Raw genomic sequence first — 72,089 nt, 5'->3', positions numbered from 1 at the left:
ACTGCAGAGGTTTTAAATCCTGTAACATGATTTCCCTCATCATATTAAAGACACAGCTATGGATCGGGAGAGTGTAAAGTGTTACGTACAGGAGGGAGGGGGGGCTGAGTGTGAAGGAGCGCAAGGGAAGGCGAGGAGGGAGAGAGATTAAATGAGTGTTAAATATCGGGAACAAATCATCATTCCAGTCCCATGACTGCAATCAGGCTTCTAAATGTTCTCTCCATCATCTCTTGTAGATTGCACTGGATCATTATTTGCTTTCCTCGCATATCAATCCTTATTCTTCACATGGACGTCTCCCCTTTTGGTACCAGTGGTGGATTCCTTCAGCTGCAAACCACCACAAATGAGTCTACTGGTTAAAGAAAATGGGTTAAAAAGACACCTCTGCAGAAAATCTTAATGAGCACATGTATGTAGATGACAACATGTTGACATATTGTATTGCTTTGGATGAGAACGTCATAATGGCACAAAATAGAGTGGTGTCAGACAGTGACCCCTTCAAAGTGTGTTTTCAGTTCATGAAAGTTAATTGTAACCTTTTTGGTCACCTAAAAATGAGTGCTTGGGTGTTTGCTTGTACTTGGCTCCACCCTCTCATGTTACAGTCTCGTGACAAGTTAAAGCGGCTATAATCGTTATTTTTAGAATAACGATGTTTCAAATGAAAATGTGACAATATGTGATCGCTGGTAGTGATGAAACCGAATAGCACCCGAAGCTGCAGCTCACTTTACTGTGTCGTTGCATCGGCTGCATAGGCAACTGTTTTTATGGAGAAAGCGAAAGAAAATCCACCGTTCACTGGTCAGACAGGTAAAGTTAAGGACTAGCTGGTGAACATCGTGGAGCGTTTCGCTGCCAAAGGGCCAGATATATCTCTAGGCAGCTGAAGACCAAAATAAGAACTAAAGCTGAAAGTTGATATGTTAATCTTATGTTCACAGTTTGTTTTTACTGCCTCCAAGTGGCCAAAAACATGACCTGACCGCATATTACAACGAAGCCTACTCGTTCAAATGAAACTGTTGCTGGTGAGCAGGACAGAGCAGCTAATGTTACTCTCCACTCGGCGAACAGCATCTGTGACGGGGTTTAACACAGTGTGGAAATACTTCACAGTGGATGTGCTTGTCGTGATCAGGGCTTTTTATAACATTACCCACAAACGAATGTCGTGCGCTAATGATATTCTCCTTGGCCTGAAAAACTCTTTTGAACTTTAATGTCACATACGAAGAATGCATACATGAAATTAGACCTCTGCATTCACCCCATCGTACGCGTTAGGAGCAGGAAGTAAAGCGGACTGTTAGTTCCCTATCTTTCATTGATAGTACTCTTATCAATACTCCTTATTGGTTCGGTTCTTTATCAGTACTTTTATCTGTTTTTATTCTAAATAATTGCTTTTATATATTAATTTAGAAATGAATACATTGAGAACAGGATTATAATTAATTCATATTTTAAATAAAACTAATGTTGTTTCTGTAAATTTAAACAGGGATTGGTTAAAATTTGATAACAAATCTTACGAGCCAACAAATGATCTTTGCATTTTCCACATCATATTCCCAGACAACAGTCACAGTTAGAGATACACTATGACAGTGTCAACTTAAAATCAGCCCAGAGCAACTGGATACATCAGTCATTCGTTTTTAGTTATAGAAAATCAATATTTAAGAAAAGCACAGAGAGACAGATGATGAGAGATTCTGAATGATGGATTGTCAATAACATCAGACATTCAGTCTCAGCTCTAACGCTGTGATTGCAGTCAGAACAGTACACAGGACAGGAAGGAAGTGAGGCAAAAACAATCGCTTCAACCTTCCCTCTGTTGCCACTTAATTCTACATTCATAGACAACATGAAGCTCTGACGTTGTTCACTGGCCCCTCTGACTCAATTCATATTATCCTCTCTCTGTCGCTGTGGCTGCACCAGGATGACGGCTTCATCGTGGCATCTTTCTGGAGGCAGTACAGCTGTTAAGTCTACAATTTAAAAGACTCTTTAAATCTGTATTTTGTATTTTTTACTGTGCGGTTTTATAAAACCTTTAACTGGACTTAGCTTGCTGATTTCTGATTGATTTGATTCTCACAACGTTTAGTCGTAGTTTTGTAAAACATACTGTATCTTGGCCAGCTTCTTATGATTTCTGGTTTATCATCTGCAGACATTGTAAAAACATGTTATCTGACAAGATATCTGCAATTCTTTGCCTTACTGTTGATGTCCGTCTCTCGTTACCAGCCACTGGTTTGCTTTATAGCTGTAGCTTTGCTGTAGCTTAAGATGTACATGTCTGAGTTTGTTTGCTGGACAGACAGATGTCATCATGGCAGCTTGAACCCTGGTGGTAAAAAAAAAGAAGAAGAAAGAACTCAGTATCACGTCCCTCTATACGGCATTCTCAGAATTGCACTCTCAACCTCAGGAAGCATTACAATGACACTGAAAAAGTTCAAGTTAAAAGTGAATGCCGGCTTGAAATTTGTCCTGGTTAACAAAAACAAACGCATACAAATCAATAATCTCAAACAGCATCAGTGATGCTTCCACTGCCCAGAGATGCAATATTGACGTGAATCCAGCAGAGTGAGCTGTTCTCCAACAACTGAAGAGTGGAAATGCGTCATCTCTTTATGAATCTCTCAACTGGACCCTGAGGTTTAGCTCACTAGTCCAATGTTATTTTTTTTTACATTTAATTCGTTTAGCATTATCTTTGAGTTCACGTTCAAAGAAACTGACTATAGTTAACATTTGTTAACACTTTGATACTACCGAATACTAACATTTTACTACATTATACCTTCTACTGTCTCATATTATCCGGACAGTTCCCTTGCGGTAACGGACATGTCATTAGAAATGTGGAAAGATTATCAGGCTTCGAAATGTTCTCTCTCATCTCTTGTAGATTGGACTGGATGAACTTTGCTCTCCTCCGATACCATTCCTCATTCTTAGCATGGACACCTCCCTTTGGTGAAGGTTCAGTCAAACTGTGTCGTTATTCTTGACATTAGCTTTTCTGGACAACATCGAGATCTACAAAGTGCAAACTCAAGCGACCCAAAGCATCAGGAGCAGCAGTCACACCACTGGTTTAGGCAACGATGAGCTTATATCACCGCAGCTGACTGCAAGCCAGTGCAAAGTTTCACTAGTCGCCCATTCGAGTCAGGTGATGATGAAAAGATTGATGCTGTGATGCAATCCAGAAAAGAAAAGAAAATCAATGAATAAAAAACATTCACTCCCACTCAGTTTGTAACAGAAAAAACCTCCAGGGCCAGCGGGGTAGACAGATAATGCTTTGTTATTAATAATATTCAGTAAGCAGATGATTCTCCTGCAGCTGTTGGCTCTTTAATCTCCTCACTAACTTATGATAAGTTGTCAGAGCCCCAGGGACGTTATCTCCCCTCTCATTCTAACGTGACACCAGAGATTTGCCCTCTGCACAAGGACTATTGAGAAATGCTTTTCCTCCGTACTGACCCAGACCAAGAAGTTGTGGTATAGGCTTTGGCTTTGAAATTAGATTCTGCTCTATAAACAAGACATTTCTAGCTTTAGTGTCATTACTGTCAGTTATTTATCGAAGTCGGTGCATGTTGGACACATTGATGTCTTTTTTTTAATTAGCAGCGTTCCAGCTTTGTGAATCTAGTGAATCTAGTCGGAGAGAAGACATGTTTGACTTGCAAATCGTCTTTTTACCTGAAAATATGTTTCCTTTGTTCAACTATAATCTGAAAAAAACAGTTAATCAATCAACGATATATTTTCAATTTTTTTTATTTGTGTTGAGCACCTAAAGGAATAGCTTTTTAAAAAAATGAATTTCCATATTATTATATTTGTATTTAATTTGAATTGATGGATAATTTGGTTTCCTATATAATCTCCTTCATTGATATGTCATAAGTGAAATAGATGTAGAAGTTACAAGAAGAGAACAGGGCCGACGAAATAATAGCAATTAAAATAATGTAACTTTAGCTGGTGTTATTCTCACGATTTGACAATGGAGACAGTTAAGTATAAAGCTAAATAAGGGGAGGAGAATAAACATGTTAAGAGCTGCTTGGACATTCAAAATAATACATTTTTCTGAACATAGCTTGGAAACTAAAGCAAACAATAAAAAACAATGAACCGTTCCATCTCGGGGCAGTTTGCGGTTACAGTAATTATACTGGTGATAGTCATTTTAGGTTTTTCAAATAAGAAAAATAATTGTGAGAAACAGAGCAAATGAAATGCATAATTGAATGTGTGTGCAAGCTAAATCAGATGAGCATATTGCTTATTTTGCTTTTACAGATGAATTGGTATAATAACGTTTTCACAAATAAATAATTGTTTTGTGCTCTTGATGTTTTAATGGCCAATTCAGTTGAATACAATTCCTTGGTTCATTCCACAACTTCACAGTATTTTTGCACACTCAATTAACACTTTAGTATCACTGTACATAGAAAAGGAATGGTGTTTATGTAGTACAAATATTGTGACATTTATTATTTGAGATTGTGCATGTAATTGCATTTGCTTCGTACTTTAGATCAAATCAAACGAATGGCTATAATAAAAGAAGACTCTGGTCTTGCTTTGCTGCATTTTGTAGTTTGGAATGTGTGAGAAGCAGGCTAAGTAACCCAGACATCCTCCTCCCCGCAGCCACATAGTCTACTTCCAGGGACATCCTGAGGCATTCCCAGGCTAAATGGGATATATCATCCCTCTGGTGTGCTCTGGGGTCTGCCCCGGATCACCTCCCTGTTGGACACGCCCGGAGGACATCCAGTCAGGTGTCCCGGGGTCAACCTCATCAGATGGCTAAATCGCCTCCACTGGCTCTGTTCGGCACAAAGCCACATTGGCTCTCAGCTCTTCACTTTGTCCCTACGATTCAGTCCCTGTGCGACTGACTCGAATGGACAATATCCTCGGTTCCATCATGTCACTCATGACGACCGTGGATGAGAGTTGCAGTGTTTGAACGTGGATCGATGACTGGTAAATTGAGAGTGTCACCTTCAGACTCAGCTCCCCCTTCACCCGCATCGCTGCGGACGTCACACTGATCCGCCTGTGGATCACGTGCTCCAACTTACCCTCCCATAGTGACCAAAAACCCCAAGATACTTGAACTCTCAATCCAATGGCAGAGTTGCCATGGTCACAGTGCAATGACGCAAGCAGAAGTGCATCATGAACAATTAGCTGTGTTGAGTTTCAATTTCCAGAGAGAATTACTAAATTAAGATAATGTTCACTCAATCTACAAACAATCAGCAAATATGGACCATTTGTTGAATTATCAACCGCAGCCCAGTATCGAACAGCTGGTGCACATAGTGGAGCATTTAGCTGCTAGAGAGCCAGCTATTTCCCAATAGAGTAAAAACCAGTTCATACAATACTCATCAGGTCAGAGTTGTGTTTACAGCTTTGTCTGACGTCAGACAAAGCTGCCTCCATATACGTCGCCTGTCTCCAGATCAGCCAATGGCAATATTCAATTGCAATGGGTTTCAACCAGCAGTCTCCATGCATATTTACAACACAATATGTAGTAATTCAAATACTTAAACACCACTACTAAATACCCATAAACATAGTTTTTCAGCTGAAAATAAAGAAGTTTGGTGCTTCAGTCACTCTTTAATTATTAAAAAATTACAAAATACAGGAAATGATAAGTGTTGGGCTCTGACCATGTGGCTTAAACATGTGCTGTGGACAAAGACAATCAGGCCTTCGCTTTTTCAAGCAAAGGTCTCATCCTGACTTGTAGTTTGAGGAGAGCAAAGGGATTTCACACTCAGGTGTGAATTCCCCCCCCCCAAATAACCATGGTAACCGCGGCAATCTCATTGGCCGAGAGCCAAGAGACCCCAGGACCCCTGTGGTTCGGCCACTGTTCTATAAAACTCTCTGCTGCCCCCACCTCATAGCTTTTTCCAACTCTCCCTCCGGGGTAACAGGAGGCACACAAGGCTCTTCGCTCGGACACCCCCGTCCAGGCCACAGAAGAACCAGCTTTCCCCCCACGAGGGAGCCCCTCGAACCCTCATCAAACCCTGTCAGGTCACGAGCCATTTCGCTGGACGAAACAGCCCGCGATAACGAATCTGCATCAGCATTCGTTCAGTGCTTTCTGCTTCTTTTTATTTTGTGCACAAACCGGCACAGAGGAGCCGACGAAGCCTCGCTCCTCTCCTGACCGATGATTACCGGGAGACCTACGGACCACGTCGTCTCAGCCGAAGTTAAACTGTCCTCCCTGCAGCGAGGATAGTTCACGTCTGCGTTTGCTCCAGAGCCATTCCACGACGGACCGAAACAGCGCCAGCTCAACGCCGCGCGACACACAGCGCCCGCTGCAAAGCCGCGCCGACCCGCAAGCTCCCCCCCTGTCCCCCTTCCCGACGAGGAAAACGGACAGCTTTGCCACGGACACTTCCACGTTGCAACGAAGCATCTACAAGTAAGGTTCTTGGCATTTGGGCATAGCTTAGCTTAAATTAACTTAAGTTTAATTCAGGCCATTCATGTATATGTTGATATTCCCGTGTTTTTGGTGTGTTTAAGACTGTCGCGTGATATTGAGGTATTACGCAATCATTACGGAGCAGAGAAGCTCCGCTGTATGTGTGTATCAACTATGACTGTTTGCTTGGGATTTATTTGATTTATTTTCATTCATTGTCTTCCACTCCGGGTGGAAGTTCTCTTTTCATTAACTCGACTCGGTGAGTGAGCTGAGGTGCGTGGTTTATCACGGCATAAGTTACCGGCAGTTCCAAGACGACAGCGGTATATTTATGCATGATAGAACCAGTCAACTCAGGCTCCCTACCACATCGCACGCCGAAGCGTGATTCACTTCGAGTTCTCGCTCCTTTTTTCTCTTTCCTCCTTTCACGAAACACACACACACACACAGCTCCTAATTCTACCCCTGGGGAACCTCGTTCAAACGAGCGCCTCACATCACGTGCTGCCCAGGCAAACGTGAATTACGTACAGCAGCCCCATTCTGCCATTTTGTCCGGGTCCCTCGACTCCGCCATCTTTGTAGTTTCTAGCTGTAGTTCTTAAGGCCCCTCCCCTTTGGCCAGCGTCACTCGACGCCGCCATCTTTGTAGTCTTTAGCGTAGCTGTAAGACTCCTTCCTGTTCACCCACAGACCCACACACACACACATACACATACACACACAGACATACACCCTCATCCATTTTATTCATTCTTTAGTTTAGGCATATAAAATTGTATGATAACGTTTGTTGGTTGCAATATTAATTGATTTGATCATTTATTATTTTGATTCAATAAACTCTGTTATACTTTCAGGAGCAGTCGTCTGTGATTACTTGTGCATATGTATTTGATAAGACTGTATGTAGTAGCCTGTGCTCGAACTTAAAAACCTTCACTGTCACTGAATGTGTAGTCATACGCAGACTATTGACATTATGAGTGACTACTAATTATGAGACTTAGTTTTATCGTTTGGTTATTGGTCCCTGTTCGCAGGGTGGTGCCCCGTTTATATTAATAATCATTAATAATTGTTACATACATCAATAATTCTATTGATGTCAAGAATTCAGTTTCTTAAATGCTGATAACCCAAACACGCTCCTTTAGATCCCAACATAATGGTGCCCCGTGTGAGGGTACGTTATTCCAGTTTTGTTACAGTATATATGCACATTAATCCATAATTATTTTTGAATAATTAATTTTCCAAAAAAATATTTTATTTTTCGAAAAATTATTTTTTTTCCCTCGTTTGAATGATCCAAATTCCTGAAACTTATTTCCCAAAATAGGTAGGCTTTGATCTTCAAAATCTTGTCTTATTGTAATTAAATTTTTGATTTTAAATTTTGATTTTTAATCTTAATCTTTAATTCCCTTCTCGAAATTTTATTTCGTTTCCAGGTTTAATTATTCGTTTCATTTCTTAAAACTAACAGCCAGCTGTGTAGTAGATTTGATCGTTTATTTGTAATACCTTGCTTGCTTTCTTAAATCCCTCAAAGAAGTTACACACAGCTGTCACAGGCCCAAAGTGCTAAACCACATTAGCATTTTCGCACCTCTGGCTGCAAAGCAGTAGTGATACCTCAGAGCAGCAACAGTAGAAACGTAAGTCACAGAGCTAGACATTTCACTGTGCGCCTGCATGAACCGTAACACTAACAGTAATTAACATCTAACAGTAGAAATCCTAAGTTACAGAACTAGACATTTCACTGAGAACCGTAAACACTAACAGTTTCCGTTCTAACACTAGGGAATTAACAACTACTGGGAGTCGCACTCATTAGAGAGAATGAGCAACGAGAAATCCCCCATTCCTGGAGCTGTAGCTCCAGAAGACACCGCATTACGAGATGCGGTGGCTGATGTCCTCGGACTCACAGCAAAGGAAAGAGAGTACTTTGCAAAATACACTGCTGTCCTATGCGACGAGCAATTAGAGCAGCTGGTGGCTTATGTAAATAACCCAGCAGGTAACAGAGAGCGCCTGATTCAGGACGTAATCGGCGAAATACTGCTCATCTACCATCAGAAAATGCAGCTGCAAGCTGCCCGAACCCGGGCACAGAGCGACGAGCAGCAACGCGAGATCTGGACACTCCGAACAGAGGTTCAGGAGTTGTCACGTGACTGTAGAGCCCTACAGTCAGAAAATAGTAGCCTGCGCAGTGACCTCAGAGAGGTCAACCTAGAACTCTCTAAAGCATCAGAGAGTGGTGACAAACTGAAAGCGCTTCAAGGTGTTCCAGCAACCCCGGTAGGTACTGCTACCCCCTACCGAGCCTTTCAGCCCAGTCATTTCTTGGTCTCGGCTCCCTCATTCCCCGAGACCCGAACCACCTTGCATTTCTTGAAAGCGACATCCCCAACCAGGAGGAGAGAGGACCAACACCAGGTCCTAGTCGGCCCAGGTGGCTTCAAAACCACCTCAGGCGAACGCAATCCTCCACGCAGTTCACGCGCGCGACAAGAACTGACCCCATCCCCCTCAGGGAGGGAGGATGATAGTCGTTACCACCATCGCGAGTATGGAGACTCAGACGACTCGGACGGCCCACGCCCCATCAACCTTGGAGGCCTGCGTACTCGACAGATTGAGTCTCTGGCAAAAGACGTAGAGCGCTTCAATCCCGATAATCACGACTCGAGCATCGATGACTACCTTAGGGAGATCGATCGCTGCCTCCTCGACCTATCGCGCCCCTCATCGTGCGAAAAGCTAAAGCTAGTGTGGAAAACCACAGCGCGAAGCGTCCACGCTTTCATGGAAACGCTCCAGCCGAGCATCCGCGACCGCTATTCACCCCTTTGTCACGCCCTTAGGGAGGAGTACTCCCTGTACACCAACCCAGCTTCTGCCACCCTCGGCGCCTTTGCCATTTCCCAGGAAAGGCTAGAGTCTCCGAGAGACTACTTCAGGCGCTTGAGATCTGCGTACTTCCAAGGACGTAACGCCCCAGGTCTAGAAGAAGACCATGCCTTCAAGTCGCTATTCCTGCACAATCTCCACGACAACGTGAGATACGATGTTACCATGCACTGCAGAACGAGTAACCTCACCATGCCAGAGATTAGGAAGTACGCGCAACTTGCATGGGAGACACGCGGACGGCCGACAAATCGGTACGAAGACACCGCCATAGTCTTAGGCATCCAACAGTCGAGCGACTCCGACCTAGCGTCGGAAGACGACGAGAGGACTTGGCCTAGCGAGCCCTGGTCACCCCCGAGGAACAAACAACCCTGGCGGTCGAAAGACCAACGGAACCAGGGGGGTGAAAGACGCCCTCAAGCGCAACCCATCAGGTAACGCTGACTCGCAGCCCACCTGACTAAGCCGAGTGACCTTTCCCCCTGCTGCCAAGTCGACATGGTAGGGGGGGGGGAAGAGAACTCAGCACACTTCCGGAAACGACCACTCCCATTTCGCACCTCGTTCTTTAACCTTCTTGGGCGACCTTGCTCGCAAAGGCAATGCCCGTTATGTATATCTCTATACATATTCTTCAGTCTTACTGGGGGGTCATAACACTCTTGCTCTACCCGACTCCGGGTCAGAAACGAGCCTCATGTGTTCCCCCACCTTTTCGCATACACCTCTAGGGTGCCACAACCTTAGAGGCCTTTCGAGCACCCTAGCTCGTAAGATCTTTCGTCAACTAAGCCTTCTTCTCCTGCTCTGTCAGCATGAGCCACCTCCAGCTTGTTCAACGAAGCCACCGCCTTCTTTCAGCCGAGTCATCGGCCGGGCCTGTCAAGTCGCCAGTGCCGTAGGTAACTGAACTTGACCTGTGCGCCGGACCTGTCTCCATCTCTAATTAGGAGGGTGGGGGAGGGAGATATCACCAGCCCGCCATGACACACTCCAGAGTGAAACTGTTCGCGACGTTTCCCTGAGTGCTGACGAACGTGGGATATCTGCCCTCGCCACTTGAACAGCGCGAGGGGGGTGGATCTCTGACAACAGAAACTTAGAGAGATGTACTTCACAGGAAGTACACTCTAATCTCGCCAGTGCCGAAACCAACCGGCAGAATGGCAGCTTACTATTGACTACTAACGTTTAACTGCATGCTTCAACTCACCCTGTAGACATGCACTAACCGCGAACACATCCAACTTCAACCAGAACAGTTGCATGACCTGACAAACCATTGTGACTGTAAACTGATGCTCCACTCTCATAGAGAACCCTTTGCATGCTTTATAGACTCTACCAGAAGTAACCAAAGAAGACATAACCTCTGCCGTAGCAGTCAGATTTAACCCAGGACCTCATCCGAGAAGGCTCAGCTGTCAACAGCTGGAGCAGCGAGAGACCAGCCTAGCTAGTCACACTAGCCGTGCTAACGAAATCTGTAAATCTGCTACCACTACTGTTATGCAACCCTCACAGGTACCTCTGGCCTATAGTCTTGGCAACGCAACTCCAATATCGATAGATTCTAAAACTTAGACACAGGACTCGCTCTAAATCTACCGATTAGAGAGAGAGATAGACGCACATATCATGTACTAATAGATCCAGAAGCGACAGACTAAACTGGATTCCCTCCTATTCGTAACACCACGTAGCCAACCTACGACTGATCCGCCGACGGACTCCAGTCCTGTCTAGGAGTTGAACCAGTAACCACTGTTTGCCCCTCACCTGCTTCTTGTCTTTCTATTCTTTCCTTCTCTCTCTTTGTGTTTTGTTTATTTGGGTTGTTACTTTCTTTGACACTGTGCCACAATGCTAGAATATCACAACATCATAATAGCGATTGAATTATTTGGGAATAATGTTTTGCTCACCTATGATTTGAATTGTATATGATAGTAGATGTAGGTAGAAGTAGTTAAAGTCATCTGCCCAGATGCCACCTTAGTCATCTGCCCAGATGCCAATGAACTCTGAACTTGAACACCATGAACTTGACCACTATGAACCTTGAACTCTATGAACAATGAACACTGCCTGTTTTAACCACTGCTTTTGGTCTCAGGAACACTTGGACTGTCTCACCTCTTCAGGTTTCCCCACCACATGGATGCACATGCCAGCCCTTGGTTTGCTCTAAAGACCGAAGCCAACACCTCGCTCTTCAGAACAAAGGGGGGATGTTGGGCTCTGACCATGTGGCTTAAACATGTGCTGTGGACAAAGACAATCAGGCCTTCGCTTTTTCAAGCAAAGGTCTCATCCTGACTTGTAGTTTGAGGAGAGCAAAGGGATTTCACACTCAGGTGTGAATTCCCCCCCCCCCAAATAACCATGGTAACCGCGGCAATCTCATTGGCCGAGAGCCAAGAGACCCCAGGACCCCTGTGGTTCGGCCACTGTTCTATAAAACTCTCTGCTGCCCCCACCTCATAGCTTTTTCCAACTCTCCCTCCGGGGTAACAGGAGGCACACAAGGCTCTTCGCTCGGACACCCCCGTCCAGGCCACAGAAGAACCAGCTTTCCCCCCACGAGGGAGCCCCTCGAACCCTCATCAAACCCTGTCAGGTCACGAGCCATTTCGCTGGACGAAACAGCCCGCGATAACGAATCTGCATCAGCATTCGTTCAGTGCTTTCTGCTTCTTTTTATTTTGTGCACAAACCGGCACAGAGGAGCCGACGAAGCCTCGCTCCTCTCCTGACCGATGATTACCGGGAGACCTACGGACCACGTCGTCTCAGCCGAAGTTAAACTGTCCTCCCTGCAGCGAGGATAGTTCACGTCTGCGTTTGCTCCAGAGCCATTCCACGACGGACCGAAACAGCGCCAGCTCAACGCCGCGCGACACACAGCGCCCGCTGCAAAGCCGCGCCGACCCGCAAGCTCCCCCCCTGTCCCCCTTCCCGACGAGGAAAACGGACAGCTTTGCCACGGACACTTCCACGTTGCAACGAAGCATCTACAAGTAAGGTTCTTGGCATTTGGGCATAGCTTAGCTTAAATTAACTTAAGTTTAATTCAGGCCATTCATGTATATGTTGATATTCCCGTGTTTTTGGTGTGTTTAAGACTGTCGCGTGATATTGAGGTATTACGCAATCATTACGGAGCAGAGAAGCTCCGCTGTATGTGTGTATCAACTATGACTGTTTGCTTGGGATTTATTTGATTTATTTTCATTCATTGTCTTCCACTCCGGGTGGAAGTTCTCTTTTCATTAACTCGACTCGGTGAGTGAGCTGAGGTGCGTGGTTTATCACGGCATAAGTTACCGGCAGTTCCAAGACGACAGCGGTATATTTATGCATGATAGAACCAGTCAACTCAGGCTCCCTACCACATCGCACGCCGAAGCGTGATTCACTTCGAGTTCTCGCTCCTTTTTTCTCTTTCCTCCTTTCACGAAACACACACACACACACAGCTCCTAATTCTACCCCTGGGGAACCTCGTTCAAACGAGCGCCTCACATCACGTGCTGCCCAGGCAAACGTGAATTACGTACAGCAGCCCCATTCTGCCATTTTGTCCGGGTCCCTCGACTCCGCCATCTTTGTAGTTTCTAGCTGTAGTTCTTAAGGCCCCTCCCCTTTGGCCAGCGTCACTCGACGCCGCCATCTTTGTAGTCTTTAGCGTAGCTGTAAGACTCCTTCCTGTTCACCCACAGACCCACACACACACACATACACATACACACACAGACATACACCCTCATCCATTTTATTCATTCTTTAGTTTAGGCATATAAAATTGTATGATAACGTTTGTTGGTTGCAATATTAATTGATTTGATCATTTATTATTTTGATTCAATAAACTCTGTTATACTTTCAGGAGCAGTCGTCTGTGATTACTTGTGCATATGTATTTGATAAGACTGTATGTAGTAGCCTGTGCTCGAACTTAAAAACCTTCACTGTCACTGAATGTGTAGTCATACGCAGACTATTGACATTATGAGTGACTACTAATTATGAGACTTAGTTTTATCGTTTGGTTATTGGTCCCTGTTCGCAGGGTGGTGCCCCGTTTATATTAATAATCATTAATAATTGTTACATACATCAATAATTCTATTGATGTCAAGAATTCAGTTTCTTAAATGCTGATAACCCAAACACGCTCCTTTAGATCCCAACAATAAGTGTTATCAATATAAATAGGCGTTTACATGTCTTGAAATATTGAAATGAACAAGGGCGGACTCTGCTGAAATTGACATGTGAAAGAAAAATAGATCACATCAATCAACAGTTGTGAAAAAATTCTGACGTCAGCCTGGTGCAGATCCTCATCTAAAAACCCCTTGAAACCCCTACCCGGTCACATGTCGATTTCAGCAGAGCAAGCGCCTGTTCATTGAATTATGCGTCGCACCTCCTCGTCATGACAACTAGCTGTGAGATTGAAATACTGTGGTGTCCTATGAGCGAGAGACGCGATGAAACCGCACAGAGAGAGAGAGAGAGAGAGAGAGAGAGAGAGAGAGAGAGAGAGAGAGAGAGAGAGAGAGAGAGAGAGAGAGAGAGAGAGAGAGAGAGAGAGAGAGAGAGAGAGAGAGAGAGAGAGAGAGAGAGAGAGAGAGACGTGGGATCCTCCTCAGCGCAGGCATCGGGCTTTAAAATAATAACTCTGCATCCAAATATTTGAAGCACTTATGGTGTTATTCTAAAACCATGAAGGCTAAACAGAAGATCCACGCGCCGTTTCTCGACCTGAGCCTCCGTTTTCTGTGAAGAGCATCACGCAAGCGCGTAAAAGAAGAGATTGGACACCTTATTTTTCTTGGGTGTCTTTAGAGCGCTGTTTCACATTTGAAGTCAAACAATCCTTTTTTTTTTTTTTGTTGAAGGCCCTCGCGGTGCCGCGTGTTGGGGGGGGGGGGGGGGGGGGGGGCAGATACCGTGGATTATTCTCAGCATGGACAAACGGGGAAAAGAGGACAGATCACTGCGTTGACTTTTGAGGCAACGCGCAGAGTCTTGACGCTATAGCGTTACGCATTTATTTTACTGTGAGCGCTTTTTTATCTCCACCCCCCCCTCCTCTGTTTGAATCACACTCGCTGCTGCATCTCTCAACATTATAAAAGTCAAATATCTGTGGATAAAGAACAGAGCAGGGTGTTGTCGGAGAGGGATGAGAGGAGGAGGGGGCAGTATGAGGTGTGCTTTTTTTGGAAAAGCCGGAGAAAGACGGACACCGAGAAGGTGTACTGATGTGCGAAAGCCTGCGACGCGCTACCCTCCTGAGAAATAATTGCGATCAGGGAAGAAATGGCCTAGTTAAAACATCATCGACACGCTGGCAGAGGATAGAAAAGAAGAATCGTGTTTGGATGGACGGGCCATCATCATCGTCATCATCACAATCCCAGTGCTTGCATCGAGTCTTTTAGGTAAGCCGTATGTCCACCACCACCTCCTAAAACGTGACTGGAGATTTTTCTGTCCATCATGTGTTTTTATGTGTGCGCAATATGTACGCTTTGGTGACTTCGCATATTGCGCACGTTATCCATCTTGACGCACTGTCACAATTGGGGGAATGAGAGTTCAATGTTAATCCCCGTGTCACTTTGTTGCTATAGCACATCTTTTCTTCCCTTTTCAGCGGGAGCCTTCGATCGGCCTTGCCTGTTGATAAGCCGTCACATTTTAGCGTGATCAGCCGACGTTGTGCCTTCAACGTCTTTTTAACCATGCTGCTAACTAGATGATGTCCGTGGGATTTAATTGGAATCAACTCATCATGCAGGCTGTCAGTCAGGCTGTCAGTCAGACTCTTCTCTTTTGGGCTCCAATGGTGTCCTGTTTACCTTGATGAAGATTGTTTTCATCATGCTTTTATTCCATGTATTGATGGCTTAATTATACACACATGCTGCTATGCTGCAATATAACTAATGTCAATCAAAGTGTGTGACAGGCCTTGAACTCGGAAGATGTCCTCTCTCATGAACAAACCCACAACACACACACACACACACACACACTCACACAGACACACATAGCCTGTGTCCTAGAAGATGCAGATAGGATTGTGAATTAAATCCACACACTCTGATGATCCAGGGACAGGCTCCATTAATATTCAGTGGTGGTTTGGCAGTGCTCAGTTAATGGCAGACAACAGGACCTCTGTTCTGACAGGTCGTGGATGAGAAATGGTATATTTTCATTTTGAGGGAAGAAGTGTGTTTCTCCCACTGATTCGGGGCCTCTAGCTATGGACGAATGACATTTAAAATCCATCAGAAAACCAATACTGTGATTTTGTAGACTTTTTGCAGAATTTGGCATTACTCTTGTTCATGTGCTGTTGGAATAGCTGCGATCGCTCTCTTGCACCGACGTCATGTCAACCTGGTTAATGGCATTTGGACACTGCTCAGATAGAACAGAGATGTTCACAGAACCCTCAATTGAAAAGTATTTTGAGAACATTTAAAACCTGTATTTTTTCCAAGATAACAAATTGATTATCTATTTCTGAAATGGATCCATTTTGTGTCTAGTTATTCACTCGCAAGAGGACCTGGAAGATTGGGTGGCATTATATGGATGGGTGATCCTTTGCTACACAAGGATGTAGTGCAGTGACATCACACATACTGCAATTAACAGTTAATACGTGTACTTTAACAAGTAAAACTGCCAGCATTGTTTTGATCTCTCAGAAAAGATACGGTGACTGCAACCCTTAGTACTGTATCCAATAAATTACAGCAACGGGCCATAGCTAATATTGTGGTGAGGCCAGTGTCACTTGGTCTCCAAATAGACAAGATAAGGCAAGGCAAGTTTATTTGTACAGCACATTTCAACAACAAGGTAATTCAAAGTGCTTCACATAAAACCATTAAAAGCATCAAAACATAAGGCAAAAGAAAAGGAGATTTAAAAACAATTAAATAAATGGAATTAAAGCTGCAAGCAGCGCTGACCGGGTCATCGCACCGTTGTGCATATCGGGGTGTTATTGGCAGGAAGCTGGTGGACGCAGCACAGCGGTTCATGAGTTCTGAAAGGGCGCAGCTCAAGTGAAGGGGGGCAGAGCAAACTGTCACAAATGAAATAGGATCTATCTGCTGAGTGCAATAATGCCTCTTATAAGTGTCGACGACAAACAGTTTATGTGTTATGAAAGGGGGCGGAGCTACAATGTAGGGGGCGGAGATAAGCCACACAAATAAAAAGGTAACTTTCTGCCGAGCACAATAATGCCTATATAAAGTCTTAAGCGTCGACGACAAACAGTTCAGGGGTCCTAAAGGGGCGTGGCTTACGTGTAGGGGGCGGAGCAAACAGTCACTAATAAAAAGGAACGCTGAGGGCAATGATTGGGGCAGATTGGACAATGTACGTGCACATTAAATATAAAATGGACAAATTCCTGTTAGGTTTACGCTGTACCTTCAACAGACTGGTACGTCTGCCGACCAAATTTCATACATACAGATGAAACCTCAATGAGGGGCGATATTTAACAACTTTGTGAGATGCTTTTGACTCTTTGCTACACAATATAATATAACATTTTTCACCATGTGTGATTTGTGTGCAAATGTTCTATATTTTTTGAGCCAATCAAGCCCCTAAAAAAGGTGATTCATTGGCAGAGATAGTAATTCCTCGCATTTCAGTATGGTGCCTGCACCGAGGTTAGTGCTTGGGCCCTAATGAAAATAGAAAGAACGGCGGCCTAATGGATTGGATGACAACGTGAAGTGGAGACTTTCAATCCGGAGCAAAATGTGTTGAGTCTTAATGTTTAATGAAGAACGTTTGGGTGAGCAAGGTGAAGTATCGGATGGTGTTCAATGTGATATTCTATCTTACAAACATGATCAAAACCAGAGCTTTCTTGAAGGAGGACAGCGTTTTATGTCAAGTTGTTTTGTAGTTTACATGCAGTCTACTTCTGATATTGAGAGAAGGCAGCCTTGTGAAATACCAGAGCTTATTTCCATCACCGAGGCCCAGCATTTAAAGGGAACCTTGGTATTGCACTGTCCCAGCTTTGAGAGTATTGTAATTCTGATTAATTACATTTTTTAACTGCTAACTGAAGGCCCAGTGCATGGTCGTGGATTGGAGTGCACACGGTATTCTTCAAAGCAATATATGTAATATCTAAATTATAAATTTGGTAGTTGGGCAAATTGCCCTTTAGTCCGTGTTTTTCCCTTTTATAAGCACAATTTGCTGTTCCACCGAGTCAACAAGACAGATTGAGTCAAGATAAAGACCTACTGTATGATAGCAGGCTGGTGGTGCTGTGTATAGGGCATAGGCTGCTTTGTTTCTTCATTTCACTCTGGCCATCTGAGTAGAAAGAAAGGTAGGATTAGCCTAATAGCTGATTTTTTTACTAGGTTTCAATGAGGCAATTTGCGCACAAAAGATGCATGAACAAAACATGAATATGTTGATTTATCAAAGTTTTATTTCATTACAATTGTGCCTATGTATTTTACCTCATCTTATTTATGTCTATTTGCGTTTAACTTCAAAGTCTGTGGGTTAGTCATTGCTTTTCATCACTGTCCATTTTAAATGTACCCGGTAGTACTTTTAGTACTGTAGACACCAATGTCCCAGTCCTTACAAATGATGCTGCTACCTTCTTCCGCTGTGAAAAAAAGTCCAAGTACATGTATTCATAAACTCCTCGTATCAAAAGCCTTACAAGCTGTGCAGTATCATTATGCTGCCATAACATAAAGAGGCCGCACTGAAAAAAAGTGTTTTTTTTACGTATTCTCAAATAATTAAATATTCTCTGATAGTACGGTTGCACTCACAGTCCCTTTGCCGTATCATTTTAATGTAAGAACAGGCTGTGACTCAGAGAGCGGTTGGAGATATTTTATGTTCTTGACCTCACATCATCTTTCCAGGTACAACTGGTAAAGGATAATTTGGTGTAATAGTGATCCAATCACATTGTCCACTACACATCTGAAACATTGAAATGGAAATTTAAGTGACAGAGAATTGGCATCCCATGACCAAGGGCCGGGTGTTTGATTGGCCATTAAAGTTTGGGCCTATGAATCAATGAATTCTTAAAATGATTGCACTTTATACTGTTCAAATCATAATACTGCTGTATGAAATTCGTCATTGTGCCTCCATGCCAGCACCTTCCATGATTTCAGTTTGATTTTTTTATTTGTGTTGTTTTCTCTTTTTCTGGGGTTTCTTCTGAGGTTCCCCTGTTGTTGTTTCATGTCACAACTCTATGATCTGTGGGCCAGTCCCTTAAGGAGAGGCTGCAGGGTTTTGCACTTTAAAAAAAAGTTTGTTTCAAGTGCTCAAAAAGTCCACAGGAGAGCCCTCGTGTGCTGTGCCCTCCAATTGTTTTAGTGTGGGACTACACTCAGCCCTCAGATATGTGTCAAGAACATTCTTCTAAATCTGTAATGTCTTTTGGACTGAGATGTCTGACATTGGCATTGGGCTAAACCTGTAGTCTCACTGCTCCATGGGCAACAAGTCCCATTGACTTGCTGTCCAGAAAGCTGCACACTTACAGCACAAAAACAGACACATGATATGTCTTCTTAGATTTTGGAGCATGGCTATGTTGTGTTTGAGTCACAATTGTCTCGAGGCAAGAAAGCCAGGCCCCAAAGGGCATGAAAGTCCAGCCCATATTGCCGAATATTTGACCAGCTTGGATGCGTGGCAGCTGTTATGGTCCATACATCCTCTCTATGACCGGCTAGTTTCACACCAAGCTACAGCATCTTTACATTCAACATTGTGTTCCGGGTTAATGGTGCATCTGCTGCGATGGCGGCTTGGAGATTTTTATTCTGTGTGAAGATGTCAAGTCAGAGAAACGGGAGGTTGAAATGACCCAGCTCTCAGTCACGTCACGACCAAGGGGGAGAAAAGCAGGAGAATAGCTTGACCTGACCCATTATCCGTGAGCAAAGTAAAGCTGGAGAAAGCGCCAATGTGCAAATGCCATGGTAACCATCTCGCGTAACCTCCTCTGAACAATATCACGTAGCACTCGTTACTGAGACAAACCAGGATAAGTGCTGTCCTGTCTTAAAGTCTGCGAAGAATAGCGCACCAAACACCATTAAAATATCTGGTATTTTATCTGGTGTCTTTTATTAGCAGCAGAGACGCAAGCCCATTAAAACGAGACACGCGACCTTTGCTGAATTGCAAAGTTCCACCCTTCAATTCATCAGACATGATCCATTAAGCAGCTGTAGCACTTAGTTCTCTGATATGTTGTGGGCAGTGATACAGAAGCTTGAACTGGCATTCAAATATGGCGTGGCATGTGCTCTTAAAAAAACAAAAAAAGAGGTTATTTTCAAGCAGTGGTAGTTTGTCATTGAACTGCACTGATCATAATTAAACCTTGCTTATGACACAGCACACACATTAAGCAGCTGGTGCTCTTTAGAAAGGTGTGGGCAATGTTGACATGAATTGGGCAGATATGCAGTTTGAAATGCGGCCGATGTGATGTATTGGGGCGGTAGCCCGATTTTAATTCATTAAATGTCATAGTTTCTACATTTGCAGATGGGAGCATAATAGCCGGTTAATGTTGCAGTATGAAGATAGCTAATGCTACTTTCATTGGCTTTGGATACAGTGAGGAACTTTAATGCCTAATGAGATACGGTGCTGAAGGAAATGTTAATAACCATGCCCCCAACAACTCTTTACCTCTAGTGCAGGAGTGAAGTGTCGCCCAGTGGAAAAAAACAAAACACACACAGTATGTCCTTCCTGTCTTGTGAATGGCAATGCCCTCAGTGCCTTGTGGAAACCCAGTGTAGCTACTGTACTGTAAAGCTGAGGACGCAATTAGGGACAAAATATGAGGAAAGATTAACATACGTACATCGCCTGGAAATAAAGAAAGAAAGACTGCATCTATGTGCAGTCACTGGCTGTGAATTTTTTTAATCCTTGTTACATAAACCGAAAGTTAAAGCAGCTGGAGGTAAGATGTTAGACAACGTAGTCAGCAGACATTTTAATACCTGAGGCAAACACTGACAAGCACAGAAATTAATAATACTCTGAAAAGTACTGGGGTCTGATCAGGCTTCTCAAATTGTACCATTGACATGGAAAAGGGTGGTCATTTTGTCTTCATGGAACATTTTTTTAAAGTATTGTGTCATGCTATCAGAAAGGTGCAAAGTCGCAGAGGAGTACATTCACAGTGCATAATGACAGATTTGTACCCTGTTGTCCAAAGTCGAGGCATCCACAGTGGCCACAAACATGGTAAGCTATGACACATCAATGCAAAAGGTAACACCACAAACTTTGAATGCAGAATGCATTTAAATATGAAAATTAGAGCTACAACTTTTCTTTTGTTGATTTAGTGAAAATGTTTGGTGTTGCAAAATAAAACTAAAGTACCGTACTTGACCTTATTTAACAAAACGTCAAAGTAGCTGCTCTGTTGAAGCCCTGTGCAACAAAAAAAAAAGAGACATTTTATGCGTAGTGTCTATGTTTGGGTGTGTTACATTACATCAGCTGGTTTGGTCCTGTGATTTCTGTTGATCTGGGTTTAGCTATTGTCACACACTGTGGATTCTGAACTGCTCTTACTAGAACCTCATTGTCGGCCCTTGTGTCTGTTCTGTTCAAATGAACCAAAAGGCCAAGACCTCTAGTTTGAAGGCAGTACACCTTCATGTTTTTCAGCAGTGCAAACGGTTGGTCTGCAAGTTGCACCGACAGTTGCAGGATCAGTAGGCTGGTGCAAGTGGAAGAACGAAGAGGAGCTCGATAAAAGCTCGGCCCAGCAGCGTCAATGCAGATTAAAACAGATTTACCTGGACAGTAATATGAGGGGGGAGCACTCGGTCCCATATCATCTTAAGAATAAAGAAATGTTTCTCCGACACATTGAAATTGGCTAATTCACTGTATTTTCTACGACCCCTTTAACCTTTATTTTTGCAGAAGAAATTGTAATTAAGCATGGAATGTGTTATAAGTTATTATAAAGCAACATTAGATTTCTGCTATTGTGGGACTGCATTAAAAAATTAAATCACAAATCAAAATCAATTCTAGTGAATTCTCACTTGAATTGTAATTTTCATTTTCTTTCAATTTTGATAATAAAATCTGATTTTCAGTTTTTATTGTGAAAAAATGAATTGTTTTGTTAATTATCTCTCAGAGCTTCGTTTTATTTCCCCTGTGCTCGGCCTCATGGATAATGGCTGGTTGGTTGCTTCAATGCAATGTGAAATCTTTATTGTATTTTATTTCTGCCTGCTGTGTCTACATATAATCTATGTTGTACTAAATGAATGCCCAGTGTAAATACAACATCACAGCGTCCCCCAAGCCATATCTTTCATAATATCCAGCGCTCCGTCAAATCACTTGAACTTGTTGAAGACCAGTTTTAGTGAAGTCAAGTATGTAACCGAGGGGTTGCGTTGTGGACTGCCAAAACCACTACTTTGTGTAGTGCTCTTGCAAAATGTCAGGCAGTTCAGTCAGACACTTGCATCAAAGGATTCCGGACGATTTGTTGCAAATCGATGTCCAGATGCACTTGATGGAAAATGCTCTGCATTTCCGGGAGCTCGACAGATGAATCCGAGCAGCATGGGAGAGTCCGTGTGGCGTACAACCCCGAAACAGAATCAGTGTACAATCACAGGAGCGAGAGTGTGTGCTCGTCGAATTATCGAGACCGCCTAATGACCTCGTTTTAATCTGAAAGGTGTTTGTAAGAGTCAGTTGATACTGATCAGCTGATGGCATGCAGGAAGCCAGTGTCCTACCTGAACCAACATGATGCTCATTTCCTTCACAACAGGAGTCCGCGTTTGAAAAGCCCTGACCTCAAAGGTGTGGCAATTAGCATTCTGGCAATTAATTAACAATCCTTCCTTTTATGTTGTGTTTTGGACTCGTTTTCATATTCAGCTGTCAGGCTTAGGTGAGGTATGATGTCTAATTTGACGTTGAGGTTTCAGTGTCAGCTTATTTAAACAACTGGTGCTGACGATATGTTGCTGTCTACTTTTAATTGAAATATTTTGCAGCACATTGTATTTTTCCTGTCAAATAAAAAATGTATAGATTTGTACATGAAAGAGGCCAAACGGTCAAATATCATGCAAACGCTGTGTAGGTGAAATCTCACGTCAGCTATAAAGTCTTGTATGTTCTGGAGTGACACTGCAACCCAAATGACACGCACCGCCTTCTAGTCAGCTGAGCTCAGAGCAGTATCTTCAGAGCACAGGGAAACCTCTCGACACTTTTGGGCACACAAATCATTTCAGCAGCAATCCATCACACACAGCGGGTCTCAGCGCTCTACTTAAGGCAACGGACGCATCATCAACGCAGCCAGCCCATCGGTCAAGGCACGCTGTCCACTGAACGTGACAGTCCTCTTAAGGCGACGTTTAAATTTACACCGTCGTTTTGTGTTGTGGCAGCCTGAATAGCGTGCCAAAGTAAACTATGTATTTACTCAAATGAATGATGATCCTGAGTCAAACCCCCCCAGTGTGAGACAATGAAGCAGGCTTATGTTCCAGGACGTGTTGCTGAACTCTTCTGGCTGGAAAAGGAAGCCGGTCTCCTCTCCAGGATCAGATGAGTAGTGTGTAGCTGTAGGGCCAGCTGCATGACGATATATGGGTTATTACCCATTATTATGATGACCCATTATTATGTCTGTGGTCCAACACCTGCTAACTCCCACACTCACAGCATATGGTTTCCTTAGGTTTCCATTTGTGATTGATCCTCTGTTTCAAAACCAAGGTTTCCCTTATGGCGTGCATCTAATCTATATCCCCAATTAACAGCGACAGCGCCTTCCTTATCCCGTCTGTACAATGTCCCCACGTACACAAGGTTAGAAGGGCCTTTATTATGGCTGTAGACAAACTATTCAAATTATAATTGATTTGCCCTGTGTATCCATTGATTTATGCCAGAGTGTAATAACATATGATCTACAGTAGGTGTTGCATCTCAAATAGTATCGTAGATCCCCTTTCCTTATTTTTAGCCATCATCACTTTGCATATTTTCAGACGTTGTAGATGTAAAGCACACTGTGTGGTGATGCGCTCCTAAGGATGTAAAGGAAAGTACCTTGCAAATAGGGATCTTGGTCAGGAACGTCCCTTGATTACAGTACCTTCAGGGAGTTTTTTTCATCTAATGTCAGCAATTTAAAAATTCTTGTTTTCTACTATATCAGCATACGGCAACTACAGAAGCCTGTGGTTCAGGGCAGAACAAAAGACTGTGAAGAAAAGACACTGTGGTTAAAATACAGTAAGGGTTAGGCACGTAACGTTGTCACGCTTAAGATTTGTCAACTTGGTTGATTTATCGACACCCATGTTTACCCTGGTAACAGCAGGTGCAGCTTAATGCCATTGAATGGTTAGTGCAGACAAGTGCCGACCATGAACACTTTGAAAACGGGCTTTGATTTTATGAAAATCAGTTTATGGTTAGGGAACAGCATGGAGCTGAAAATGAAAACATTTGCCTTTTTATTAACTCAAGAGGCAGGTTTGGTGAGGCAACCTCGAACTTTGAGTCAACAGTAAGGAAGGACTGCTCTGCGAATAAGAACAATGCAAATGTCATTTCTCTATTTCCCTTGGTTTTTCAAAAGTGCATCAAAATGTCAGACTAAGATCACTTTTTCTTTTTTGAACAAACAACAGTAAGACAAGAGAAACCAATGAAACAAAATGTTTTTTTATTATTCCTGCGATCCGCTGACGGTATTGGGGTAGTCACTGCTTTTACACAGATAGAGCTCCTCTGTTTTATTTTCTGAGTGAATGGGTCTATTGCCAAAGAGGAGAAACACTGCAGGTTGCCCCAGCCTTTCTGAAAACATTTTAATCGTTCATTTGTTTGGATACTCGGAACACATCTGGACTACAGTGTATTACTACAGCAGTTAGGGAGCCGTGTTTTAACAGCAGTAAAGGACACATACTAAACCAACAAAAGAACACAAACAAAAGCATGGAAACCAAATGGCTGGAGAATAAGAACGATAAGAATTAAACCATGAAAAAGGGAAGATGTTGGTGTAATCATAGCAAAAATAATAAACTCAGCATCCCCACTCAATTCTTTCAACTCCGTGGAGCTCAAGTCATTGTACCTCTTAACTCTCTCATGCACGATATCTTTTATATTGGACAATTAAACATTTTAACCTAATAAAAATACTTTACAGGGAGGTATCGGGTGTGGAGTTCTCTCTAAGAAAGGGCTGGCCAGTACTGACAACACACATATCACTATATCTGTCCAAATACGTCAGTAGACTGATGATACTTGAGGAAGTTATAGACTGCCAGGTGGCCCTGCAAGAAGACACAATGGGATTTTATTTTTAGAACTTTCAAAATAACTTTACATTCTGAAAAAAACGCCATCCGTCTGCATCAGTGGAAAACATAACGTGCAAATCTACAAAGGGTCCGACCCCCAAAACAGACGTCATTATGTGAATGGGCAGTTCCTATTTTATTCATCATTTTGCAAATGGTCTTCTTATAGTAACATTGTATTTGAACAAAGGCATACATAAACCAGGATTTTATTCAATATTAAACAATATAAAGTGTGCGGCCTCCCTCAAGTTGTTCATGTGGACATCGTCTGATATGCAGTGCTGTATAGCACAAACCTACCTTTCATTATGAAAAGCTTTGTTGACAACGGTTTGAATAGGATAGTGATTATAGGAACCAAGGTGATGGCTGCTGTAAACATTACTGTTGCCAAGGTGATTCTCAAATGGCAAATAGGGTGTTTGTGTGGGTTGGGAAATAATTACAAATGATTGTTTGTGATTCATTTTTGTGAAATTGTACATCGAGTGAAAATGTTGCGGAAATGATTATTCCAAGAAAATAGAAATGCATTTGAAGTGGAAATTCAGGGCTAAAGTCGCGAAGCAGCGTAACAACGCTAGCCGTGTGTGATCGTGGTGCTCCGACTCCCATTTGTCGCTGAATGGCCAGACAAGTTCAAAACCCCTAAATACGGCAAACAATGCTGCGCAACTTCCAGTCTTAAACGGAAAACATAAATGAGACTGGATATGTTTGACAGCTCTGCCACTTAAAACAAAGTCTAACCCATGTTCTTGTTCCAACAAAAAGACGCTGTAGCTTTGCTATTACCAAGTAAACGTAGAAAAGGTTGGACAAATCTCTCCACAATAGACTTCAATCATTCTGCTTCATTAAAAAAATATATATTCATACCTTAGCTCGGCCTCACATTTTTCTCTTCTCAAATGATCGTTCCCTTAGTTTTACTTGTCCAGGTATCTCTCCTTCATTCCCACCTGTCATTGTCCATGAACCTTAACAGATACATCTGAAGGTGCGCTGCAGTCTTTTTGTCTCATTACATTTACATATCACTCTTTGGCACTCATATAACTCGGTGTTCCCACCTTTTTTGTTGCAACTCGGGCCACTTCATCTTAAATCTCACACCACTTCTTCTCCTTACCTGCCCACACTGGTGCAGTATCCAGACTCGAACTGCTTGTCCCTGTCCCCACCACCCCACACCTGACTGTACACTCCAGTAATAATGAGGATTATTGTGTAAATGTCATGTGCGTAGTGTTTAAATGTCAGCCATGTGAGCTTTTTCTAGCCTAGTGTTTCTTTGTGCTCACATGATCTTATGTAAGAATGAAGCAGGTGTGGCTGACATTTGAACAACACACAAATGTAAGTGGATGCTTGGGATTTATTTATGCAAAACGTGACTTAAAAACATCCCAAAACAATCACATTTTAGACGTCATTTTCGGAACATAACTGGCCGCTCTTGTTTTGATCGCATGATAGGAACAGTGCAAAGGCCTGCTGGTTTCTGTGACAACAGAGATGGCGATAATAGTTCAATTAAGCATACACACAGTTCAAATTAAAGCCATTTCACGCAGCAGGGGTATGTTTGATTCACTCCCAAAATGTGGGCTCTTGTAACACTCACCTTTTTGTCATCCCTGTCAACAAACTTTGAATTGTAAACTTTAAATAACCCCCCTAGTGTTCCTTTTGACACGTGAACACGTTTAAGAAAACGAATATTAAGAGCTGAAGTATTTTAACCAGGTTTCTCTCCTGTTGACATATAGACAGACAAGTGTTAATATGACAACTGCAACGACTGGATTAATGTCTTCATTAGTATACAGTGCTACAGTGCTCCCTGCCTCTGTTTTAGCCATGACAGCTTCTCCCTCTATCTCTCATGCCGATGGTCCCTAGTCTCTACTTCCCCTCACCTCTTTTTATGCCATCCTCTCCTCCTTCCTCACTTTGACCTGTCACTCTTTTCGTGCACCCTCACGACTGCACACGTTCACCTCCTCTTGGTGTGATCACAAACTTTCTTCACTTGTGCTGTGAGTGGGTAGAACTTACAGCACCCAAAGTTGTAATAAAGCAGGAATTACATTAGATCTGTCTCTAGGGAGAAGTTGTTGAATGAACCTTAACCTTAATTATATACTACTCTGTTATCTATTTTGGAAAGCACAGATTTGATTTTACGCGATCAATCCAGAGACCACGACTTTTAGAAAAAATAAGTGTTGAAGTAAAGTTGACGATGTTGAAATAAAGCTATGAAATAGAGAAAACAGAATTATATATTACAGAATACTTACAGCTAAAATGAATTTGTTCGGCGACAGTAAACTATAATGTTGGGTTGCCAGGTGTGTTCTTAAATACATCAGATTCTTACACAGTCTCAGGGCACCTAGTGGCATTTATTGTAAATTGACAGTGCAGGCCTTTGCTCAACAGTGAGTTTGGAATATGTCTCACCAGGCATTATTATAATATTATTATAATTTTAGTGATTTGTAAAGTAGCCTATCCCCCAAAGCTTTTATGGCTTTTTATTTCACCAACTCACCACAAGTCCTATCAAGACGTTCTCCACATAAAGGGATTTGCTTGTCAGTTGGATGTGGCTGTCACAGCCGGTAATGAATTAGTCAGACTTGCACTTTTGCCAGCGAAATGTTCATAACGCATCCACATCGAGAACACGAGACACACATCGACGGTGTATTACTTGGGAGCCCTCAGACAAATGCGATACTTGTTGAAAGCACCGAGCAGAGCATTGCCACTCAATGCACCAGTGCATCTCCTTCAATAGGGGCTGAAGCATGATGTAAACTCGTGCGCTATTGTTGGGGCGCTTGGCTCGCTGTCATCACTTCTCAATGATCACATTTAAAGTAGGCTAAAGCAACGCCTGGCCCGTGGCTACATTCAGACTTTTTGGCTTTCCTGTCAGTCGAGGATCCTCGGGCTCTGTTCACTCTTTCTCACTCTTGAGTCAAGAACAAAGCTGATTGCAGTTTTGCTGGGGGGGGGGGGGGGGGGGGGGTAGGGTTGAACGTGCCTGCCTGAGGAATGTAAGCTAGTTAATTCAATGTTATCCAGTAAATCTCCTTTTAAATTGCGCCCCTCAAGACATGCTTTTATGTATTGTTTTCATCTTTGCAACAGCCTTTTCTGTTTCCTCTTTTTTTTCTTCTAGATTTAAAAAAGAGCATCATGAGCATCATTATTCACATTTTTACATGTAACAGGATATCAGTGAGACTGAGCAATCAAGTCAACATGACTGAGCTGCCCTTTCTGTTTAACTTAGTGGGCCATTCTGTTCTTAAATTAGCTTTAAGCTTGAGGCAAAGCAGCTGTCAGACTGCTCCCAAACTGTGTGTATCGCCCACAGACACCTATACACACGCTAACGCAGCTAGCGTTTCACCTAGATCATCGCTAATTAGTGTGTCACCAGATTGTGCACACTACTTGGCTTCAGTGTGACGCATTCTCCCACTCGCAACTAGCAAAAACACTTCGGAAAGCAGATAAATAAAAAGTAACAGCCCCCTAGAGGCAGCCATGTTCATCTATACCGTATTTTTTAAGTGTGTCTGGCCAGTCGCCGTCAAGATATCTTATTCTGTTTGTGTGCTGGTGAGGAGAATTGTAAGATAAAGGGGTTTCCATGTAATCTGCAGGTGTTAACTCGAGAGAACAGTGGTGACTAACAGCAACATATTGATTTTCGGGTCCAGCAGTGACTGAGAGCCTTTTGTCCAACGTCTCCTATCTGCTCCTGCTGCTTCATGATCCCCTGCTGCTGCTTTGATAACCTACATTGATGCTTCACTGAGGCCCCTTTAATTGACTTCTACTTGATCATTTGTGACATTCATTTTTAATCCGAACTTGTGTTTTCATGTTGGTGATTATTGGGGTGAATCCATGCAGCAGTGCAGTGGAGGAATATAACGACAGTTCATTTGTGCTTGTTGAGGCCTCTGCTGCTCAGTCAGGAGACAGGATCTGTCCAGCAGGCCTTTATCCCTTTTGAATGAGATGTTTGCAGTCATTCCTTGGGTTGATTGGAGTTATGAAGAAGTGATATTTCCTTGTGGATATTCCCACATTTATCCGGCTGCAGTGCGATGAGGATGGGAAAGCAGTGGCAGATGGAGCGACCATGGTATCAGATTGAGCTGCTCTTTGAGTCTGGAGGACTGATGGTAAATATAATAAATTGTGGGATGAAGCTCACGGCCTCCATCACCAGTGTTCTCCATGAATTTACAACCTAAAAGGTTGATTTCCTCAGACAGATTAATGGTAACAGCCTTTATAAGCAGTACACAACTATTAAATAACTGGTTTATAACACTCCATAATAACATTCTATCATGTAATACTAAGCAAGTGTTTGTTAGTGTATTCATCAAAAACTATAACTCCTGCTGTTGACTCCCATAAGTGGAAGCTATAAACAGATAATAAGTTCGAATTACTGACAAATATTTCTCAATATATTCTCCATAATAAACTCATGAACATGTCCAAATATAATTTTCTTTCTGTCTGAATCCTTGTGATGCTCAAGTCCTGATCAAATGGAAATGTTGGCCTGGTGGTAGTGTAAAATGAAAGGTCAGTGGGTCACGAGGATTATTAGAAATCATCCTTTGGGGACAATGAATATGTATTTCGAATTTGATGACAGTGTGGTAAGTACTCCCTGACATATCTTGCTTACTAAAGTCTGGCAATACATTGAATCAACTCGAATTTTTGTTCACATGGTGAAAACAGAGGTATTACAATCTGCACAAAAAGGTTATTTTCCATCAATAAACCGCTGGCTACAATAGCTGCCTTTAGTCTTGACAGTCCTGTAGACTGTGGCATGACTGGAACATTTTATCATGGAACGGCACTGACTCCAGGTGTCTGCCGACTTCAGATGGCTAGCTTGCTCTGGCTTCTTCAGCCTGTGCTAACATTAGCTCGCCACCTGTCTGAAGATGCCAGACTGAGGGCACACAAACAGCATGAGCAGATGAATCAGTGTTCACACTTTTTCTTTTACTAACTGTGCTTAAACTGACTGATTGTCAAAGTGGATGTCCGTCCTCTGTTACGTTGAAGCATCTGGCACTGACAGTCTATAGCTGTATTAAATAATGTTTGCATATGCAAAACAATGACAGCCTTGCAGATGGTGGAGGTACTATTCTTGCTCAACTGCCTTGCACATTAAGTCGTAAAAATATATATAAATTTCAATGATGTTTTTGTAATTTTTTTCTTAAAATCATGAATCGAATCAATCTTCATTTTAGTATTTTTTTTGGCCACTTAAAGTTAGTTTGCAACAAAGAACCAAAAATACATATATGTTTCTATGATGGGCATATCCTCCCAGGGTTATGACTGGGTAAAGCTACAATTCAATCAAAAACCAACCTGCCTATTTCATATGTTACAAACATTCTCATCAGTTACATGAAGATGATTACTGACGCTGAGTCAGCTGTGATTTCTTTTTAAATCTCTCCAACTCGACAGAATACCCCAGAAGGTTCAACAGTGATCCTATTACAATAATCCTAATATGGAATAAAGCTCGATTGACATAAAGACTGTCAAATATCTGTCTATTACCCTCTGCAGCCCTCCTCTTGTCTTCGGAGGCTCCAGTCTTCATTATGTGTCATACAGTTTAAAAATATTTTCGGGGCTTGACTGTTTTCTTCAATTAAAAGACACTTTTTAAATCAGTTGGGCAGTTAGTGACATTGCTTTTAAGTTGTGACCTAAACTTTACTGATGAGTGAACAGGGCATGTTTTATTTGAGTTGGCTAGTTGGGTCTCCAAGCAAACGCTTGACACATGATCCTAATCAACAAGAATAGGCAGAATATGCCCTATCACTGCTGAATATTAAAATAAACTGATTTACCCAATGCTGTAGGACTGTCAAATCGTTCACCTCCGCCCTGTTGCCTCAGAATCATCGGTGCATCATATAGTTGTTCCAGATTACAAAGAAGAGGAACCGACTCTTCAAGCAGTGGATTCTGAGTATACCGACCAAATAAATCCTGAAATAATGCTGCACTCCAGGAGTGGCAGCCATTTCCCCCTCATCTCCTGTTCCTGTCACCCAGTCCATCGTGGCATTCTGTACAGTTTCTGGGTTGCTTCAATGTCTGGTGTGAAAAGAGGCTGAGCGTACATATGCAGCCTGACAAGTCTAATCTCGGCTCCAGTTATCGTCTCAATTCATCAACAAAAAAGACTTAATCTTGCCCAGTCTATTCAAGATGTAAGGGACCATTGAGACCTCTATTCACCTCTTTTACTGACATCTGTGAAACTCTTTAACACATGAAATGCACATCTGTAATCTGTGCAGTTAAGCCATAGCTAATTATTTTGTACATGCCTGCCTTGTTCCTATTCCCATGATACCCTGCGTGAATTAAAATGTCAAACTTTGACTTTAAACAGGATAACAGGATACTGCAGATTTCACTCTCTATTGGCCCAATTGTCTTGACAGTAAAGGTGCCCAGCGGTGCCTGAAAGGGAGGGGGGACTTTTATTTTATCCAGCTGAAATGCTTATTGTTTACATCACGACAAAATATTTTCACATTGTAGTGACGTGCAAACCTATCACGTTAGGCCTTTATTATTTATCTTTGAAACTGTGCATAGAGAATGAATACATTGAGGAATCGATGTGATTTGATTCATTTCTACTTCTGATTCTGCTGTTGTTGAGCACGCTGGATGATATTGTGATGAGTATGCGTACACTACCAAGGACGGGAAGTGCAACCCTGAAGAGGTAGCCCTGGAGAGCAGTAGTAAACTACATTAAGTTATTTTAATGTAAGTGGATGCACTGATGGGGACTTTGAAGCTCTATGTGCGCTATGTTCCATCTTCTACAAAGTGAGTCTATGTAACTTCTGCTGATTAGCAGCCACTGTGGCCACAAGTGATAATGGTAAATGCTAAAACATAAGGGTATCAGTACGGAATTAGAGAACTGACTTGTCAGAATGCTATCTCAACCTTTCTACCATTAGCCAACATTAATTGTCTGCAGCTACTGGTCACACCGAGGAAGACTCGAGTAGCAAAACGTGTGTTGAATTGCTCAAGGGTGCGTTTTACTGCTTACGAATTCAACTTTCCATTCACGAGAAGAATGATTGTGATATGTCCTCTTTCAAAGCGTACATAGTCTTGTTTTAATAAAAACCTGCCTGAATTTGTAAGAAATTGCTAATAAGCCTGAAAAAAGCTTTTCAGATCACTTCACCGTGGGTAGCAAAGAAATCAAGTAGTTGAACATGCTACCGTAATGATCTGATTATTCTGTTTACGATGCGACAGGCTGTGTTCCAGTTATTGCCCCACAATCACGAAGAAAAAAGGGAAGGCACCTGAAGCAAAGCACTAAGTCTTGCAGATGCCGGTTCGGTGACAGAAACAATCGGAAGACGTGCCTATAATTCACGCAAGGTATCGTGGTTTTAGGAATAATGTGCATTTACTTTCAAAGTCATTGCATATAAGCTCTAAATTACACGATTAATGTCTCCTGCAAAAGCAAGTTATCGCTCCCATTCGATATCAATGCATAGAGACAATGGATGGCTGTATCCAGACATTGTCGGTTGCAGGAGAATACAACAAACAACCATCAGAGCTTTGTTTGTTTGCTAGATTAAAGGGTCCCCTTTTCTATGCACAGTGACTGTATATAGCAGACGAGCAACTTTAGTCAAAAACTCAGCACTCTGTTTCTGGCTTGCCAAGCTGCTTGTCGACCACAGATGTTGACTAGCAGAGGCGAGCAGCTTGACAGCTGAAGTAATGCATGTAGTTTTAACAGTCAAAGTGGAAACAAAGCAATATAAAATCCCCAAGGCAAGCACTTTCCGCAACACCGCCGTTCTGCGAAAGTTTTCCCAAACCGCTCTGACCATTCCATTTAAAACATACCCATAAAAGTGTCCCACTGGCAGAGACATTACCTTCTCAAACAGCTTCGGCTGACAGAGCTACCTGTTACATAACAACAGCTTTAAACCAGCCCGGTGATTTGTGTGTCAATTCATCCCATTTCATGCACGTAGATTCACGCTCGATGCCATTTCAGCTCACGGATGGTTGACATGAACAGATGTTCGGGTACTACCGTTTGCAAGTCACGTGCGAGCGGTTTGAGAACAGACCAATTTGTGCTTACCGTAGAGTCTCGCATGCAACATCTGATGCCTCATCGGATTTTAAGCGTGTGTCTGTACGTCACCGCCAGTGCATGCAGGGAGACGAGCATTTAAGAGAGCAGTCCGACAGTTTACTTGACCCTCGCCTATGCTATCTCAGTCAGTGAGGACATTCATTCTGTGTGCATCCCTGGACTACTGTGCATGTTGAAGGTGTTCTGACTTTGGGTTTGTGCTATATATTCAGTCCCATTTACCGACAGAATACGACGAGTAAGTATAGAAACTGTGAGCAGTGACAGCAGCTCTGTGTCATTTAATGCTTTTTGAAACCACAGGCTTCGTAGTATTCTCTTTACTGTATATTGTATAGGTATTGATGTCCAGCTCGTGTCTGCCTTGTTTCCAGTATTCCTCTTGAATTTAGCACCTTAATGTACATTGCTCTTACTAATTTGTAGCTGGTTGATCAATCACTCTCATATCTGCATGTCCGTTGAATATGAAGCCACAGCCAGCAGACTGTTGAAGCATAAAGACTGTACATAAGGAATAACCACGAGCACGGCTCTGTCCGGAGGTTGTCTTGTTAGTTTATTCTGTCCTAAAACAGAAGTGTAAAAACTACAATTTGTGTTTTTGTGTCGACTTTTCTTGGGCCAGGAGCAGTGACTTCCCTCTGCTGGTGAACTGGCGACCTCATGGCAGTGTTTCCCATTCATCACCTGGACTGGCGGGCTGCCAAAGACTATTTTTTCCCACCACAGTTTCATAATAAACTGAAAATATTTGTATTCTTCTGGCTGGCACTGTCGCATTTCAGTGCCCCCTGTGAGCTGATGCAACTGTTAACCAGGGCAGACCGTCCTCATTGAGCGGTCTGCGGCAATGTTGACAACCCACCAGACCCGCCTTGAAACACGGACGTCGTCTTCGCTTTTCTGCTGTGTCATCACCATTCATATTATTTACAGCCAATGTGTTTATAATTAAATTATTTCCTGGAGCACAGTGTAAAAATACTATGCTCCAAAAAAAAAGGTAATTCAATTAAAAATACAAAAGCATTTGCATCAAAATATAGTTAAAGTACAATATGTAACAGTATACTCACTATGCAGAATGGCCTATTTCAAATAATATACAAACGGTAGCCCTATATCATTGGATTATAATCATTTTTTTAGTTTTCATTACTTTAATGTTGCAGCTGGTAAAGGTGAAGCTCATTTAAATACTTTCTGTACTTAATAATTAGGCTATACACACGTGTGTAAATGTGACCAGCAAAGAAATCTAAATATGAGACTTACCGGTTTTGATTGGCAGCCAATCTTTCGGTGCATCTCTCCTAACTAGTAACTGATATTGTCAGATAAATGAAGTGGAGTTAAAAGTACAATATGTCCCTCTGAGATGTGGTGGACTAGAAGTATAAAGTTACATAAAATGGAAACACTCAAGTAATGTTAAAGTATATCAAATCTGTACTCAAAGTACAGTACTTGAGTAGCCTAAATGTGACATTCCACCACTGCTAAAACAAGTGCACAAATAGTCCTCAGCATAAACCTCCTATGAAAACAAAAGAGCCAGGTTAGCTGTCGCCTGTTTCCACATGTTTTGCTCAGCTTAGCCAGCCGTCTCCTGAATATAGCTTCATTCTCAACAGACAGACATGAGAATGGTATCGATCTTCATCATCCAACTCTCAGCTAGAAAGCGATTAAGCTTATTTCCCAAAATGTCAAGCTTTGAATGTGCTTGGCTGGGTCAATAAGGGAAAGCAAAAATGAACACATTTCCCTCAATTCTTTGCCTCTTACTACAAATAAGTCGAGTGGCTTCTCTAAATCACGCAGTCTTACCCCCTCACAATGGATCCTTTACCACAACGTGTCGAGAGTCATGTACTGTGTATAATTCACATTCATGTTTTTCTAAGTTGGATTTTCATCTTGGGTATGCACACTACCTTTCTCGAGTGACAATGCAGGGTGTCCTTATACACAACTTCCGTCCTGCTCAGAATGTACTGTGGAGTTGTCATAAGATGGAGCCACTCGGAGGGCTTTAATGAACTGAATATGTTTTTCCACACAACTTGCTGTTTTGTCCTAATGAACAAGAGTACCACTCACCACTTTGAACATCCTGCAATGCTGCACGCCATCTTTCAGCTGTCATCCCTTGTGTCTGCTGGCTGGCAGCACAGTGTGGATGTTGCGGCGCTGAGGGGGGAGAGAGGGGGAGAGAGGGGGAGGACGAGGTGGCATTCAACCAACAGTTAGCGCCACATAAAGCCTTTATCACACCTAAACGGCTCCGTTTCCCAAAGCCAGAGTGAGATAAGCACTGCCCATTCATCTGTAATGATGTGGAAGCAAGAACCAACTGAGCTGAGTTGAGAGGGAAAGGCTAACTCTGACACAGTGGGGACGGCTGAAAAGGGTGCAAGGCCAAAGGGGTTTGCCTCGTTCACTCCTCAGAATGATGTGTTGATTTATTTGGTGTTCTCTGTGGATTCACGTTGATTACAAGGTGAGGGTTGTTTTACACTTCTGCTGTAATTATGTAGAATATGAAATGTGAAGCAGGAGCCACATTACACCATGGTCATTGAAAAAGTTTCCCTTTGGGCAGTAGATGCAGATGAACGGCTCCCGGCCTCCCTCCACGCCACCAGCACCCCGAGCTCCCTGCTCACCCGCTGGCAAAAAAGAATCCCGGTTGCGTCAACCGGGAGGTTTTTGCCGTCCCTTGAATGAATTACACCCCAGCCACATCGTTTTGGAAATGAAAACAAGGTTTTTGCCCACTGATATCAAAACCCACATCTCTTCCTATCTCTCTCCATGTCGCTCTGTTCGCCACTACGAACCACAAACGGGGAAGTGCGATTTTATACGATAATCTGATTCATTTTTGTAAACACAGGATGATTCATCAAATATTTGAAACCATTTAACAGAAAAGAAAAGACAGGGACTTTGATGTAAAAGTACACTGATATTACATTCTTTCAAAAATTGACATGGGATTGAAAATGGGATGATACGTGCCTCATTTGACTGGGTCTTTAACCCTGCCTTTCATATGCTCATTGTTCGCTTCTGTTCTCAACTAATAATTGCAAAACCCACAAGTTCAAGTTCTACCTAGTTGGACACATTCTGAAGTTCATGTAAAACGTCGAAATTTCCAGCCTATTCCTCCATTTTTCCCCCAATATTTCTGATAGCATCTGAAAGCAGATTCATATTAAACCAATGTATTAGTTGTAACTTGTTGACTTTCCAAACCTACCTGGCTACCTTTGGTTCTTTTCACAGTCTTCACCTCAGTGTGTTTACAGCTGTAAATACAGCTGTGTTGGCGCCCAAAAATGCAGTAGGGGGAGGCATCACACAAGCCGCTTTTGTAGATGCAATGTACATGGTTATTTGCAAATGTCAGCTTGGATATGAAATTTGACAAAAGTTGAATGTGAGAAACATTTTATTTATTTGTTCATGAAAGTGGTGATGAAAAGCTTACAAATGTCACTAAAGCTTGATGATGCAGTCAGAAGGCATCACAGCTGCAGAAAGGAAAACATATTTAAATGGAATAAACATGAACTACATGCACATGACTCTCGATGGTAGTTGTTGGTTAAGTAGCATGGAGCTAGCTGGCTAACAGGCCAATTGAAACACAGGTGCATCAACACAGATGAGCAACCTAGAAAGACACCAATGGATACAGTAAAAGCTGTTGTGGTGAACACAGAAGAATGCAACATAGTGGCATATTTACTGGTTTCATATTTAATGAAGATGTTTACTTCCTATTTTAGACACAGTACATGCTGCACTGCTGCACTTATACTGTCAGGAGCAGTGATTGTTTAACTATTGGTTCTGTGCATTAAGTCTGCACGGTTGTGTCACAACGTAATTCAATTTTAGTCAAACAACTTCAACACAAGTGCTTTCACTCTCACTGACATCACTGTTTTCTATTCAAATCAATTGTCTTCAGCACCACTAAATCCCATGACATGACAGATATACAACCCTTGGTGTCTGTTGTGGCAGACAGAACAGCCTCTAACTTTAACCTCGGGGTAATATAAATGTACTACATCTGCAGTCGAGTGTCATTATTCCTTCTCTTTTGATCGAACAGACACTCAGAATCAGCTTACCCATATTGTCCTCTTGTGCCTTTAAAAAAAAGAAAAAACACTGACAGGGTTTAAAGAGCACACTTATTCACACACTGACTCAAACCTGCAACCTGTCTGTGTCTTCCAGGTGTAATTGGCTTCCTGACTGCAGCCCTGGATCCATCAGGAGTTCCAAAGAGGAAGACGGATGAGACCGCAGAGTCAACCTGAGAATGCTACCTGCTCCTCCGGCTCACCATGTCACCATTGGAAAACCGTTAAGCTGTCCCCTTTCCACAAATCCTCTTTTTTCCTTTGTTATTTCCCATTACCCACTGAGTTTGTGACCCCTCTCTACACACAGCTGAAGTCCTAGTGATATGACTAAAAGAGCCTTTATTTTGGACATGTTGTTTTTTCCTCTCAATGCTGCCAGCCACCAAGGCTATGGTGGGAAGCGTCATTATAATTCTCAGCAGATTGCTAATCACTGTCTGCTGTGGCTCTTGGGACTAGCGCTACACCTCACCCTCTCCTCGTGTCAACGAGTTGACCTGAAACACCCCATAGTGTCCACTGGCTATGGAAAGATACGCGGTATCAAGAAGGACCTCAACAATGAGATCTTGGGCCCCGTGGAACAGTACCTAGGTGTGCCGTATGCCACGCCACCTGTTGGCGAGCGCCGCTTCCAGCCTCCTGAAGCTCCAGGCTCCTGGCAAGAGATTCGCAATGCCACCAATTTTGCACCAGTGTGTCCCCAGAATGTCCACGGGGTTTTACCTGAGATCATGCTCCCAGTGTGGTTCACAGACAACCTGGACGCTGCAGCGACCTATGTTCAGAACCAGAGTGAGGACTGCCTTTACCTCAACATCTACGTACCAACTGAAGATGGTGAGTGGGACAAAACTTTCATACTAGATATAGGAAGAGATTAAGTTGGTCTTGGCCTGTTAAACTGTGCATTTAAAGTGGGTCAGAAGAAAGTGAGAGTAAGAGTGAAATCCCAAGTCTTCCTGCAAAGATTAGTGTGTGTCACAACTGTTTCAGAGCCGCTTGTACTTTTCTCATCATTTTAGAAATTTCAGATATCTGATCAGTTAGCCAGGATTATATTCACTGGAAAAAGAGCTCTTAGCGTGAACCAAAAGACACCCAGGAGATTACCAAATACATTCTCTGATAATCTCCTGGTTTTGTATTAATACCAGTCTCAATTAGTATTGGTTTCTCAATTACTATTGGTCTAGTGGTTTTCTAGATGCACATACTGCAGCATCATCATCGCATATGCAATATTTCTTATGCTAACACTCTGTTAAGCAATTAGACAACAATTTACTTTTATTTCTCATATTTAATTCATTCTAACATTTTATCAGAACATGCTCTACTAACTAGCTGCTCTTTGTACCAATTAGCCACATCGTAACATGCTGTTTAAGCTCGACTAACACTAATTAGCTTCAACCATGCATGAACATGATGTCTTCGCAATACTAATTGTGTTAGCTTGCTAACATTAACGTTTTTCATGAGCAATGCAGAATAAGTGATCTATGTTTTGAGTGACTGAACAGTCAGCTGCTGATGTAGTAAATCACACAGTGACTCACAGACATTATTATTTTGTTACTTCTACCAAATAGGAGTAAAATTATTCTCGTACGCGTCCCTACGTTGAGGAAGTTTCAGAAAATTGTGAAAGCACTATTTTTTTTATTCTGCTGTTGCTGATATTGTATTAATTTCTTGTTTTTTTGTAATATTTACAAAGTGTACTTTGTTTCAATACAGTCATAGTTGTATTGAGAGTCCTACAGTAACTAGCTAGCATTACCAACGCTAACACCAGTACTCTGTTTCGGCTAGGAAAACCAATGTCGGTGTAGCAGCTAGGTTAAGAGAAAATATAGCAAATATAACACATTGACTTGGACAACCTTTCTTCTCATATTCTGTTCATTTATTTTTTCTAAAATGTGTCACATTGGGCTACTTCATTCAGTGTTTTCTATAACCCCCTCCAGTAACTAGCTAGCACTACCCACGCCAACATAACTGTGACCCTGTATGAGACCATTAGTACAGTTGTTTTTTTAAACATCAAACCATCACGACCATATTCACACTGGTCCTTAACTGTAAATCATATGAAGAGTGACTTTGAACGTCCCTGATCATTTTTGCTGCCATTTTTGCATCACCTAATATTATGAATCATTATTTCATTCTAAATAATTTTCATTTACAAGAGATATACATTTTATAAATCACAACTTTTTAGTTTTATGCATGTTATTGACAACATACACATGTTCATTTTTTATTTATTTTTTTACTTCTTTTCCTTTCCTTGCATAAGTAAAACAAACAGAATGTACGTTAGCCTTTCATATTAGATTCAATGTTATAAATCGTCTACAATTCCAAGAAGAATATGAACTTTCAGGCTGCTTCAAGTGCCTCAATGTGTGTTGCAGCTATTAATGTTAAATAAAAGACTACGGAAGAAATTCTGCAAATTTACTTGGCGACCCAAATAAAATCTCCTCCCAACCAGGTGTTTGGAAAGGACTTCGAGAGTATATGAATAAGGCTTATATTACTATTAATTGTGAACATGTACATGCATATTTTTATAATTTCAATTAGCTATGGGACTAACATTAACATTGACATATTGTATTATTGTTAAATATTTAAAAGATACTTTTAAAGACCATTTTATTTTGTATTGCATGTAATGTTGTTGTAGCAGCTGGGTTCGGGGAAAAAAAACGATTCAATAAATTGCCAAATATGATCTTGTTTAGGCCCCCTGGGGTAAAATTAGCCCAAAACTGAAGATCACTATGAAGCCAAACCTCCAACTTTTCATGGGCTATCTGGGTGTGCTTCTTGCATTAATGATCAAGTGGAGAGCGTTTGAGAAAGCAGATGGGCACGTAAAAGAACACAGGATCAAAGTGTAACTTTGGAGGCAAAGCATATGCTACTTATGATAGTAAGCAAAGCTAATGATGAAATGTTAAAAAGTCCATGATTAATGGGCTCACCTGAGAGTTACGTGAGAGTATGCAAGAAAATGTTCATGCATACCTGCTCTTATACTGTATGAAGTCTAACTCCAGGATTAGTCTAGAGTGGTGCACAACTTAGTTGTAGTTTAGCACGAAAGCTGAAACCATAACCTACTTAGCCAGATTGTGTCCGTGTTGCAGATTATTTCCTTTCGTTGATGAATGCTCTGTGGCCCAACAAAAAGATGGAAACAGATTAATTGCTGGCGGAAAATATGAAATATTACTACGTTATTAAGTGAGACCAGAGCACCAGAGATGCTGTGAAGAAGAAATTAAAAACGGGAAACCTCAAACCATTTGAACTACTCTTAACATAGGAAAGTGCACATACACGCTCTGCGGTTACAGCGTGTATGCTGTACCCTACTTATGTCACACGCTCTCTGAGGGGCTGACGTAGAATCTTCTGTGTTATTCCCAGGGGACAAGGTGTGCAAATGAGTGAGACTGATTTAACATGTAGCCCCGCCTGCTTGTCAGAATCTGTCACTTATTGTCAGGGGTCACTGCTTACACAAGGCTGATGCTGTCCCCAAGGATATGTTTTGCCTGGTGTGTGAGAGGGAAATAGAGACTGGAGGAGACTGAAATGCCCCTGACATCAAACACACCACATTTTACACCTAACTGCTGTCAGAATCTCACAAATAGTTTTCACGGTGTTAGTTATAGACTTGTGATGATGTCATAAGTAACAGCTTTAAAAGAGAGAAATCTTTGGTCATTGTTTATTTAGAGTTCAACGCTCTAAAACTCAGCTAGTCTGAGCGCCTTGGTAGCCGAGTGGTACAGAACATGCCGTATAACCGGGCTTGATTCTGGCCTTGGGACCTTTGTTGCGGGTCCCACTGTTGGATGGCTTGCGATGAGATTTCCAACAGAGATCCATGTCCTTCTTAGGGATAGTGTTTAATCACTTTGATGGTACCTGACTTTTTTAAAACACAAACAAACAACATTTAGAAATGTCCAATATTTGTCCAAATGACATTGACATTCCCCATCAGTTTCAGTTGTACTTTGTACAGTTGTGTTTCGTGCTAACTAGGTTTGGTGAACACATTATATCTTCTAAACATCAGCATTTAGTTCAAAGCCCCACTATGCCTATAAGTACAGCCTAACAGAGCTTTGAGTGTGGCTTGGTGGTGTTTCAGCTAGACTAAGCAGATTTAGCTCGTAGGTTAGCTTGCTAACTTGGTCGCAGTAAGTGATGGTCAAGCATTCTCTAATGGAGGATGTCAGGGTTGTGCTGTGCTGTGTTTGGCAGTGAGCGGTTGCATTGCCACTGATGCCGGATGTAGGTGGGCCAAAATGAATTGGCAGCAAAGAATCATACTCAATCATAATGGATCAAAAATGTTTTTGTGCCAAATCTGGCCGCCTCGACTCAATTTTGACACATTTTTAATCTCCATACTACAACACTATGTATTATCTTCCCATGGGTAGACAAATTCATTCAAATTCATCGGCAAAAGAAAATTCACAGCTCTCTTGTCTTTCTGCATCTGTTCGCCCCTCCTGCTCTCTCCTCCCTGAAATCCTCCCTGCTTCTTCTTTCTTCTCTCCCCTCTCCGCCATCTTTATGCAGATGGCGGTAGAAGGGGTCACTGTTCTGAATGCAAATGAGCTCCTTGCCCTTCCCCACTAGGCCACTATGCGACTTCTTCAATTCAAATTAAATCCAAATAACTCCTTCGAATTATGTAAATAACACAAATGTTCTTGTGGGTTGAACAGTGAGTTTCACTCTCCCTTTATCTCCCTCCTGCTCCTTACCTCCTTTTACAGTGCTTGTCCCTAACTCCCCTATGTAGCCAGGCTGCGAGGCAAGAGAACTGTCTCACTGCATTCCTGTTTCCTCAAGACACTCTTCGGCCATGGGCCTAAGATCCTTCATTTTTATTGCCGCTCGATCAGCCATTTACTGTGCTCTTTATTAAAAACCATATTTCAGGACAGTGGAGGCGGATGCTGAGGGCACAGTAGAAGAGATGGAGAGCAGAAGGACAGGGCTGCATGTGCTGGGAGCTGCTGCCTGGATGCAGGGGGATGGGGGGGGGGGGGGTGTTGAGCCGGAGCTGTGTCTGACACCTTGTCAAGCAGACAGGCCACCATAGACATGACATACTGCAGCTTCATCCCGTTTACCGCACTGAGGAAATAGAGAGGGACGGGAGGCAGCTTGCGCTCTGGCCACGAGCTCACTGAACCGAACAGAAATGCTGTTGACTGAGAGCTGGAGCTGCATTAGGTCAAACAGCACTGGGACAACCCAAGCCAAATGCTCCTGCGTCCAATGCATTTATGTGACCAGTGGCCCATTACATTATGAGACAGTCAACCTACCGCAGGCTTCTCTACTGAGGCAGAAGGGAAAGATCTTTTTTTTTAAAGTGTGTCTGTTTCCCTTCGGCTACATCCTACTTTTTGTCTTGTCTAATCCATCATAGTATTCATTCAAAAGACTGAAGTTTGTTGTCAGAAGTTAAGACCTAGATACTGCCATGAGCACTTCTTTCAAAGCAAATCACCCACACAGCAGTGCAATCTATTTCTGTAGAGGAATGACAGCAGTAAGAGAGCCACAATATACTGACAACCAGCACAGACATGTTCGTCTAACAATGAAATATAGCTTACAAAAAAATCTGATCATCAATTAAGTAAAAAGTATTTTTTTAAGCCATGCTAGACATTGCTCTTGGGATGGCAATGTCCTTCTGTTGGTCTACCACTTTGGTCCAGACATATCTCAACAGCTGTTGGACGGCTTGCCATTGCATTTGATTCACACATTCATGTTCCCCCCACGATGAATTGCAACTATAAGGTGATGCCCTGACTTTTCATCCAGCAGCATCATCTGGTCAAAAGTTAAAAAAATGGCAATAGCTGTAAAACTAATGGCATATCCATCAAGCTCAGCTTCTGTTTGGCGGGAACACGAGGAGACCTACGTTTGATGAACGATACGGATTGTGCTCACATGCGGTCCACACCTCACTGAGGTCTGAACTCAATGTGATCCAGGCCACCTCGGCATGTGGTCTGGCTTATCGGATCTAAATGCGAGCAAGATCCGATGGCGGAGCGTACGTACTTGATAGTTAATGCGTCCTGGCATAATCGGATGACAGACGTCGCATCGAAAAGACAAGCGTAACCACAGCCTCAGTCTTGTTGAACTGTTGATCTGACAAGACTTTACTCAGGTCTCTGGTAAACTGTGAAGGGCTTTATCCGCTATTTTATAGACTCAACAATCAAGAGCAACAAAGTCAACAGTACTTCTTTTCATTTTGTCAGTTTTTTAGTCTTAGGTTTAGGTGAGGTGCCCTTGTGCAGTCTTAAGATTAAGTCGGCCGGCCCGTTACAAAGTGTGACTGTCTGTGTGAGCCAAGCTTATCCTCACGTATAGTTTAGCTCTGTGTTAGGCATTAGAGAAGGAATGAAATCAGAGAAGTCTCCATTAAGCGGCTTTAAAGTGATGCTAAGTAGTGGGGAAGTGCTGACAAGATGGAGGACTTCTGTGCCTCACTATCCATTACCGGTCTGTCTGCCCGTCTGCTCCATAGCCGAGGACCAACTACTGTACCATCTCCCTTCATGGCAGGAAGTGCTCTCTGGATCAGGCGCCTGTATGCTGGTACTCAGAGGATGCAGCAAATCCATTCAGCATTGATCCTTTTCCATTTAGTCGGAAGATAAACATTTTATATCAGGAAACCATATTCATCGAGAGGGATGGTTGAAAATGCGGCGGTAGAGTGCAGCGATGCTCTTTGTCAATAGACGCAAAGCAGTGTGAAAAGGGTCTATGCCGCCACTCCACTGTGAGGGTTCTAGCAGAATGGTAGAAACGGACATGTCAGCAGAACTCCGAGTGATAAACCCCTTGGCAACCCGACGTAGAGTCTTTTTTAATATGAGAGGCGGCTACGCCTCCCCACCGGTGAGCAGGGAATGTGCTGCTGGGTGGGTACGGGGAGGAGAGCAACACATGACAAGGACACTGTTAGCATGCTTTGTGTAGCGCGTGGAGGTTTAATGTGTGTGGGCCTGCGTGTGGGCCTGTGTGTGTGTGTGTGTGTGTGTGAACGTGAGTTTGTTTTAATAGCTTCCTCTAAGACGTGCCTCTGCAGACAGTGACTGAGAGCGACACAAAACGCATCGGTAATTGTGGGCTGAAGAAGAAATAAACGAATGGGATCCTTATCAGTTAAGACTTACAGAGGTTGACGTGCCAGGGCGTCGGTTGGTCACTGTGATAAATGCTTCTTTTTGGCCGTGCCCTATGGAGCATTTAACTGGCGTTACCATTAAAGCTTAATGTGGGGCTCCTCTTTGACCTTGGTGGGGGGAGATCCTGTCACAAGACTTTGCAGTGCGGTGGAAATGTCAAACACAGCTCCCTCTTTGCTAATTTGGAAGTAAAGACTCCCATTTCAGGCTGTATGCCAGAATTTCTCTGTGCACAATGAGCATGCGTGTGTCTTCAGTGTTACCTTTTGACATTGAAGATCGTGCAGGGACTTTTGGCCTCAGGACTGCAACACTGTCCCGAGCTGGAGCAGGATACAGAGAGTCTTGGCATTCCTTTGCCTTTTCTGACCGAAAAGAGCGATGGCTTGATTCTGCTCATTGATTTTTCTTTACAGAGCAGCGGCGTGTCAGGACGGATAGGGAGAAGGGTTGAGGAGAAGTCGTCTCTGGGGTCATTTCAAGGCAGTGCGTGACTAGATCCTAAGCGGTTAAAACTGATGTGTGTGCAGTCCTTGTAAACATTTGTCTCTGGCTGTGCAGAGCCACTGACACGTAACGGAGCATCTCGTCTTTTGCTATTTTCCTCTTTTAATCTTCTCTTGTTTTTCTGTTTTGTTTTTGCTGCAAATGCAATCTTTTTGAATTTTGTCTCTTGTCCCCCCTTCCCCCCCCCCCCCCTCTTTTCTGAACCTCAGGTCCGCTCACAAAAAAACAAGACGAGTCTACAATGAACAGACCCAGGGATGAAGGTATTTTAATTGCATGTTTTTTTTTCTTCCTCGTGCCCCATTTTTCAATCTCTGTGGGGAATTTTGTGTTTGTATCTGTATTAATAATCACCTTAGACTCATCACTCTTATGTGCACATTACATGGTCCATTGTTGAGTGCTGTTATCGGCACACAAATCTGCCGTGCCTTCTCACTGGCACACGTTGAGCTAAAATGCATGAAGATAGAGCTACATATAAAGTCGTTTTTCTTCATTCCCCACAAATTCTGCTTCTTTGGGTACCTGCACAGGGAATGTACTTCCCCTTCTCAGTTGCTATGTGGTTGATCAACCACACGCTGATGTTCTGACTATCCTGTGTGATGCATCACTGAAAATCAATACTCAAGCCTTTTTTCACCGGCACTTTCATTTTTGTACGATACTCCTTATGAAATGGTCTGCTGATTTATTGTCCTTCATAATGTTATTGGGCTTTCTCCAGTTCTTCATTTTCAAAGAAGAAGAAAAAAAACGGAGGATTTCTGCATATTTCTGCTCTTGCTGTACATTTTCAAGTTCACTGCAGTCGTATGGAGATGCTCTCGCCACTTTTTACTGATGCAGCCAAAATCAATGCAGACAGTGTGTGCATCTGTTTCTGTCCACGTGCCCAGACATACTGTATATTACATAGCATTATGCATGCAGAGAGAGCATTGCATTTACATTTGAGCACTGTGTGTCTACTCGAGCGCAGTACATGTGCAAATCTACGCCTGAGTGCATGTGCTCTAATTTGTGCCAGTGTGTGTGGTTTTTCTTCTCTTTTTTTTTGTTGGTATTTTGAGCTCTGTGCTATTTGGGTATTGAATTCTCTCTCCCTTGCATCTCTAATTGCTGTGGTTTAAAAAGAGACAGATGTAGCTAATCCAATTGTGTGGTTTCTTAACGGTGAAAACAGAAGGAAGGATTCATGCAGGAGTGCCAAGGAGAGGAGCAGAATGATAGAATAGAGGGCAATGAGGGGGATAGAAGGGGAAGAAATAGTCATATTGAAGACAAGTGCATGATGAAATGACATTTACAAAGCTTTGAAAGTGAGAGAGATGTAGAGAAAGAGAGATTGAAAGGGTGGATGAGTAGGAGGCTGGTATGAGCTTGACATTTATGCCAACACCTGATGGGTCCTGACAGGATCAGGAGGGATTCCTCGCTTATAATTGCTCAGGTATGGATTGGACGCAGGTTCCCAAACATTGTTGGAGAATACTATTATTAGCATCTTCTTTGTGAAAGTTATTTTCAAGCGCCTGCATTGCTTGGGCTTGGATTTGGATGGAAAAAATGATTCAATTGCTGAGTCAGACTGAAACTTTTAGCCCCAAATCAATTGAGATTTCCATAAGAGAATGAATGAGAGAGGCCCGGAATAATGGAAAAGCAGAAAGTAGGCAGTTTCTTCTGCGAGGTAAGACATAACATTGAGAATAGAAGTGAGGGGGGGGGGGGGGGGGGTAGAATCAGGTTAGGTAGAAGAGGAGTGAATAATTTGCCAGTGTTTTGGAGGCAGGCAGGAAAGACAGAGAGCTCCTTGTTGGCCGTATAGGCCTTGGATTTGGGCTGAGTGAAACACTTTCACCCTGCGACCCTGCAACCCTAATCACCCCTCTGTTTGTGCTGAGCTCCCTCCAATCATTGTAACGTGTCCCTCGCTTCAACACACATCCAACTCTCTTTCCAATTGTATTTCCGTGTCTTTCTTTGTTGCAGAAAAGTGATTATCTCATGCAAATGGTGTCATATGTTTTCAGTTTTTTTGTTAACGCCAGAGTTCGCCGAGCCAGACGGCGTGACAAAATACCACGTGTCCCATTTTATAAAATCATAAACCAGACAGATATTATGACGAAGCTTACCCGATGAAAGTTCAAAGCCCCCAAAATATTGTCGGAATATGGTGCGTGCAAGTGATGAGATATAGACTGCCAGAAGTTTTCTTCTTTTGCACCACTTAGACCTTTTCCTATTCACCTTTCATTAAGGCATTGTAGGTATGCATGAGCTTTTTATCTTTTATTCCAAAATTAATGGATTTTTTTTATTTCCATTGAGTTCCTTTTTGGGGGGGCTTACTCCTAGCCTCTATTGGGCTTAGGCAAATATTTCAGTTGTAACTTTAATGTTTCTGACTTATTCGGGAAAAAATATTTTCACTCCCTCTTTTGTCTTGAGTATGATCATTTACATAACTGGTTGATCTGTTAATGTTAAAATTGCAAGCTGCTTGGTTTTTACTGTCCAGTACAGCAATAGATACCAATTTAACTGAGACAAAAGAAAAACACTTACTGTAGATAGAAAGTCTCAAAGAGAAAATACATGTGATGCTCAAGGCTAGTGGAGCAGAGGCCAGCTTGAAAAGGGTGCTCTCTACTAAAGGCACAATTTGTAGATCCAAATATAAAGAAAATACTATAAACTCTTCTGTCAGTACTTAACTCAACTTTATTTAAGTGGAACTTTTCACACAATAGAGTTCATGAGTGCTGATGAAGTGCTTTACAGCACGCAGAGGGAAAAAATGTATTGACAGGCTACTAAACATTTCAATTTAAAGGAAATGTGAATTTTAACACATCAAAGTCTGTTTACGGATTTTGGAAGTACTGCTGCTGCTGAGTCCGTGCTGGTTGGGGCTGAAGACAAGTTTGAAAATGTGGTGCTGTGGAGTTAGAAAGAAGTGAACATACCAGACCTCTGTCGCTCGCTCCTACTAGTTTAACACACCTGAATCCCCAACCCAGCTGTTGGCAGTCGAGTTGCATTGTGGGTAGTGGGTATTGTAGGCGTCTGACCAGGAGGAAGAATGTGTGGAATACAAAAAGACTAGTTCTCTAGTTCTGTGCGATGCTAAATCAGCACTCTTTGAAGTCGTTTTTGATGTTTGACAGGTGAGTGTATCAAATATTCTGCCAATCTGCAGGCTAAAACAATGAATTTATTCCATTCTCCATCAAATTGTTAAATAGCAACAAGTAATATTTTATTATCTGAATTTATTGGGGACTAATATATTATGACTTGATTATTTATTTGATGTGTTGATCACACCTGTTTTATTTTTGTATTATTCGTAACTATTGTCGACATGCGTATTTAAGCATGTTCATGCACGAGTGTGTATATGATCGATTCCATGCGTGCATGTGGATTGCGATGTTGGCAAGTGTATTGTGTGATGCAGTGGTTGGAGCCCAAGCCAAATTTCCATGCGGGACAATTAAGTATATCTTATCTTATCTTAAATATGTTTACATCAGTAATCTGTGTGAACACGGCAGTGAAATAGTATTGTAATAGTTTAACAAAATACTGATTGGGCCTTTAAAATGGCTGCTACACGTCACAGGCGAAGTTGGTTTCCTCTCAGGATTTAATTTATGGTGTGAGTGTTGCTGTGAGGCCTGATGTTATGTCACTCCTCTATACAGCCCTGGTAATGCCGGGATAATTGAACTTGTTTACATATCCTCTGGGAAATCAGCCGAGCTACAGAATACACCAGAGAAGAGCAGAAAAAGAGCAGCACGTCAGAGTGTATGACTGAAAATCTTTATTTTTAGCCAGTCTGCTTGTGTCATACGTTTGATCCATAAAAGATCTCTCCGTGTGTGAAGCCATATGTGCCATTTTCCATGTTCCCCCTGTGTGTGTGTAGGTGTGTGTGTGTGTGTGTGTGTGTGTGTGTGTGTGTGTGTGTGTGTGTGTGTGTGTGTGTGTGTGTGTGTGTGTGTGTGTGCGCGCGCGACTGTGAGTGACGCACCCAAGTGCATGTGTAACCTGAGATTCAGGTGGTGATGCAGGCGGGTGTGCAAATACGTGAGTAGAATTTGTTACCACGGCAACAGGCATTCAGTGAGTCGGTGCAATGGAATGGCTGGTGCAGTTCTATTAGCGAGAAGCAGTTTCCATAGCGACTCAACATCGCAGCTGCCTATGCAAGAGTTTGTGTGTGTGTGTGTGTGTGTGTCTGTATGAATCCTGTGTGAATTTGAGTGTTCATTAGCGTACCTCGCTATGTATGACTTGCTTTGTAACATTTCAGATTTTTTCATCCTTCCTATCGTGTTTTTTTTGGTGTGAACCTCCCATCCATGTCTCTACCCCCGTCGGTTCTCTTACACTGCCCTATTTTCATCTCCTTCCTCTCGCCGTCTTACTCCCCTCTCTCTCTCTCTCTCTCGCTCTCTCTCTCTCTCTCTCTCTCTCTCCCCCATCTCCGAGTGCTGAAGCTCATCAGGGTAAACAGATGCTGTGGCTGTTATTTATGTTTCCACTTGGTCTGGCTTTCATACAAATTATCCACAGGCCTTGCACAGTGCAGACGCTCAGCCTAACTGGGCTGCACTGGCAGCTCTCGCAGCCTTATCCACGCTCAAACACTCAGGCCATACCACAGACGCTGCAAAGTAGGGGGGATTGTGTGTGTGTGTGGGGGGGGGGGGCACACAGGCTGACAGAATGAACCATAGCAACACACTGATGGGCACAAAGACACCAATAACAGAGAGGGCATCAGAACTGGCTGCACCATTTGCTCCACACATAGAGGGGTATGCGAGTTTTGGAATGTACCATTACGGCCCAGGACAGGGGAAACAGATGTTTCAGACATTAAATACGTGCGGCCAACTTAAAGGCAGTACACTGAAAACGTTCATACTTAGCATCTTTACCTCTTTTGCTGAAGTGAATCACTGGCTGTTAGAAAAAGCTGCATATGGATCTTTCTACTTTGTTGACTGCTGCAGGAAGTTAGTTTGAAGTGGGTAGACGACCTGTTGCCTGTGGACACTCAACAGGAACTGTTAAAACGTGTGGGCGTGTGGTTTTTACCAAAGAACAAATGAACATGAAAATAATGAACACCATTGTTTGTCTGTGTTGCGCAGATATTCGGGATCGTCGTAAGAAGCCGGTGATGCTGTTCATCCACGGGGGCTCCTACATGGAGGGCTCGGGGAACATGTTTGATGGCAGCGTCCTCGCTGCCTATGGAAATGTCATTGTGGTCACCATGAACTATCGGCTCGGCGTGCTCGGTAAGTTTGGTGTGGGTTAGGGTTAGCTTCTGATGCAAATGTTTACAGACTTTGTTTTGCCATGTGTCATCTCACCTTTACCGGTCCCTGTGTCAGACAGCTGATGTCTATCAAAATATGTGTTTGAGAATTGGTGGTACAATGCACTGCATGGAACACTCACATTAAAAAACATTTATTTGCAGGCTCCTGTCGTCCAAATGCTGTAGGTGTTACTCTACGCTAACATCAAAGCATATGAATGTCAGTTTACACTTGTAATGGCGCGTACTGTAACGCTAGCATGCCGCTCATCTTAAATTATTTCAGCAGTGTTGACACGCTACAGCAAAAAGAACATGTAAGGGAAAGTGCAGACATCATGCATAAAAGAGGTGTGCATGGTGAGTGTCCCAAGGGAGCTACTGTGTAAGATAATGTCCCATCAAAGCAAAAACAAAGAAATTGCTGAAGCAGATGGCATTGCTTTACCAGTGTTATCTTTTTTAATATATCTTTTTTTGTTTTTATCTTTCGTGTGAATACCGTTCGTGCACAAGCAACAATATTTCTTCCGCAAACATTTACATCCCCTTTCAAATTTTGATGATGAATTATTAATTATATTCTCCCCTTTCTTGTCTACAACATATGATGTGGTAATAACTATAAACCTAAAACAGATATCCGAAGCTGAGCCTTTGCTTCAAGGATGTCTACGAATCCTCTAACATTTAGAAATGGGTTTGAGTACAAATGTTGAAAACCGCACAATCGAAATGTTTTAAAGTTGAAATAGTTCAGAATGAAACCTAGGCTCGATGTTGCTGCCCTTCGTGGTGGAAGTAAATTTAACAAAGTACGCTGTGATAGATTTACCTGTTGCTTGATGCAAATGTTACTCTTCAGCACAAATTAAGACTAAATTAAAGCAGTGAAAGCTCCTATTAGTTTCACGAATATGCACGTCATCTATTGTCAGTGTTCATCTGTCGCCATCATCAAGTGGCATGTCAGCCAGAAGAGATAAAAATATAGTCTGCACAAAGAGGGAGAGGAGGTTGATGGCCACAAAAACGAGCAGATCAGTTGCAAAAATCAAATGTTCCACACTGTGTGTGATAGTTTAACTAAAAAAGTGAATGTAGTGGTTTATTTCAGTCGAAGAAGTGATTAGTGTCTCTTTAAGACGCTTTTGGGAAATGAGGCCCTGGCATCTTCAACACTTGGCCCGGCTGAACCCAACTGCTGCCTCTAAATTAAAGACCTGAAGCCGACCCAGGCTCAAACTTTATTTATTTCATCCATTGTTTTACGTGAACTGTCCTGACAAATGATCAGGGTTCGGGTCAAGTAGCGGAAGTTGCCTGATGTTACAGACTACTGGTGTGGGACCTGGAAACATCTTTACGTACAAAAACAGTCTGTGTGTGCAGCTCCTTGATCTGTTCACTGACGGTTATTTCTGTGCCAGCAGGGATTTCACAATAAAGCACAGCAGGTGTGTTTACTGTGTTCACTTACCCTGAAAAGTATTTTATATTTTTTAATAATTAATTGTTATATTAATATGCTCTTCTGCAGAAAAAAAGAACCAGGATCAGACTCACTGTACAGTGTACTTCAGCGACACCACTAACCACTTAATGCCTTTGGTGTAAACTGAAAACAGAAATAAATGTGTTTGTTGCTTTCAGTGTATTTTTGGATGGAGGGGTATTATATTTGTCCATTCTGTTGGAGGTATGCGGTGCTTGCATGGCCTGTGAGCTGTGTGTGCGTGTGTGTGTGTGTGTGTGTGTGTGTGCACCCAGCCCTTGTGCTGCTGGATATCAGTGGAGTCAAGTATTTACATTTGCCGTCATCTTTCGGAGGTGTTTGCACACAGACTATCTGACGCTGGCATTTCGGTTGCCAGGTTGGGAAATCAGATATTGTTTGTTGCATCACGCCTGTTTCAACATACCAGAATAATGATAAATAGAGAAACGGGAGTAGTTTAGGATGCCGTCCAAGAGCTGCAGAGAGTATTAACAGAGGGTAACATGATCCAGAGCGTTATTGAGAGGGCCAATGGAGAGGGGACAAGGACAAACTGAGTGAGTGAAAAGTGGACCTGGACCTGCAGCTCAATTCTGCTCGATTTCTGCTTGTTATGAGGGGGGGGTTTCACAGCTGCTAGACAAATCGTGACCGTTAACAAATTGGGCCAGAGTTTCAGTTTACATTTAGAAAGCAGGTTTGTTGAATGTAGTATTTAAATTACACTCTGAATGAAACGCTCTTCTGGGGTTTCTTTGTGTACCTCCTTTACAGACACCTCGACTCGGTCGATTGAATCACTTTGTTTCTGTGATTCATGTTGGACATGTTTGAAGTTCATGCTCATGCGTTGTGCATTATGTCTATTGCACTGAACCTCCACTCACTATCATTAAAATGCATACGAACTACATACATATAAATGTGTAGAGCGCTCCCGCTGAGTGATAATGAGGGATGACGCAGTGTCCTCGAACACTGTTGAAAATCTTGGTATGTGGGCGAATGTGTGCTCTCACTCTCTGATATGCTTTAAATGGGTTACTGTACTAAGGTGATTATCGTAGCATGTGTGTTTGTATGTTTGTGTAGCATAAGCATGCATGTTTGCTCATGTGACCAGATCTTCTTGTACATGTAACAGTGTGTAAGTGTGTGTGTGTGTGTGTGTGCTACTTGGTTGCGTGCCGTGCGTAAAATATATGTATGAATAATGCACCATCCATCTGAATGGCGCTCCTCTCTGACGCTGAATTTGAGTCAAAGGGAGAAACACAAGCATGCTATATTTTAATAGTTTTACGTCCTAATCTTTAGTATTATCCTGTACTTACACACACGGGAGCTTACATATGCCATCCTCATTTCATACAATGCCTGTGCCTTTAAGAGAGTGAGAGGGAGTCAGGAATAAGGGAAGAAGTGAAAGCAGGGAATAGAGACAGATGAGCGAGGGAGAACCATAGAGAGACAGTGATGGGAAAAGGCAACAGAAGGGGGGAGATGGGAACAGTCTAAAAATAAACCGTCAGAAATGCTTTTTTAAATCTGCAGTGATGCAAAGTATTCATTCAAATAAACGCTCTTGCAGTGTGACCACAGCACCCTTCCATATGGTTTAACGGCATATGCTTTCACCCCAGTACGACACGTGCACATGTAAACCTTCCAGCAAATATACTTTTCTTATTAATTGATGATACGCCCTGTCGTTGTGGAGTGGAATGGGAGAATGAGGAGAAAATGTCTGCTGCACACAGCCTGGTTCAGAGGTTTGGGGACAGTTGAGATTCCAGATTGCACCTCGGCTCACCTTCTCCTACCTTCCTCCTGCTCCAGGCCCAGAGAGCCTTCTGATTAGTGTTGCACAGCCATCTGTTCAGACTAATTAACTAATTAACTAATTAATGAACTCTGGGGAAAGGCCCACCATCGTGGGCTCTGAGAGTGAGGGCATTTTTCACCTCAGGAAGAGAGATGAAACGCTTCTTCTGGAAACGTTTCTCTACCCAATTTCAGCTGTTTACTTGTAAGTCAGAGCGACCCATTTAGTAGTAAATACCGCCACATTTAATAACCATGGCTTTTACACTGAGTAAAGGGAGTATTTAAGTTCAGAACAAACTAATTGTGCTGTCAATGTTCTGAAAATTAGTCATGTTTTGTCCATGCTAACGCTCCAATTGATCAATACTGGTGGTCAATTTGATTTGTGATCTATTGATTGGATTATTTGACCACTTGGAAGTGTTGTGTTTAAAAGAAGCTGTAAACACAAGACTGACATATTATCACCTCATTAAAACATTTATATGGTGAATTTATTCTATGTTTTATGTTGGGAACGTAAAGGAGCGTGTTTGGGTTATCAGCATCTAAGAAACTAAATTCTTGACATCAATAGAATTATTAATGTATGTAACAATTATTAAAGATTGTTAATAATAACGGGGCACCACCCTGCAAACAGGGACCAATAACCAAACGATAAAACTAAGTCTCATAATTAGTGTTCACTCACAATGTCAGTAGTCTGAGTACTATTACACATTCAGAGTGAAAGTGAAGGGTTAAGTTCGAGCACAGACCACATATACAGTTATTATCACAATACGCATGCACAAAGTAATCACAGACAGCTGCTCTTTAAAATATAACAGAGTTTATTAAGTTCTAATACTAATGATCTAGTCAACTAATATCTAAACTAACAACACGTAGGTAGATTAGCTCAAAGCTATATGTGTGTGTGAGTTAGCAAAAGGGAAAGGAACAAAGCTAAATGAAATAAAACAAGCGATTACGATCCTCTGCGCCGCGCGGGAGTCCGGAAGATTGCTCTCTCAGCCAGGGGAGAGAACAGCGACTCTTTGTCTCAGCCGGCGGTTCTGACCTCCTGAACTGATGAGAAGCAACTTCGACCTCACTGCGGCTGTTTCAACACAGATCACAGTAGCATGGAATACACGCTACTTCTACACAACCCCAACGATCTCAGCAATCGTTAGTGTCGGTGATTATTAAGCATACACCTAGTTATAAAAATGAACAGTACTTTAAGCACGTAAACAAGATAAAATAAACACAAATGAACTCTCTCTAACTCTGCCCAGACTCTATTTTGCCTTACGGTACGATGCAATCGTGGCGAATATAAACTGTTAAACCTAGGATTTTGGTTAAAAAGAGGAGCAACGTTGGTGTGCTCCCTAGCTCGACGGAGGTCGAGGGGAAAAAGCATTGAGGTGTGAGCTGCAGGCAGTTTTGTAGAACAGTGTCTGAACTACAGGGGTGTGGTGCTGTCTTGGCTCTCAGCCAATCAGATTGCAGCGGTGCATTCAGGTGACTTCAGGAACCATGGTTTTTTTGGGGGGGGGGGGAATTCACACCCTAATGTGAAATTCCTTCAGAGGAGGTTTGCTCTCATCAAACCACAATCAGGATGAAACCTTTGCTTGCAAAAGGGAAGGCCTGACTCTCTGTCTCACAGCACATGTTGAAGCCATATGGTCAGACCCCAACATTTGCATCCTGCAGACACTGAGCGACACTTTGATGGGCATTTATTCACAAGGCAACATTAGCATTCTGGACACTGTGCGTCTTTTAAAGTAGCTATTGTATGGCTAACTTGTAAGCAGGTAGTTGCTTATTTACACATCCAGCAGACACAGAGCAATATGAGCATTTATTTTGAGTCGTATTTGTGTCCTTCTGACAAATGTAAGTTCAATATTGAATCTCTTTTTAGCTCTGATTTGGTCTCCCCCAACTCCTGAAGGGAATATCTGGCTCCTTTTGCTTCTAAATGCTCCACTATGTTCAGCAGCTGTTTGGTTGTTTCAACAACAAAAAAGGTTGATGCGAGCAGTGAGACCAGAGCTGTAAAGGTGCTGGTTAACAAAACAATGACCTAAAAACAATACAAAACAATGAGCTAAAAGATAGTGAATAGAGCTAAGCGGAACTGCAGATTTCCGTGATCATTCTGGTGATAACTCTGTGGGATCCTCTTTCCCATTACATCCATTGTTGTTGTAAAGATATTGATTAGAGCCGCTTTAAGGTGAAAGCGATCTAGCTTATATTTCGATAAAATAGTTTTGAGTTTGATTGGTTTAGTGTTGAGTTAAGTTGTATTCTGCCTGGGAATATTACCTCTCATCTGTCATCTTTAACAGTTTTGCCTCACTTTTGTGGTAATCCTTCAAAATGTAACCAGAGTTGATATTCTCTATAATATTTAATTAACAGGGTAAAGATACGATATTGGGAGCATTTCTATTGTCAGCGCTAACAGCGCTAACAGTACAATCTGCGGCAAACATGCTGACAGAGCTAAGTGTTTACCTGAGGGGGAACCGGAGGTTGGGTGCCACGCTTACACGACGACGCTGTCGGGCAGCACAGGTCAGTTGTAACTGTATGAGAGCAGTGCAGAACATAACCAGCTGGGCACGCTCACGTGCACGGACATGCACTAAAATCAACCGGCCGGCTATGCCAACAAAGCAAGGAGAAGCTTGGATTACAACACACACACACACACACACACACACACACACACACTTCATTCTCTGCTCTATATCTTTACATAGCAAATAGTTGTCTTTATTTTAAATCTTTTTATATTTGATACTGTTGTACTATTCTTAATATAACAGAATGCAGAGAAAATGTATTCTCTTTAGCTTGTTATACTCTGTCGAGTCGGTTTTTGCCCATTAAGTCGATGGACGAATCAATCGAAAATGATGAATCCAAAAATAATATCCTCATGTTTGTGACACACTGGTGAACACCATTTAATCCGTAACTCAATAATTTATGTATGTTTTATAAGCCCATGCACATGAAAAACATTTTTAGCACAAGCCAAGTCAAACAGTATCCACAAATACTACTCAGCCCGGTGAGCCTTGGGAATTAGTTCAAATTGCGTTGCCCGTTGTTCTCAAAAACATCCCTTTAAATATGACATAAACAGTATTTTTAGCCAGCACAGATTTTGCTGTCAATTAATTTCAGCCTGCTGCCTTCCCACAGCTCTGCTGTCCCTAACTACAAATGGAACACACCTCCCACTCCCATCAGAGAGCCACAATCTTCCCACTCTGCGAGCAATGGTTAACTCTTCTTTCCCCACATTTTGCCGACAGCGCACGACTGTGATGACAGCACAGAAAAACAATCATGTTTCCTTTTCCGCTTTCTGATTGTGACTAGGTTCACGTGCAAACCAAGATTTTAAATCTCTTCCCTTGGCATAATTGGCCACAATATGCTTCATACTTTGTATATCTGGTCCCTATTGCAAGTGTGATTGTGTAGACTGTGATGCGAGAGTGTAATGAATGTGATGGTAAAGTTGGAGGCTTCAGGTTGTTGCCAAGAGCAGTTGCTTCCAGAATACAGGCAAAGTTCACATTGAGCACTAATGACTTATATGTATGTTGACTGAAACTGACACCAATCAGCCTTCCAGGCTGGCAGCCAGCTGCACAGCTGGACCAATAAAGTACAAGGAAAATAATGAATGCAGCTGCTGTACTGTACCATACTCGATGCTCGACATGTTACGCACCACGCAGTGTGACACAAAGTGTCAAAATCAAACTCAAAGGTAGTAATATCAACTTTACTTAGGAACTATAGAAAATAGACTCTTTACAAAGAGGAATTGCTAATTTTTTGACATACCTTTAACGATGCCAATTTCCCTAATTTTAAACAAATTTGGGCTATAGAAATGATGTAAAGTTGTAACCAGATAATCGACTCAAATACTCTGCTGCCATTTATCCAAGCTGCTAACTGGAAAATCCTTAACATGACTCGACAATAACATCTTGTATAGCTGGTATGATATCCACATTAAAATAAACGCAATTGCATAAGACTTTGAGTATATATATACATATATATATATATATATATATATATATATATATATATATATATATATATATATATATATATATATATATATATATATATATACTGTATATACAGAGAGAGATAAGGGTTTTAACTGATTTTCATCAGTAATAAGTTGTTTCTGAAACTGAACTTTCTTTGAAAAGCTTTGAAATGTCTTTGTGTGAGTGTGATGTTTGAAGCATTGCTTTTCAAATTTGCCTGACAGCCTGGTTTTACTGCACAGCTTGGTACCATTTGAATGGACCTTTTGAGAATAAAGTGAGTTGAGTGAGATAAGTAAGGTAATAAATACAATGACATTGGAAGCCTATGGGCGGTGTGGTGAAATGACATTACTTATTCAGCAGGAGAAAGCCCAATTACAATATAACTTCATTTCTGGGTATACTTGACGGACAGAGTGATACGTAATTGAAATGGACCTGCCAGCGGGTCTCCTGATTGAGCTTCCGGCGCCAACAAGGAGATTTAACAGATTTGTGTAAAAATGTTGGTCATCCGGGTATGATCTTTGAATCAAAGAATGGAAATGATCATACAACACCAGGGGATGCCAGCAATGCTTTAGCAGGAACATTTTATTAAAAATCACCCTGTTTTTAGCAGATGTATTAACTGATTATTAGTCAAATGTTGCTTACATAAACTCTTGAGAGAATGTGACATTACACTGCTCATTTTGTGTCAGTGCCCGTTACAGGATTTAAAAAGAGACTCAGTCCTTATTTTGACAGACTATGATGTAAAGTTATCCGTGTTTACTGCATACGGTGCAGATATATTCATCCACGCTTACATTCATACATAGTAGATAATCCCCAAGGTTGCTGCGCAATACTGAATAATCAAATCCACTTAATTTCAATCGTCAATACAGATTCTTTAGTCTGCAGTGTGCAGCAGACAGTCGCCATCTGCTACGGTTTTTATTTCCTATTTTGTGTTGGTGCCTCTGCTTTTGCTTTGATTCATTTTGTGACTCACACAGACAGAGCTTTGTTTTCTCTCTTTAATCACCTTTTCTGTGTGTATAAAAACGCAATATCTTCCCTCTGATTTTTGACATCTCTAATCATCCTCTGTGTGACGTCACAGCAAAAATGATATAACACGCCCTTCAACATATTCCTTTCACCTCTCTCTCATTTAGGATATGACAGTAGCTTTGGGAAATATTCGGTTTAATACCTGTCCGATTTACCTACCCGATCCGGACCCCCCCTCCCTCTCCTCTTGTTCTCTCTTATTTTTTTCACAGAAATATGTTCAGTGACCCACTGCAGTCATTCTGTTCAGTCCTGAAAATTCCTCTGCAGATGCATGTTCCCGTCTCACTCGTCAAACAGCCAGAAGAATGACGGCTCTTCAGTTCTGGACTTTGGATTTGTGACTTTCTTTCTCACTGTTAAGGTGTTCGACAACAGAGGATGCACTGAATAAAGCTTTTCAACATAGGACACGAAACATACTGTGCAAAATACTGAAAACATCCTCTTGAAGTTGAGCTGCTGACCCTTTTTTTGCGTGACACATCTCCCTTGTCTCAAAATTGGAAAAGAAAATCTTTCCGATCCATATCTGTTTCTTTATACGAATACATCTTCCCGTTGCAGATCCAATACAATACCAATCAGGGATAATGGCTTTTACCATGACTCCTCTCATCAGCGTACATTAGAGGAACACTTAGTGCTCCTACCATTTCTTTTTTTATTCAGTGTTAGTGTGCATTATGCGTTCATGATTTCATAAGATACACTTATTTTTTTTCTAACTACGACAGGAAGGATATATGAGCCGAAGCAACAGCTATTATCAGACGGGTCTTGAGGGACTTTTTGTAGGACACTCTGCCTGATACAGTATGCTGTAAATATTTCTGTTTTAAATTTCCCTCCTTTTGTTGCTCACCACTCCTCTGTTTTCTTTCATCCACTCATGTCATGTCTCCAGCCTGTGTCTTTACTTAGAGGTTGATGACTCTCCTCACAGTTCCTTGGCCGTTACCTAAAGCAAGTGTTGAATATGCATGAGTTCAGCCTCATAAACTGCTGCTCTCAGCGCTAAAGTCAGTAGGAAGCCCAGCTCAGCAGATGGGGGGGGGGGGGGGGGGGATCAGAAAGAAAACTTACTGAACGAGAAGTAGAGGGAACATGTTTGACTTATCTTCAGTGGGAGACGATAAACCAAGTTCCCTTTCTTCAAGTTGCCCTTGCAAAGAGAGTGACAGGAGGCGCTAGCTCAAGCTAGCATGATAGTTCATACGCTCAGCTGCATGTGCTTTGTTTTTGTGTTCATGTGCGCTTGCATGCAACTGTTTGTGTACTTGAATATGCTTGAATGTGTGTGTGTGTGTGTGTGTGTGTGTGTGTGTGTGTGTGTGTGTGTGTGTGTGTGTGTGTGTGTGTGTGTGTGTGTGTGTGTGTGTGTGTGTGTGTGTGTGTGTGTGTGTGTGTGTAAGTGCTTCTGTGAGTGTCGTTTTGCCTAAAGTTCTCTGGACAGTTGCCAGGCAACTGTGGCAGGCCGCTCAGCACTCGGCTGGGCAGCCATGGAGCAGACACTTCCACATGTCTATGGTTTTGATATGTGGCACAGGTCAGCGCTGATATGTTGCTAGGTCAGAGTCACATCAGGCTGAGAGCCAGAGCCAATTGCTGGGTTGATCTAAGGATAATAGAATTACACAATAGCACGGTAACTGTAACTATATCTCTATTTGGTAATCCCATTATCTGTCCTATTGACTTTGGTTTCTCATTATCTTATGATCATTCGGTTAGAAGGATTGTTGTTTTCTCATGAGTGGGTCACTATTTGTGGTTGCACATTGGGCAGCTATTAGACTTAGAAAAGCATTGATTCGTTCTCTCAAGAAAAAACATTTGCTTCGTTGTGATCCTGAGATAATGTCAAAGAATATAAGCAAACATGACTACGCCTCAGTGTCTATATTTTTGCGTTATGTGTACAACATCCAGGTCACTGCATCTCTGGACCAACATGAAAATATTTGGTTTGGGGTATTTTCATCCCTAAATGTAACAATGAAGACATCCAAATCAAGGTACAGGCACGTGAACATTTTGAGAAAGGTTTACCATGATCTAGGAGTGCTTCTTTGCTTTTCATACAAACATACTCAAGCATAGCCTCGCTGTAAAGGTGCAGTAAATAGTCTCTATGCTGTAGGATGCTGGCACAATAGCAAAGCGCAAAACAGAAATATTACTTACAGATTTCTTTTTAGGCTAAATAAGTTTTACAAAATGTTCTTATAGCTAAAACTGGTGACCAGGGATGAACCTATCCAAAATAGTCTCAATGAGACACCAGGCCCCAAACATATGTGCAACATGTGAACAGTAAATAACAAACACTGTAATATGAATCATAAATAACCCAGGTAAACCCCCAGTAGGGTGAGTACAGGGAATAGTGTGGAATTACACGTTTGGGTCACACTAATTGTTGAAGAAAGGTAAATTTGGTAAGTTGTCATTACCATCATCATCATCACTGGCATTATAATCACTAACAATAAAACTGTTGCTCTTCAACACACTTGTGCTGAATGTCCTCTTTTACCATCTGTCTCTGTGTGCTCCCTAAACTGTACTCTGTGGCGGTGACACTTGCTCCAGCTGCCTTTCGAACATACTGCTGCTTAGTTCAGTCACTTGTGTGTTTTTCAATTCAAACAGAAGGACACTTGCTGAATTGGAACAGTGTTCACCAAAAACACTACAATGTGGGCTTATGCCATAGAGAGATGCATGATAACTAACACAGTGTATGAGGACACACTGACCATGACACCTGGACCTTGTTTATAGTATAGTCGGATATATTGTTTATAATAGATTATACTGTAGCACGGTGCCGTGTAGCATGGTTGTACTGTAAAGATCCTTACATGAACAATTTTGTCTGCCCTCCTGGTTTTGAATACCTATTCGACTGACGTCACACACAGACCGTCTCGCTGTACAAAGCGGTTCATTGGTAAACAGGTCAGTGAATGGCTGGGATTGCCATTTGAACGCCATTCAAATCCATTAGGGCATTGGCGGACTCCGCCACTGACATTGCAGACTACTATATAGAGAAATAACCAATGAGTGCAAACACATTTAATGGCTATAGCGGATGAGAGTCCAGTCATAAATATACTAGAAATTTCTGGTATCAGTTACAGGCACTGCTGGGAAATTCTGCTCATGCTTTAGAAGAGGCACAGATAAATATAAACTAAATTATAAACTAAAATATATATATATTCTTTAATATATGTGTGTGTATATATATATATAGAGAGAGAGAGAGAGAGAAATGTTTTGAGATACTGAGATGAGTAGGTAGATGCTTTTTTTATTCCTTTTCCTCCTTTCCTCCTCCGCCCCAACAACCTCTAATCTGAAGACTACACTGTTTACTGAAATCATTCTAGATGTTTTCCGGGTATTGAAGTCATCCAAACCATCAAAAATTGTAAAAGCTCCGCTTCTTGTGCGGCGAAATAGCCTGGTACTGCCTGAAACACATTTATTTTGCTGTAATTCAATATCATACTGTAAGAACAAAGCATTGTGTGTGTGCCTGTGTGTGTGAGACATTTTGTTCAGTTTATTTTATCTTGTTGTGGGTGTGCACCTACTGTGTAAATATGTGTCCTGGAAGTAGGTGAAACATGGCTTCTGTTGCTCTCCTCCTCTCTCTGCTGACACGTTATCTTAACTGTGCTGTATTTCAAGCGTGGGTATTAAAAAATGAGTAATTTGGCAAGCTTTCTGTGTGAAATCTCCTCAGACTTGCAGTTGAGTTGGAGGCTGAGAAGTTCCTGACAATGACAGGATGCCATCTTCTGTTTAAGTGAAATAATTCTTCTTTTGTTTTAATTGAGTAAATGCACAGGATTATGTTATCCTTTTCTCCTGATCATCTGCCCTGCTCCTCTTCCTGCACATAATCAGTCTTTTCTTTCCTCTCTGTGTTTGTTCTAATTCACCCTGCAGGGTTTCTGAGCACAGGGGACCAGTCTGCTAAGGGGAACTATGGCTTGTTGGACCAGATCCAGGCCCTGCGCTGGCTCAATGAAAACATTGGCCACTTTGGAGGAGACCCAGAGAGAATCACCATCTTTGGCTCGGGAGCTGGTGCCGCTTGTGTGAACCTTCTCATCCTCTCCCACCACTCCGAGGGTGAGGTTCTTTCACTGTCATTGTCACATCAGTCGTCGTATACCCTGCTCAAAGGGGATTAACATTTCAGGACAGTGTGGGTAGTGTATTTCTTCACAGAGCATGAAAAAAACGTTTTCATATATATATTAGTATACATTATATATTATTCCCCCAAGCGAGGGGGAGAGCGTGTGTGTGTGTGTGTGTGTGTGTGTGTGTGTGTGTGTGTGTGTGTGTGTGTGTGTGTGTGTGTGTGTGTGTGTACGTATACGTATATATACATACAGATAGATACACACACACACATTTACTGTATATATAGATTGTCATTTGAAACAAAATCATGATTCTCATTCCAAACAGTCGACAGATGGATGAAACAGTAGGTTGTTTGCCATAAAAGCATTACTCACCTTGAGACGCAAACCCTGTAATAATCCCAAATAACGTCACTGATCTGCACTGACAGCGTTTTCCTTCTCCAATAAAACTAATCCTGTCTGGACAGGGCATTAGGAATAGATACAGTATGTTACTTGCTTTGATATATCTTACATGGACTTCCAATGAAGAACATCATAAGCAAATACATATACATATATAGAGTACATATATATATATATATGTATATATATATGCTGTTTGTTGAATTTATTTACTTGACTGTTACTCTGCTGATTCTATGCGGCCACATTATGAATGTGGTCTTTGTATTTTAGAACAAGTCCATCCTCTTAATAGATGGGCAGTTTAAAGTGCCCTTTTGTTCAGTAATCTTGCAATTTGGGCTTGTAAAAGCTAAATTACAGTCTCCAGTTCACATGTTCAATGTTTCACTAATGTGGGCAGATGCCACTGGTGCAACATTTGATTTAAGAGGCTTGTTGAAAACACTTCCTCTAATCCTCTGATTGTTTTACATATATATTTATATATTAATACAAAAGCAAGGGATTGACTAAGTCTTTTAAACTATGGCATCCCTGTGTAGTACTGTTTTCACAGACCCCCCCCCCCCCCACCACACCTCCATGGTGAAGGTAAAAAAAACAACGAAAAAAGCTATGAAATCAGTAGAATAAAATGTATGTAGGCCTCAGTCACTCAGCTATTTAGGCCGTGTTGCTGTGCAGATTTGCAGATGAACTCAAACTAAACGATGAATAGAGAGTATGCTATTTGGTTAAATGCATTTCTTACAATCTGTTCTAAAGCTTTTCAATAAAAAAAACCACACATACTACACTGATTCAGTTTTTTTCATTCAGATCTCTTAGTCCCCTGCAGTGTTCACTGTCTCTTCTGGCTGATAACGGTGTTTTATCTCGGGATCTCTCCTCAACCTATTCCGTTTCACATTTTTTACTGCAGATAAGTGACTCAGGTGTGGGACAGCAGGTGTACAGCTTTTGGTGGACAGGGGAATGTATGGTTAACGTAGTTTTAACCACGCAGTGAGATTTGTTTTAGTTGTTTTTGTTCGGTCACTACTCTATCAGTCATTATTTATGACCACCGTGCATTTGGAAAACGTGAGGACTGGGAAACGTGAGGGGCCCTTACCAGTTGCATCATGTGGATATTTAATTTTCCATACGGTGGCTTTGCTGTCTATTCCTCGTTTGAAAGCATAGCATTACAATACAGTCCATGTACAGTAAGTGTTGCCTCGTTATTTTATGTGATGAAACGTTATTTAAAATGTACAGTAAAAACAAATACAAATAAGTCTCGCGGCAACCTTGGCCCGTCCTCAAGGCATCACCTCAGGAACCGCTGAAGTATGCTGCTTATTGAGGACTGTACTGCACTTCCTTTGTTTTTGAATGGCACATCTCTAAAATACCCACCAGATGTTTGATCACTAATCCTCTGATGTGAGTAGAGCTCAGAAGGTGAATGCCACTTTATATTTTACCAAGAATTCAGATTATGTTGTGACTGAACTGTTAAAACCTTCAAAAACTGACCTTGGACAGACAAAATAAAAAAAAAATATAAAAACATTTCTCTGTACGCATGGAGGAGATTCTCAGAATGATGAGAGGGTGTGCCTGGGAACACACACCCACAAACATCTTTTTGGCAGAAAACATTCGGGAGGACATGGAAAAGCATTTCAATGATTGGCTAGTGTCGGCCAAGTTGTTAAATGTTGTCAGGTGGCCAGCTAATGTTGGCTGTAGTGCATGCTGTCCACAGACAAAGATTGATACGCACTAGTGTTCAGATTGTATTATGGGTGCTGGCGGAAGGTGTTGTATTTAAAACATATCTGATATCATTAACATTTATGGCACTTTCATTTGCCCATTTGTTGTGTTACAAAATCCCGTTAAGAATCGGATCGGTCTGGCTCTTTTTTTGTGTTGTATTATTTTGGCCAAAGTTATGGTATGTTTTTGCTTATGTGAACAGTTGGTGTCATGGCAAATAGTGAACATTGGATATCCATTTTATCATTATGGGTTGTTTGTGGCAAAAAAAAACGCTCTTCTACTCCATTTTGAAGTCTGGCTGCAACGCTGCAAAGTGCAGAAAAGTAAAGTTTTTAAAGGTACTGTGTGTGTGTGTGTGTGTGTGTGTGTGTGTGTGTGTGTGTGTGTGTGTGTGTGTGTGTGTGTGTGTGTGTGTGTGTGTGTGTGTGTGTGTGTGTGTGTGTGTGTGTGTGTGTGTGTGTGTGTGCGCGCGCAGAGGAGAGATGAGATGAGGGGTATAGAGCTTGAGCTGCAGCTGAGAGGCTTCTTAATTGATTTCACAGGGAGAGGAGCGGGGGTGGGGCACGTGCAGAATATGGGGGGGCTTAATTATTAATGACAGAATCTGCAGATAAAACTGAGGGACAGCAAGCCACTTTACATAACAATGCAGCGGTGCAACAGTGCGAGCAGTTTTCTTTCTCTTGCTGTCTCTCTTTCGCGCTTTATCCAAGATAGCCATTAAGCCTACTGCTGTGTGTTGAGCTTGCCACCGTCTTTCTTGCCGCCGTCTCTCGCTGCATGTGATGGAAGCGCTTCATTTTCCGACCCTAACGTTCGAAAATATTTTTTCCGGCTATGAAAAGCAGCGGCATATCGACTTCATCTCGCCTCCTATGTATTACTCTGCAATTGCTCCTCCTCTAACATATGCATTATTGAGCACGCACACTGGAAGGCCTTGAAGGCCCCAGCAGTTGCGAGCGAAAGTGTGTCAGAGAGAAAGAACTGAGAGAGAATAAGTGATTGTATGTTTTCAGTTGAAGCTATATCTGCTGTGTGTGTTCCTGCTCTGTGCAGGCCTGTTCCAGAGGGCCATCGCTCAGAGTGGCTCAGCCATCTCCAGCTGGGCAGTCAACTACCGGCCGACGATGTACACCAAGATCCTGGCAAAGAAGGTTGGCTGCACTCTAGGGGACATGGCCGATTTGGTGGACTGCCTGAGGAGGAAGAGTTTCCGGGAGCTAGTGGACCAAGACATCCAGCCTGCACGCTACCACATTGCCTTCGGGCCTGTGGTCGACGGGGACGTGGTGCCCGATGACCCTGAGATCCTCATGCAGCAGGTCAGTGCTGATGTCTCTGGACGTCGTCCAGTGAATAAAACGCCTTGTTCCTCTTGATCATTTCCTTGCATTTGGTGTGTGAATTGTGGCCTGGGCATTCCTGCTGCGTTCTTTGCTGTCATGTCATGCTGTGTGTGTGCTTTGTTGTGACACCAGGGCGAGTTCCTGAACTACGACATATTGCTCGGTGTCAACCAGGGAGAGGGCCTGAAGTTTGTGGATGACAGTGAAGGAGAAGACGGAATATCAGCCGCCTCGTTTGACTACACCATCTCCAACTTTGTGGACAATCTGTATGGATACCCTGACGGTCAGGCCCTACCCTATTTCACCTTAAAAATATGAATTAGTTGAACGCTCATATCTTTAAATTACCACAAGTTGTTGGTCACTGTGGCACAGAGCTGCACTTTAAATGATTTCAAATAAATATTACATGTAAAAGACTTTTTCTAAAAATTATATTTTAAAAGTTCATATCAGCTAAGTATTATTGGCGAAAGTAAAGTAAGTACTCACAGCAGAAAACTGTGTTATGCAATTATATTGTTGGATTATCAATGCTTATATGTGATAGTGAATAAGCAAAGTGCTTGAGTAAATGTACTTTACAGTTACATTCCACCAGTGCTGCAAGGCGAGGGTCACATGACCTATGGTGGTAGCCAAGCCAGCAATACAACTAGAGGGCTAATCGGCTAGCATATTTACTGCTAACTGTGTCTGGCATTGTTGCAATGTTATCTGATATGCCTGATAAGATGGCTATATGATACTTCATCTGCGATGGCCCAGGTCTGACTTGATAGGCACAGTCCAAGCAGCGAGATTGAACAGCAGCACTGAGACAGGAAGTCGGGTGAAAATCGAGCACCATACTCCTGTATTTTAACCAAGTTACAGATTTCAGCCTCGAATCCATTCACCTAATGCTGCAGATAACCACGCGCTGCGTGTATACTCACATTCCTTCTTATTTCTTCCAAGGTAAAGACATCCTGAGGGAAACAATAAAGTTCATGTACACAGACTGGGCCGACAGGGACAACAGTGACATGCGTAGGAAGACCCTCCTGGCTCTGTTCACGGACCATCAGTGGGTGGCCCCGGCTGTTGCCACTGCCAAACTGCATGCTGAGTTCCAGTCGCCCGTCTATTTCTATACCTTCCACCACCACTGTCAGACCGAGGCCAGGCCGGAGTGGGCAGACGCAGCCCATGGAGATGAGATCCCCTATGTGTTTGGAATTCCCATGGTGGGAGCCACTGACCTGTTTCCATGTAACTTCTCCAAGAACGATGTAATGCTGAGTGCCGTCGTCATGACATACTGGACCAACTTTGCCAAGACGGGGTTAGTATAATGCCAAGCTTAGTAATTACTTTCTGTTATCAAGTGGCTTTATCTTATTGAATATCAGGTAATGCACAGTGTGCACAGTATACTGCACTTACAAGCTAATATGTAACACAATGGTGATTTCGCTTTCTGAAGTACTGACTTCATTGTCCCTCCAGCCTGCTAGTCGAGTCCCACTAGTGAGTGACTAAAGAATAAGGGTTTATTTTTGGAAGTTATCTCTTGGATGAGAGAATGGGTTGAGCTTGTGAACGTCTAAACACCTGGGTTGGGACTGAGCGACGCAGCACCAACACCAGTGCGTTCTTTCTGCTAGAATACAAACCAGATTTCTACACAGGCGCTCAACTCAACCAGCACTTCAGCTCTTTCTGTGTTTTGGTATGTTGAATTGCTGTATTAGCAACCACAGGTAACGCTAAGTTACAAAACTTGGTAGTGGTTGATAATTCTGAACATGTAACATTTTTTGATTCTGCTATTTCTCTCCTCCAGGGATCCTAACCTGCCAGTTCCTCAGGACACCACATTCATCCACACCAAGCCCAACCGCTTTGAAGAGGTCATCTGGACCAAGTTCAGCTCCAAAGACAAGCAGTACTTGCATATCGGCCTGAAGCCTCGTGTGAGAGACAACTACCGGGCCAACAAGGTGGCCTTCTGGCTGGAGCTGGTGCCACATCTTCACAGCCTCCACAAGGAAATCATTAGCTCCATCACAACTCGACTGCCGCCCGGAGGCCCCAACCGCTGGAAGGTCCCCCCCGTCCCTGGCACCTACATCACGCGACACCCTGCAATCTCCACCTATCCGCCTGATCCGGAGCCCTATGGTTCAGAGAGGCCCCGCCCTTCTCCTTTCCCCGGTGAGACAAGGGACTACTCCACCGAGCTGAGTGTGACAGTAGCTGTGGGCGCCTCGCTTCTTTTCCTCAACGTGCTGGCCTTTGCCGCGCTTTACTACAAACGGGATAAGCGCCACGAACTCATGCAGAGGCGCCACCGCCGGCTGTCCCCGCAACGTGTCACGACGATGGGCATGGGCATGGGCATCGGCATGGGAGTCGTCGGGGCCCCACCGCATAACGACCTGGCGCTGAGTCAGGAGGAGGAGCTGATGTCGCTGCAGATGAAGCAGCAAAGAGTGGAGCTGGAGCACGGCACGCCCCTCCCTTCCCGCGGCATCCTGGGCGATCTGGACCCCCTGCGGCCTCCCGCGTGCCCACCTGACTACACGCTGGCCCTGCGACGGGCGCCTGAGGATGTGCCCCTGATGACAGCCAACACCATCACCATGATCCCCAGCACCATCAGCAGCATGCAGCCCCTCCACCCCTTCAACACTTATCCCCCTGTCCCGGCCCCCTCCACTACACCTGTCCCCAGCCACAGCAACAATGCCCTGCCACACCAACACTCCACCACCCGTGTATAGGACCAGGCACAACCTCTGCTACCCCACTCTGGGCTTACAGAGACGCACCACACAAACTGCTCCAAACAAACTCCACTCTCACCGCCCTCTGTTCTTCTTTCCTATATCTTTGTCTTTTCTCATTAAGCCCTCAAATAAAGCTGCAGTTTGTAAGATTTTAAGCAGTGAAATACCTCTAAAATGTAATCATAAATCCAGGGGGAGTTGATTAAAAAAGCTCCTTCGCCAAAAGCCTGTCATCGTAGGTGCATACTGCTTTGCCCCCCCCCCCGTTAACGCTCTTTCAATATCTCGTGCTTAGGTGAGCCACCAAACGCAGCTTTTCAGCTTGTAGCTGTCTCTAAAAGAGGTATCGAGCTGATCACAATCTGTCACACATCTTATGTGTAGCTCAGTTGTTTTGCGCATGTGTTGTTGTGTCAGTGTAAAACTATGTTTGACATAGAATACATATATTCACTTCCATTCATTTCGTTTAAAAAAATGACACAGAAGCAAGCAGGATTGAGCGAGGCCAACATATGCCCCGACAAGCTGTCTGTCATAAAGCGGTGATTTCTTGAAACTTACAAATTGCAGCTTTAAAGGCCCAATCTGGAAGTGGAATTTGGCACCCTGCGTTGAACACCATGTCCCAACAGCTGTCTCTGTGTTCTGATTCTGGAGACTTTAGTGGAGTGTGAAATGTATTGACAGCACTGGAAGTACAAGGATGAGTTATTTGACATTTAAGCATGAATTTGTTTTTTATCGATTTTAAAACCTTAGTTCTTCTGTTTACAAATTGATGCACCTGTTTTCAGTTTATGATGCGACCTAAATGCCATGATTAAAAATCTGTGGACTCACAAATGCTGCTTTCAAACGTTTCCAGATTGGGGCTTCAACTGTTGGGCGGTACAGGAAATAAGTGAATCCTACTCAGTCTGTGGGATGCGACCTGGAATCCAGGCTGCCCATTAGAACTCGCCACACAGGCTCTAATCATGTCCATTACTTTATTTGTTTCTCACTCATTACCTCTCTGTCTGTATCCCCATCTCAGCCCATTTAACTGCTCCGCTCTTTTTTCGCTGCCTCGCACTTTTTTCTCTCTCTGCCTCTGCCCTTGTAGCTCTTTTTATTAAACCATTGACATAACCCATTTCCATCTCCACTTCTCTCCTCTTTCTCGCAATCACTTCTAGACTCTTTTTTCCTTTTGGAGTCTTTTATACAAAAACACAAATGTAAATGTTGTATTATTAATAAATTGTAAGGATATGAATGAAAAAAAAGATATTCTGATATCTCGTTTTTACCAGCATTCTTGGTGCCAAGTACTGTGATAAAGTTCCTCTTTTACTGGCGTCCAGTGGACCGCCTGGAGAGGTCCATACTGACTATATCTTACAAAAGGAATTACCATCATAAAAAGTGCCAACCCCTTCATCTTTCTTTTGGATCCACACACTTCTTTGTTTTTTTTTAATTACACTCAATGTTGCACTGTGGCTGGTCTCTTTAAAGGGAAATCAGATTCAATATATCCTTGTTTGAAAAAAAAGAAGAATATAAAGTTGTATTAACTACTTTGCTGTCTAGGATATTTGCATGATGTTTTTTTTGTTTTTTTCTAAAGAGTGTGGACAGAGAAGTTTGTTTGTCATTTTGATGATTTGCCTTGTTCTTCATTGATTTTTATTTGATTTTGAAAAACATTTTCATTTTCTATTTTAATATCAGCTGCACTTTGTGGTACTTCAAAAAAAGTATTAAAGTATTAAGAGATGAATATTGTGTAAAACTATGATTATAACAAAGAGAGTAAATATTTCCTCTTTATTTTTCTTCATTTCTTAACACTGAGGCTGTGTCGCAAAACTACCAGAAAGCCGTTTTCTTTCCTCCCTCTTTTGCTCTGCTTCTCTTTATCTTTTGCAACTGTCAAGTTTGCAGTCACTGTCTCTCAATCTCACCTGAAGATAGCACTCTTTTCATTTTACGGAGAAAAAAGAAGAAGAAACGACTCCTTTACATGAATAGTCTAAACAAGGTTTTTGTCTGTGACTGACATTGACCACATGCTTCAAAGACTGCTTGACACTTATCCTTTCGTCTGCTCTTTCGTTGTTTCACGATTCTCCCTTCTGCAAGGCGGGAGAAAGGATGAGATATATATTTATGACGGTCAAAAAGGTGAGAAAGCCTTGTACGCGCGTTTTCACATCTTTTCGCACAACTGAACACAAAGGACGGAGTCACACTCTGGACAATTCTGAAGAAGAAGAAAAAACAAACCCAGTGACATTAGGACATCACTGGACACATGGCGACAGTGATTCAATGGCTGCGGTATGATCTGTCAATGCACAGAGGATGCATTGAAAAAACCTGATTACAAGAAAAAAAAAATCTTTCATGACAGACGTTACTCATACACCATATATCACAAGAGCAAGGCAAGTGGGGTCAGTCCCCCCCCCCCCTCCTTGTTATGTTCTGTATCCTGTCTGCTTAGGATAACAACACTCTGGAGCCAGACTGCCATCCCTCACACTGGACTGGAGTGAGCTGCGAGGACAAAAGAACAAAAAACCAACACGTGAAACAAAACTGTACATTTTATAAGTGTAAGAGAACAAACTGGA

The 72,089-nt window shown here is 42.5% G+C and overlaps 1 protein-coding gene across 1 annotated transcript; it reads left to right on the top strand.

Moving 5' to 3' along the window:
* Positions 1–37,685: 37,685 nt before the first annotated feature.
* On the top strand, positions 37,686–69,527 carry nlgn2b (neuroligin 2b; the record flags this gene model as incomplete). Its single annotated transcript, XM_079283198.1, has 8 exons — positions 37,686–38,202; positions 45,359–45,412; positions 50,330–50,479; positions 62,953–63,138; positions 66,399–66,664; positions 66,821–66,974; positions 67,652–68,018; positions 68,520–69,527. 8 exons carry the CDS (start codon positions 37,686–37,688, stop codon positions 69,457–69,459), a joined length of 2,634 nt encoding a protein of 877 aa, XP_079139324.1. The 3' UTR covers positions 69,460–69,527.
* Between the last annotated feature and the right edge of the window lie 2,562 nt (positions 69,528–72,089).

Source organism: Melanostigma gelatinosum (assembly GCF_949748355.1).
Source record: "Melanostigma gelatinosum genome assembly, chromosome: 14".
Lineage (NCBI taxonomy): Eukaryota > Metazoa > Chordata > Actinopteri > Perciformes > Zoarcidae > Melanostigma > Melanostigma gelatinosum.
The sequence above is the reverse complement of the archived record's forward strand: the minus strand, read 5'-3'. Positions and strand labels throughout refer to the sequence as shown.